Source organism: Podarcis tiliguerta (genome assembly GCF_965153285.1).
Source record: "Podarcis tiliguerta genome assembly, chromosome: 4".
Classification (NCBI taxonomy): domain Eukaryota; kingdom Metazoa; phylum Chordata; class Lepidosauria; order Squamata; family Lacertidae; genus Podarcis; species Podarcis tiliguerta.
The window spans coordinates 86196425-86268513 of record NC_139537.1 but is presented as its reverse complement, the minus strand read 5'-3'; the positions used below and the strand labels follow the sequence as shown (position 1 = coordinate 86268513).

General features: G+C 43.4%; 1 protein-coding gene and 1 long non-coding RNA gene across 5 annotated transcripts; one reads left to right on the top strand and one right to left on the bottom strand.

Annotated features, from left to right (window-relative positions):
- Positions 1-14591: 14591 nt before the first annotated feature.
- Positions 14592-18052, top strand: LOC310676325 (uncharacterized protein). 4 transcript variants are annotated; one of them, XM_083438161.1, is made up of 10 exons: positions 14592-14828; positions 15469-15545; positions 15947-15978; positions 16111-16227; positions 16356-16435; positions 16581-16674; positions 16781-16866; positions 16955-17059; positions 17191-17242; positions 17459-18052. In XM_083438161.1, exons 1-7 carry the CDS (start codon positions 14788-14790, stop codon positions 16826-16828), a joined length of 489 nt encoding a protein of 162 aa, XP_083294287.1. In that variant the 5' UTR covers positions 14592-14787; the 3' UTR covers positions 16829-16866; positions 16955-17059; positions 17191-17242; positions 17459-18052. The 4 variants fall into 4 exon arrangements, with proteins under 4 accessions (XP_083294287.1, XP_083294284.1, XP_083294286.1 ...); XM_083438158.1 differs by having other exon boundaries at positions 14592-15545; XM_083438160.1 differs by lacking the exons at positions 17191-17242; positions 17459-18052 and adding an exon at positions 17251-17434 and having other exon boundaries at positions 14592-15545; positions 16955-17021.
- Positions 18053-33739: 15687 nt separating this feature from the next.
- On the bottom strand, positions 33740-64185 carry LOC310676357. Its single transcript, XR_014510487.1, has 4 exons — positions 64063-64185; positions 60085-60164; positions 50374-50426; positions 33740-34494 (listed from the first exon to the last, which is right to left on the bottom strand). It is a non-coding gene; the product is annotated as an uncharacterized lncRNA (long non-coding RNA).
- Positions 64186-72089: the final 7904 nt, after the last annotated feature.

Below are 72089 nucleotides of genomic sequence, written 5' to 3'. Positions count from 1 at the left end.
GTTCGGCCGAGTAAAGAACTGTCTTTTATAACCACTGAAATTGGGTGGGCGGGAGAAATAACAATTCCCACAGCCTTCCATTCAAGAGTGTGTTAATTTTCTGACTGGTGCCTGTATTTTTTAAAGCACCTTTTAGCAAATGGAACATGATGACACCTTAACCTGCTTTCTGAATTAAGGGCCTTGACATTTAATGCGCATTGTGTGCACTGTAGCTGTACTATCAAAAAGAGAGACGGGAATAGTCAAACTTTTGAAATTATACCGTGCACAAGGAATGTGTCAATATTGTGCCTAGGCTTTTTGGCTAAATGCTTTGCGTGAGCTGCAAGAGACCTACCATCACTCTGCATAATCTCATTTATTTGTAGGTGAGAGGAGATGGGGAAAGGTTATTCATAAGGGCTTCAGCTGGCGGATATTAATATATCAGGCACAAGTTTTATGATGCAGGAGAAATAACATGGGAGGATTCACTTATTCTACCAATCACTCTCCTGTCCTATTACAGATGCAAGCAGCAATGGCTGTCATTACTGAATATCTAGGGCAGATTTAGTGACTCAAAGGTGGAACTTCTGAAGGTAAAAATAAAAACACGGTAAGTTAAAATGAAAACAAAATGAGAACCTTTCTTCAAGAACAGGAAGGCATGCATTTTGTAAAGCATGCATTTTATTTTACTGGGGGGAATTAGATAAGGCTGAAGCTGTAATAAGAACCCCATCAAGAACTTGTCTTGCTAGACCACCCATTCCAGCTGCTTCTTCCAAACAGCAGCCAATAGATTTGTCTGGGAGCTCACAAAGGAAAGTTATTCGCTAACCATTTACCCTTTCACAAAAATGGATCCTCAGATGAGTGCTACAAGAACTCAAGTGTCTACAAATTCAAACTAGGAAGTAGCGATGTAGGAGAATTTCAACAAAAACAGAAACCAGGGAGGAAATTGCTGATGTTTGCTTAATTGGTCCTACATCTGGGGCGGAAATCAGTTCTGTGAATAGGATTTGCATTCACTTCTGCTGGTGCTTTTGAGACGCAAAAAATATGTAATGGATTATTCACCACCACCAAACCCTGGATCTGCATTCTGCACCCCCCCTTGCACTGAAATGAATGGGGTGGAGTAATATGGTGCTATAGATTTGGGGTGTACCCTCCCCCCTAAACCCTAGAAATAAATGGTAGGATTTTGATTATTTGGGATGTGAAGGGAGAAATACAATCTGCAGAGGAATTTCTGGGCTAGCCTATGCAAAATGACCTGGCCAAGCTAGGGCCATTAAGAAACAATACAGGGACATCGAGAGCCATTGGCAATGCAAGGGGACTGTCCTCCCTCTTTGCCCTGAGGTATGAACAGAGATTTGGAAGGTTGTCAGTCTAACTGGGTGTGAGACAACAGGAAAAGAAAACTTTTAGCAGGGTTTTCTGGGAAGAAGAAGGGAGAGAGAAAAGACTGGCATCCATCTTGGGCAGGCTGGCTGAAGAATAACTGGGAGAAATGCCCTGGACTTCCGGGCTTCACTATTGTGGGGTACAATCTCCTCTTGAAATGACCATGCTGTAAAATATGGATTCCCTCCATGCAGACTGCACAGATGAATAACCATATTTTTTAAAGCTACAACAGTCTCTGCTGTGCCTTAGTTCTCCAAAGGAACACAGACCCTAGGGGAATGCCTGGAACCCCCTGGGATCTTGCTATCGCTTGGCAGAGAGTGGGGCTGGCACCCAACTTTTGCAACAATAATGACAATGCAATTTCCCTAGCTTCCCACAGTGAGCAGAGAGATGAGTAGTGTAGTTTTGGGTGAAAGATGAACTGCAGTCGAACAGAAGTAGCGCTGCATACCGTGGTACCTCAGGTTACAAACACTTTGGGTTACAAACGCTTCAGGTTACAGACTCTGCTAACCCGGACGTAGTACCTTGGGTTAAGAACTTTACCTCAGGATGAGAACAGAAATTGTGTGCTGGTGGCGCGGCAGTAGCGGGAGGCCCCATTAGCTAAGGTGGTACCTCAGATTAAGAACAGTTTCAGGTTAAGAACGGACCTCCGGAACAAATTAAGTTCTTAACCAGAGGTACCACTGTATCTCAAATACAAGGCAGAACAGAAAACAGTCTTCTTACATCCTATGTGGAAAATGGACAACTTGGCATACAAATGTATTTATGATTTAATATTGTTTTTATTGTTTTTATGACTCAGGAAGCAATGAGATATAAAATAAACAATGCTGAGTGCATTTCTGGCGACAACCATTTTCCAAGATGGTTGAAAACCACCCAAACAGAAGGATTTTAAAAGCCCTTAGTATGCAGACGCGGAAGAGGTACTTTTATTGAATACATATAAGAGTTAATAGCTTTTCTTTTCAGGACACTGAATCACTTACCTGTCAGTTTCGTATAATACAGATGCCATTAGCACTCTCAGCTCCTCCCCAAATGTTCAACTTTATTATTCCAGAAACATTAAATCTAGATTGTCAATGTATATTTATTTAAACTCCCTGATGCCTCCATGAGATGGATCATACTTTGCTTATTTCCCATTACAATTTTATTTTTATGTCTTAAAATATAAATGTTTTCTTAGGGATGTTGGCATCCCACTCCTGATCCTCCCCACTAAGGAGATAGCTGTGTCGGCCACCTGCTATATTGGGCAAGGGCAGAGGGAAAGGATTGGCAAAGAGTTTCAGAGGTACTGTGTGGGGGCCACATTTTGATGTGAGACTGCTTGCAGGATAGCGATTGTCCCTTGATCAAAATGGGGCCACACTGACTGTGAAGACTACATTATTATTTTTTGAAGCTTCCCAGTCAAATAATTTCTCAGTTCGTAGAACATGAGACTCTTAATCCCACGTTCATTGCTTCCAGCCCCATTTGCGTAAAAGATTCCTGTGTTGCAGGGGTTGGGCTAAATGACTTCCATAGACCCTTCCAAGTCTACTGTAATGGTTCTAGGGATTGCTTGTGCGTAAGTTGCCTTTACTCATGGCTAGGTTGCATGGTTGAACCCTTTCTGACAGGACAGCCTCTATTCCGTGGCTGCCTCAGTTGCTGGCAGAATCCGTCAGTGGGCGTTTCTTAAACCGCTTCCAACATAAAAGCTGTTTGACGCCCAGTCTCCTCCCCCATTGCCTGCGTGAAAGCTTTCTGTGCAAGGTGGGTGTGGGCAAAGGAGCACTTGTGCCCTCTCCGCTGGTCTCCTGCGAAGAGTCCTGGAGCCACCTCTCCGATTCCTCTATCTCCTCCCCTTCTCCACTGGTGTTACGCTGATTCCCTTCCCCAGCGGATGGGCTATCCCTCCTCCTACTAGGACCCTCTCCACCATCGTCCGGGAGCCCCCTCACCGCCTCCCGCTCCGATAGCAGTTCCCTGACATCTACAATTCTATAATTATATTATATCATCTGCTGCACATCCTCATTGGTTATACAGGGATCAGTCCATTTTGCTAAACCCATTACTCATTTTTCTAGTCATAAATATAGTTCTCCACATTTTTAAGCAATATGCTTTTAAAAAACAACAATAAAAACATGAGCATTTTAGTGTGAATTTTAGTGCATTTCCCTATGCATTTCTTCCTAATTACACATTTTAGCAAATATCCCCTCCCTTAATATGAAGCATTTTTTCGTATGCTATATTCACAAATACAAACTTTTTAATTTACACTTTAATATGTGCATTTTGGTGCACATTTCTGGGCTGGAGAATTGCCCTGCTAAGGTCAACTAATTTCAAATCTTGAAGGATGGTTGTGTTTCAGCTCACATGCTGTTTTGGAAAGTACAAATTTGGTAAATTTACCTTTAAAAGCAAACTTAATTAATCACCCTGCATCTCTAGTCCTCACTTTCTGTTCCAGTCATCTCCTTCCCCAGGACATTCCATTCTACTTGGCTGTCACCACCCTATTTTCAGGGTCCCTTCCCCTCAGTGATATCAACATTTTGTTGCTAGTGACCATGTTCATTGGGCTGTTGGGGAGGAATGTCCCCTTAGGGTATCTGTACACACACACACACACACACACACACTTTTTTTTTTCCTTTTTGGCAGACTTTAGTGTTCTTCTGAACCTACTGAAATCCCCCTGTCGTTCCTTTGACTCTATCAGCCCCCCTTATTTGACTCTTATCAGCCCTCGACATCTCAGTTCACAATTAGAGGGAGCTAGAGAAGAGAGGGAGCCTCAAAAATTGAACCGAGAGAAAAACCAACTGCAGAAGGTGCTCAACAGACAGGTGTACCCCTACACTGCAGCTTTACTGACCCTAAACTGCCAGCGTGGTGTAGTGGTTAAGAGCGGTGGACTCATAATCTGGTGAACCGGGTTCACTTCCCCACTCCTCCACATGCAGCTTCTGGGTGACCTTGGGCAAGTCACACTAATCTTTCAGCTTCACTCACCTCACAGAGTGTTTGTTGTGGGGGAGGAAGGGAAAGGAGATTGTTAGCCACTTTGAGACTCCTTAAGGGGAGTGAAAGGCGGGATGTTCTCCTCCTCCTCCTCCTCCTCTTCTCCTCCTCCTCCTCCTCCTCTTCTTCTCCTCCTCCTCCTCCTCTGTAAAGTATTCCTTTCCTGTATGACTAGAATATGGCCTTCCTGTGTTCCACGTGGGGTGCGTACAGGCATTACAATATTACATATGAGGGGTTACATGCAGATATTATACATCACTAGATAGAGAGGGTACAGGAACATAGTGATCTATGATTGATAGGCTGGTACTCAGAGATTATATAGAGTGCACTTAACATTCCTCTAGTCTGCGGTGATAAACAGGGGATGTATATAGTTAGATATGAAGGTCATGACATCACTTAGAGACTCGGAGCTATCCGTACCAGGGTTGCTTGGAAGGCAATGTGCAAGAACACCACCTACGCAGGACTCTAAGAGTTCAACAGGACTCTTCTTCTTCTTCTTCTTCTTCTTCTTCTTCTTCTTCTTCTTCTTCTTCTTCTTCTCCTCTGTTTCCCGATACCATTCATCCCCGCCAATCTAATCCATGCCACCACTAATGCAAACTCCACAAACACCCCAATGTTATCAAGGTGTATCTTTGTTCTAAATAATACTAAAGAACTCGTCCTTCTGAATTTTTTTTCTTTTTATGTGCACCAGCTGATTTTCCAGGATGCTTTCACTCAAGTATTGTTGTTCTCAAGATGAACACATAAATCCCATAAGAATGTACTTCATGAAATTTATCCAATCCCCAAGCCATCTGAAGGCAAACCTGTATAGGGAAGTGTTTTTATGTTTATATATATATGTTTGAAGCTGCCCAGAGTGGCTGGGGTAACCCAGTAAGATGTGTGGGGCATAAATAGTAAAATTTTAATTATGGAACGGGACGTCCCTATTTTCATTGGAGAAATGTTGGGGGATATCTATAAGCTTTGTACAAGTTATCAGGCACTCTGAAAATAGACTGTACATGCTTAGGGGTTCTGCAGACCATAGGGGAGGGACCATGTTTCAGTGGCAGACCACATATTTCACATGTAGAAGGTCCTAGGTTCAATTGTTGACATTTCCAGTTAAACTGATCTGGTAACAGATTAGGTGTTTGGTCAGTGGATAACTGCTGCCAGACTGAGCTAGAAGCCTAAGACAGTAAAGGAGACGGACTATCATTCTCTAAACCTCCTGTGACAACCAGCTTAAGAGTTTAGGAAAGCAGCTGTTGTGCATCCCCATATGGAGCTTGTACTACATCTCCTTTCTATCTGTTTCTGGAAGCATGTTCCATATTTCACCTGCACCCAGAGTATTGTTCATGACAGATACAACAGATTTCCCCTCCCAGCAACAAATGCCTCTATAGAAATGATTTAGCAGGCTAGACAGGAAATGCCACAGAGCGGTTTGCCCAGGGAAAATTTCACATCTGGCGCAGGGGGCAGCCCAAAAAAATGATTTCCAAACCCAGCAAAATGTAGCAAACCTCAAAAAGAATTCTATTAAATGATCCCCAAAATTCAAGTCTGCAATAGGGTTGCCAAACCTTCAAAATTCCCCAGCCATAGCTGGTCTTCAGCCCTTGTAAACAGCATCTGGGCAACAACTCTCAACTTTGGGCAAAAAAGCTAAACAACTTTGCCAAAAAGAAAAAGGTCTGAAGTTTCACGTTGCAAAATATGGCAACCCTACAATAATGAAATGCAGAGAAATCATGTCCCTTTGTTCTCAACACATTGATGGTACAGTACTTTTATGTTGTGTTTCTTGAAATTAAAACTTACCTAAGCTGGTGTCATCGATTTGCGATTCCTCCTCCTCCTCACCACACACATACATGGGCTGCTGTGGGTGAAATCAAACGGCAAGATATGGTTTAAATGATTCATAGTACAGTGTATGTACTGTAATATAAATGAAATAATTAGAAGTCAAATTGCCTATTGCCTGGAAAATTAGACTTATTACCACCTTTCAGAGCAGAGCTGTATTAGCATAATTATTCCTCTGAACCACTAATTTACTCCATTTGATGTCTACACTTTACATAGCAAAGAATTCCAGTATCTTAAACTTTGTTTAATCCTCTATTGCCCTTCTTTCTCTATATTAATTAATATTTGTTTCCTACCTTGCTGCTGCTCTTTTCTTATGTGCTCATTGGTATCAGCCTATTATTAATATTATTAGAAATAGTGCCAGCAATGCTTGTAGCATTTTGCAGAAAAACAGGTTTCCCAAAGAAACCATCTAGTAGTTGGCTCTGCTCCCCATCACAGCTCCTGATCCTGCTACATACTTGGTGTGGTGATTTTGATGCTGTATTCCAATCATGGGTCTCCTTAGCAGTTGTCCAACCTGGCTTTGGGGCAGGCAGCAACTATTAGGTGGTGAGCCAATGAAACAGACAGGGGTAAGAGGCATAGCTGTCAACTTTTCCCTTTTCTTGCGAGGAATCTTATTTGGAATAAGGGAATTTCCCTTTAAAAAAGCCTTCCTGGAAAGATACCCTGCACTTCCTTTTGCAGGGCTAGGAGCCATGTGGGACACAGTCACTGCAGTAATAATAATAATAATAATAATAATAATAATAATAATAATAATAATAATAAAAATAATTGTATGTCACACATCTGACTGGGTTGCCCCAGCCACTGTGGACGGCTCCTGACAGAATATTAAAAACACAATAAAACATCAAACATTAAAAACTTCCCTAAACAGGGCTGCCTTCAGATGTCTTCTAAAAGTCAGATAGTTGTTTATTTCCTTGGCATCTGATAGGAGGGCGTTCCACAGGGTGGATGCCACTACTGAGAAGGCCCTCTGCCTGGTTCACTGAAACCTCACTTCTCACAGTGATGGAACAGCCAGAAGACCCTCGGAGCTGGACCTCAGTATCTGGGCAGAATGATGGGGGTGGAGACACTCCTTCGGGTATACAGGGCCAAAGCCATTCATGAAAGAATAAAGGACTGAAAAGAACTATCTATGTTTTGGGCTCACTGAAAAGTGATAGGTTGCTGCTGTGCTTCTTTGCAGACCTAGGAATTGATTGTAAAGGAGTATAATAATAATAATAATTTATTATTTATACCCCGCCCATCTGGCTGGGCTTCCCCAGCCACTCTGGGCGGCTTCCAAAAGAATATTAAAATACATCAAAATGTATGTATGTATGTATGTATGTATGTATCTCCCTAGGGAAGCCTAGCTCATCTCATGAGACCTACTGGACTAGATGAAGAATAAAGTCATTTCTGACCCAGTACTGTTAGAAAGTTACAGCTTTTCCTCTACAAACCATCTCTTGCAGTTCTCAAGAGGAATTGGAGGTCAAACTAGGGCACATTTGAGGATGGTGTGAAATCAGATAATTAGTGATAAGGTAAGCAACCTTCTCCAACTATCGTATTTTTGCAGCTTTTAAATAGGCACTGGCTATAACATGCTGCTATAATATTAATACAACCTGCCCACCAACTTAATAGGGTGAAATTACTTCAACATATTTTGCCAAATACGAAAATAAACTTCGTTTACTAGCAAACTTCAATCTGAATGCTTATGAGTTAGGAGTCAATAATGCAATATGAGCATATTGCATCTTGCATACAGGTTAGTTTATTATTATCGTTATTATTATATGGTTCGGTTCAAGGTGAGAAGGCACAGAAGTGAAAAGGGGGACTTCATATACTGTAGCTATCCAAATTGCAGCTGAATAACAGTGGTTCTGATGCAGATCTCATTCCTATTCAGGCATTCCCCTAAAAAAATGTGATGAGGAATGGGGCTGTACCTGCTAGACCCATGCCAGTGTCCCTGCCTCGTTGGGCTGCAGCCCAAAATGTCTGCATGTTGGGTGGAAGATCTGAATGGGGACTTCTCGTGTGTTCAGCTGAGCATACTTGGAATCCACCCCACAACCAGGAGCTCCCATTACACAGGATCCCTGATCATTGAGAGGCTTCTGAGCATGTTCAGGTGAATGTGTGAAGAACGACCCTCCATTAGGGATGGAGCCAGCAAAGTTGGGACATGTGGAACACTGGGAGCAGAAGTGGTGCTTACAGATCTATATATCCTGACTAATTTGTCCTACCATATGTTCTTCATAGGGTAATCACCCTGAATCTAAACACATTAAATACATCTTTTGACCACTCATAAAAATCCTGGTACCTGAGTGGGACATGAGGCAGAGTCCTCTGACAAGGGAGAGCCAGATGCTTGGGGTCAGTTGGGTTTAGATCCTAACGCAAATCACCTAAGGTATGCGAATACCTATCCTTCTTTATGGGTCTAAAAGTTCCACTGGCTGCCAGCGTGATACAGGATTAGATTCAATGTGCTTCTGTCGGTTTATAATGGCTTGTGACTTAAACACTTGTAGGAGCCCCTTCTCGTCTAGTAACATGTCTTCAAGTTAAGATCTACAGAAATGACAGTATTAGACGTGGCTTAAATCTTGTGCTGCATGAAGATGCCAGAGAAAGCAAAGGGAATAAATCCATGAAATCACCAATGAGAATGCGTGTGTGTACCTTCCTCTTCAGATGGACACCGGAGGCTGGTCTGTGCACTTAAAGTTGAAGTCATGAACCCTCCCCCTGGCGTCCAGCCCATCTTCACCGCATGGTGCAGTAGCCCCAAAGGCACAGTGATGGTGCCAGGTTCTATATTCCCAAATATAGTTTGGAAGCCCAGAGGACTTGAGCGTGGTGACCCAATACCCGTTGCAGAATTCCTCTGACTCACAAATGGAGTAATCACTCTACCTGAAAAATCCAAAGCATTCAATGAATCTCTCTTGCACTTGCAACTGTGCTTTCTAGACTTGCATGTTCTCTTCTTCTGGCGGCGCACTCTGCACAAGTCAGGGCTGGAGGTGTTATGATATCGATGCAATGCAGCTGCAAACTGCTAGCTTTAAAACATCACATGATGGAATGTTGGGACTGTTCCGTGGGAAACAGAGGGACAGTCAATTCACAGGGCAATGCACCGAAATTAGCTCAGAGTGTAATATGAGCTCTTCCTCTTGCTCTTGTACAGGTAGTACAGGAGGTGTTTGTCACTCGACTGCTGGAGCTTGAAGAGAGCAGTCATGTTTTCTGTAATGCTGCAAAGACAGGAATAAAAGCATGTAAATACGTTTCTGTCTATCTCCTTTTCCCTGCCGGGAGAGCAGGAGGGAGGGGTGTGTTCTTCCCATGCTGAGAAGAATCGCCTATCGAGACCTAGCCTGGATCTTGCTGGGGAATGCAGCCAGGGAGGTCAACAGGAGACCAAGCCGGGTGCCTGGGAGTGTTGCCAGTTACTCCCGATATAGGCTTGATTTCCAACAGGAGGAACTGTTGGAAGAACTTATAACCGGTGACCTATTCTTACAAGAGCAGTGCCGTGGGTACTTATCTAAGCAGGCCTCAGCCCATGCCAGATGCTGCTGCAAGTGGTGATTTAAATGCTTTAAGTTGTGACCTTCCTCCCCGCTTGACTGAGAGGTGCCACCCTCCAGGCTGCGGCAGTCAGGGGAGACATCAGGTGACAAACTATACCACTGCCAATGGCTGTTGGCTAATAATTGGACGGTTTTTCTTGCTAAGCCCCACACCTGAAGTGGAGGAGCCATCTAGCCTTCTTGGCTAGTCGGCCACCTTTGTTAGGCCCAGCCCCTGCCAAGGGTCTTTGCCCTTGGCACGCAGGATAAGGGCGACCTTCCTGCTGGTAGACAGAACCCTTGATCTTATTTGCTGCCTGCACAGTGCCCCTCACTGTGCACCTACACATATGAGGGGGAGAGATATCACTGTGCCCAGTTGCCATAGCAGGAGACATGATGGCGTAACCAGCATGTGGAAACAAGGAATTACCAGCTACTTGACAATGTAACACTGTGGAAGCAAGCTGAAATCTACCTAACAGTTGGATAACTAAATGAAGGTCTAACAGACAGAACCAGCAACCTTACTGCACACATGCCGCTAAAGGAAATCCTGAAAAGCAAGCAAAATAATACGTTAAGATTCCTGCATTCTCATACGCTTGAAGCAAGAACTGCACCAACCAAGCCATGTGTTGGTGGCCAAAATTGTAAGCCACCAGGAGGCAGCCCATGCAATGCAATGGGCCAGGAATGAAAGGAGTGGTTAATTATATCCTATTAATTAAGAGACAGCAACCAGCAACCTATGTACGTGCAATAAATTAGCAGCAAGAACTGCACCCCCAAAGCACCCCCAGCAGGCCAAGGGTGGGAGGGGAGGGACTGTCCTGGCGCTGGGAGGAGACCCCAGGCCTCCCTCTGAATCCCCCAAACCACTCCCGCAAGTGGTGCCAGTCGTGGAAGGCCTAAGCAGGCCATCAAGTGGCCCAGAAGCAAGCCATATGGTCCCAATTCCCACCTGATCCTGGGGGAAGGGGGGGAGAGAATGGCTATAGCTGTGGGAGGCCTAAGAAGGCCTGAAGCCAGGGGGGGGGGCAGGAAGGCTACCCTGCAGCCCAGTAAAAGGCCACTCCGTGTCCGCAGCCCTGATCCTCCCACCATATAAGGGGGGCCAGTGCCAGTTGCGTGAGGCCTGGAAAGCCGACATGCGGCCTAGCAAAGGCCGTGCCATTCGCGCAGCCCCGTTGCCCCCCCCCCAGATGACAGGGGGTGGCGCTGACCAAAGGAGGCTACCCCACAGCACAGAAGAAGGCCGTGCCGCCCGCCGCTAGCCACGGGAGGCCTCTGTAGCCATCCCATGGTCCCAAGTAAAGCTAACTTCCCTTTCCAGGAGAGAAATCCAGTGACGAACCTGGTAAGAAAACAAAGTGAGCCTGGGCCGAAGAGCATCAGACCTTTTCTGGCCCTCACCCCACCCCCCAGCTGGAAGCCCGTTGGGGGTGGGGCAACGGCCACCCTGTAGCAAGGTGTGTAGCACCTGGCCAGGTAAGCCCACGTGGTGTCGCAAACCCTGCCCACCTCTTGGAGGGCGTGAGCGGAAATTGCTGTCACCTGGCGTTCTTTTTTTGCTGATTGCTATATGCTCTTCTTGTGGGTACATTTCCTGCCCTGTATACATTTACATTGTGCTGTTGCCAATTTTTGTTTTATATTAGCTTTGTTTTTGTTGTGCCAAATCCATAGCTGTCAACTTTCATATTTGAAAATAAGGGGGCAGCAGCCTCACTTGTCCCGGGGACAGTCTATGGGATATCTAACAATCCGGGATAGCAGTGGGAAGCGGCAGGAAACGGTGCTGGAATAAGGGAATTTCCTGCAAAAAAATGGGAAGGTTGACAGCTATGGCCACACCTTGGGCTTTTTGTGAGGGAGGGTGAGTTGGAAATGCTTTTAAGTGATACATAGTTCTGGCCTGTAACATAGTTTAACAACCCCTCTTTTTCTGCAGCCAAAGGCAGGCAACGTCCAGCGGGTTTAATAAATTCCTACTAATTTCTCTGGGATTTGCGCTGTGAAACTCGATCAGTCGCCAACAGATCTACAGAAGGAAAATTTAAACCAGCTCCAAATCCAGAGACTAGAGGGCAATATAAGAAATAACACAATTCCCAGCTGGGGCAGAAAAGCAAAGTTTTCACAAGGAATTTATTCTGTTCAGTTAAATATTTGATTCAAACTCCTGTGTTTGGTCAAATCCCCCTATTCATAACCCAGGACTTATAATGAACTGTTGACAGTGAAAAACGCAGCACTAGAACACTCTAGGTACAGCTAGCGCCGTTTTATTCATGGAGTAGGTAGGTTGATTAAAAAGGGAAGCACGTGGTTGAATTTAAGTCAGTCGTTTTAAGACTAAATGAGAACTACATTTCAAATTTGTGATGAAAATTGAATTGTGGATTTAGAGGCCTTATCTCAGCTGAATATCATAATGAGAAAAATAAACTGGAGTGAGAGGAAGGTTTATGTAATAAGAATGTCCTGGAGGGGATATCATTAACAATTTTTAAAGAGCCCTGGAGAGTAGTGGGAAGACCAGCACCATTTGTTTGTCTCATGTCCTAGGATGAGGACATGGGGGAGAGCATATCAGGGAACACAGCTGGGACTGCCTGGTGTCCTATGCCTTTTTACTTGCATATTATATGGAATTGCCCTTTGAAGTGTAAAAGGTAAAGGTAAGGCGACTATGGGGTTGTGGCCAGTGGGGTAGCAGAGTCAGGTGATACCTGGTGCAGAATATTTCTTGTCCCCCCCCCCCCACATTGAAATTATTAAAAGAAGGAAAAATAAGATACTTGCAATTACAAGTGTTATTTTCTACCTCCTCTTCTTTTCTTTTCTTTCCTCCTCCTCCTCCGGCTACAACTGCAGCAGCGCCACCCCAGTGTCTCTCTCATTCGCTTTGAGGCAGCTGCCCAGACAGGAGTGCTGCGGCACGGCGTCCTTTACTTTGGGGGGGGGGGGAACACATATTTTTCCATTTTGTCAGCCCCCTCAGTGATGGCACCCAGGGCAAACTGCCCCCATGGTAACCCCCTTCCTACGCCTCTGCCTTCAGGTGTCTTCTAAAAGTCAGATAGTTGTTTATTTCCTTGGCATCTGATAGGAGGGCATTCCACAGGGCGGGCGCCACCACCGAGAAGGCCATCTGCCTGGTTCCCTGTAACCTCACTTCTCGCAGTGAGGGAACCACCAGAAGGCCCTTGGAGCTGGACCTCAGTGGGTGGGAATGGGGCTGAATGTTGGAGACACTCCTTCAGGTATACTGGGCCGTTCATGGAGCAGTGCTGGATTAAACCCTGTGGAGGCCCCTTGGCAGTCAAAATCTGGGCAGGGGGCAGGCCTCATGCACACACTGGAATAACATTGAACTAAGAAAGCTTGATTGTCGTTTTCTTTCAAGATCAAATCAATATTATTTTGATCCATTGTTGTGGGACTCCTAAAAAGTGTGGGGCCCATAGGCCAGTGCCTACTCTGCCTATTTGGTAATCCAGCCTGGTCCCTTTGGCTGCAGGAGAGAGAAGAAACAGAAGTTGAGGGACGCCTCCTGATGTGCCACAGCTGTTCCCCACAATGAAATGGAAGGCTCAACATTTGTCAGGCACTTTCGGATGCTCAGCAGCCCTGTGTGGTTACAACAACCCTGTAAAGTAGGCCCGTGCTATGCGCTCCCCAAATTGCAGCCGAATCCCTCGCAGATTGGCATCCAGCCTCTGCTTAAAAGCCTCCAAGGAAGGAGAGTCCACCACCGTCCCAGAGAGTCTTACCATCAGAAAGTTCTTCCTAATGTTTAGTCCGAATCTCCTTTCCTGCCCTCCCCTCTGGAGCAGCAGAAAACAAGCTTGCTCCCTCTTTCAGCCCTCAGATATTGGAAGATGGCTCCCCTCTCTCCTCTTCTCCAGGCTAAACATACCCAGCTGCCTCAACTGTTCCTCATCAGGCTTGGTTTCCAGACCCTTCATCATCCTGGTCGCCCTCCTCTGCTCACCTTCCAGCTGCTCAATATCCTTCTTCAACTAGCCTGCGCTGACTGGCAGCAGCTATCCAGGGTTTCAAATGGGGGGGACGGACATTCCCAGGACAAAAGGCCTGCATGCAAAGCAGATGGTCCAATGCTACGCTATGGAGACACCTAGGCTGCCTTGAAGGATGTGGGGGTGGTCTCCCTTTGGAAATGGGGCTGCAGCAAGAAGGATGTGAAATGCCGATGTGAATCTGTGGATAGAAGATGCAGCCCAGCTGCAGTCGGAACAGAAGGCGCCTCCAAGTTTTGACAGAGAAGCATCACCTCTCAGGAGGGACCAGGTCCAGGTGGAGGGGTTGCCATGGTGACAAGGACCTGCCCTCTTTGTGACATCTCTTGCTCTTCCCTTAAAAGCCTCTGACTTCCAGACGGCCATTGTGGGTTAGTGAGGAAAGGTCAGGAGAGAGGAAGTGGTAGTGGTGGTTGTAGAAGAGGAGAGGTTTGCTTGCTATTTTTCTTTTTATTTTATTTATTACTTTTATTTGATTGATTTGATTTGATTTATTTTTTTATTTTTTATTTGATTTGATTTTTTTGATTTTTTTGTTTTTTGTTTTTTGCATATTTGTGTGCGTTTCTGCATATTTGTGCGCATTTTGTGCGTTTGTGATATTTGTGCACATTTGTGCATATTTGTGCACATTTGTGCACATTTTTGAATATATTTATTTTGTTTATAGAAGAATAGTTAGGGGTAAGTGTAGGGTTAGGGTGGGGGTTAGGCTTGGGGTTAAGGCTGGGTTTGGGGGTGGGGGTGGGATCAGAGTTTGGGATCAGGCTTGGGTGGGAATTTTAGCTAGGTAGTTAGCTTAGATGGGGGGGGGGGGATTTTTCATCAAGAAGATGTGCAAACTGTAAGTACCATTCCTTTGCTATCTCTTGGTCTCCTGGGGGCGGGGTGTGAGTCCTGGGTCCCCTCCACAGCTTTAGCTCTCTGGTCCACCAGGGAGCTTCATGGCTGAGTGGAGATTTGAACCCAGCTCTCCCAGGTCCTCCCAGTCCAGCCCTCCAACCACTACACCTCTGCCTGGCTCCATTTTGCATCTCTCCAGCTGCCCTACAACATTGGCCTTCTTCCCCTTCCTGGGGGTCTCTCTGGCTCCAAGGAAGACTCCACCCCCTTCCTCATGTTCTGCTTCTCTTCTGGGACACCTTGATGCTTGGAGGACCCTCTTAGGGGTCTCCTCCCTCACCAAGGAAGTGCAGGGCTGTGCTAAGAAGACGAGGCAGAGCAGCCCTTTAACAGCTGGCAATGCTTGTCTTTCCTTTGGGCTGGAGCTCTTGAACCCATAGCACTTGGGGCCTCCTTTCTCTCTCTGCCAGCCATTTGTGCTCTGGGCTGCCTCTTTCCAGCTCTGGCGATGCCCTTTCAGGTCGCAGAACTGCAGAGAGATGGCAGGAATTGGGCCAGATGCCCCTCCTCTCCCCCCCCCCCCACACACACGAATTGGGGCTGCCAGCTTCTGAGTCGCTCCCTCTGTCCGTCTCTTCTAGGTTCAGGCGCTTAAGGTGCCTGATGAGCTGCAACAAGGTGGCCCCCCTAGAAGTCCTGGAGCAGCCCGCGGTGTCGGGTGAGCAAGTGGCCCTCCTTTTGGGGATGGAGGAGGGCAGGAATGGGCTGGGGGGAATCTAGTAAAAAGATGCACAGAGCCAGATGGCTGGATCCAACCCGCCTTATCTGCAACAGCGTCTGGAAACCCAACCGCCCCCCCCAGCAACCACCCCATTTTGTGGGGTCTGTTGGAGGAAGCAGGGGGCTGGGCTGTGGGGCAAGGCAGGGGGACAGTTGTCAGTGGGAGGGGCATCTTCCCTGGGGAGCCATGTTCTGGGTGCAGGAGGTCAGGATTGGCCCCCAAGGCCTGGAGTGTTCTTCTCCTGTAGTAGGACTTGGAATCCAGGAGAAAACTCTTGGAAAAGCCTTGCAAGGGGCTCAGGGAGGAACTCACCTGTCCCCATGTCCTTCATTTTGCAGATGTGCTGGGAATCCACATCCCTTCCGTTGCGGTGAGTATTGGATAAAACGAGAGCAGGGAGGGAATCCCTCAGCCTGCCCCCCTCTTGCACTCCACTCTGCACTCTCAGATGTGGAGGAGCCCTCCCCCACAAGGAACTAACAGCCTGACTTTTGCCTTTCAGCTGCTAGACAAAGATCAGCTCTATCTCCTGGGGATCGTCCAGGACTGCCAGGCAGCTTGGCTCAGGGGGATCCGAACCCTGAAGTACTCCAAGGAGGAGATGGCCAAATCTATTCTGGTGAGTGATGGGTGGTGTGAGGGACACCCATGGGGAGGGAGGGGCAGAGAGGGGCTGGCGTTTGGGGTTGGAGCCATCCTCCGGAGACTCCCGGAAGGAGCTGACTTTCCTCCTCTGCTCTCTTCCAGGACATCCTCGGCCACTTGGACTACTTCAGGGATCGCCCCCTGAGCCTGGCCCTGGCCTTCGAGGCCCTCCTGCAGTTGAGGTGAGTGGGGTCTTTGGGGTGGGCGGGGCTGCAGGGGGGCAGAACTCCAGGGGGAGCTTTGGGTGGGCAAGTCAGGCAGGAGGGAGAAGGGGACAAGGGAGACTTGGAGGAGGCAGTGTCTAACCCCTTCCTTTTCTCTCTCCAGTTTTATGAGACCCCACTTCAGTCCATCTATGGTGAGTGCAATCCTCCATAGAACAACAGAGGCAGTTCTGGGGAGCGCAGAGGAGGACAAAGAGGTATGTCCTCTGCTTTAAGTTCTCTTTGCACAGCTCTTTCTTCTTCCCACACTCTTACAAAATTTAACCCAGTAGCACTCAACCTCTCTTCTCTCTTTTCCCACAGGAACTGAAGAGGCCATTCCAGAGCCTGCTGGGGGGGGTCTCCTCCTAGAAGCCCCCAATACTAGCACCTTTCTCCAGTTGCTTACTGTAAGTATCCCGATAGCACCAGGAGTGGTTTTTGGGTTGCCCCCCTGTCCCTTACCCAACTAACTGTCCCATTTCTTTCATCCCGCAGTACCTCCGATATTACGCCCTTTTGGGGAGTGAAGATCAAAGGAAATTAGCGGCCAGCAGTATATCCCTGCTGCTGGCCCTTTCTCAAAGATTCCCAAACCTAAGAGTAAGTATTTTGCCTTCCTGTATTCAGTTCTTTGGTTGCTTCCATCCTTCCTGGGTGGGGCTGCTTCTCTTACACCCATCCAGGGTGGGGTACATAGAGTCAACTGACTCATATTTGTCTTTCCTCTGCAGAACACAGTAATTCGGCTGGAGCTGACTTGTTTCAGGAATAATCTGAAAGAAGGTAAGCCCCACACCTTGGGGACAGTGAACTCCCTGTCCATTGTTTGCCCAAGACACACCTCCCAGGTCTTTTTGCTGGGAGTCCTGCAGGACCTGCTCCCTGCCTGGCAGGCCTTTCCCACCTGGCCTGGGAGGGCAGCAACCAGACTGACTCCAGCTACAAGAAGCCCGAGAGGACTGAACAGATTTTCTCTCTTTTTCATTCTTTTCCATCCAGATGACATCATCATTGAGGAACTGTGATTTTCCTCCTTGAAGGAATTGCTGCTGTATTTGGACATCTCAACTGGGCAAAGACTGGCAGAAGAAGAGGCACTGAGAATCAGGAGGGGGACAGATGATTTAAGCAGCCATGAAATATGGACTGAGATGGGGCAGAACTAGAAGGAAGGAAGGAAGGAAGGAAGGAAGGAAGGAAGGAAGGAAAGAAAGAAAGAAAGAAAGAAAGAAAGAAAGAAAGAAAGAAAGAAAGAAAGAAAGATGGCATCCAGGACAGATAGTCATCTAATCCCTACTTTAAAACCTGCAAGGAAGGAGAGTCCATCACCTTCCAGGGGAGTCCATTCCTCTGTTGAACAATGTTCAGTTGGAATCTCCTTTGTTGTATCCTGAAGCCATTGGTTTGAGTCCTACCGTCCAGAGCAGGAGAAAAAAAGCTGGCTGCATCTTCCATGTGACAGCCCTTGAGTTATTTGAAAATGTCTCTCTCTGGTGTCACTGGATCAAGCTGATCGATTTTCTTGCATTCCTCAAACTAAATTGTTTTTAATGGATTTTGAATCAACGTGCAATAAATTGTTACTGTTTTGAATTTCATTGTGTTATTGTCTTCCATTGATCTGGGCACTTTTCTGTTGTTAAGGGGGCTGGAACTGTAGCTCTTTGAATGGTAAACTGCAGTTCCAAGAATCCTTAGGGAGAAGCAATGTGTTTTAGATGTATGCTGCCTAAGTTTCGCTTGCATCTTTTAAGTGAGGGACCAGTGACAGGATTTGCTTCCAACTTCATCTCCATCAGGCCCTCCATGTAATTTGGGTCCAGAGGAAGAGGACAATCAAATAGTGGTGAAACAAATAGAGTCATTCAGGGAGGGATCACTTTGAAGAAAATTTGCCCAACGACCTAGAAATTATGGGTTTTAATTTGTATTGGGAGTGATCATCTTTCAAAGACTTATTAAAGTAGACTTGGCCTTTACATTGCACCTTTCCCTGTGTTATTACTACAATAGAAAGTGTTCTTTAAACAAAAAACAAAAAACTTTTTGCCCAAGTGAATCATATGGCAAGCACTCAGTAGCTCTTCCATTCTCAAAATCCCTACAAGAGTTAAGTAATTTCCTTTATTCAGTTCTGTAATTGTATCTTGTCAATTACAGGGTGTGGGTTGAATTGATTTTTTGAATGATAACTTCAGGGGAATAAGGGTTATCTTTTGCTGTCTGCTCTAAACAAGGCTTTGCAGTACAATACTACATGGAAAAAATAATGAAATGAGTTGTCTGAACATTTGGGCAGAAGTCATATCCATAGAGACATTCTGACTAACCACTTGGCTCATGTGTTGCCATTTATTCAGTTCATTATGCCTATAAACACACACACACACACACACACACACTAATTCTTTTCTGTAAATCCAATTTTAATGCCTTAGACTTTGAAATTGTAGAGTTTGAAAACTATTGAGGAAGCTTATGCATATGCTGCTTAAAAAAATATCTTAGCCTGTGGCTATATCTGAACTTTGCAAGAGTTCTCAGAAGTCATCTGAAGGCCACATATTCTGTTTCTGATGTAATTCAGATAACTGAATATGGCATAAAGGCATCTGATCCACATAATTATGAGATGTACGGTCTTGATGACATTGAATTTCATGAGTACAGAACTGTACACAACGAGGGTCATACAAATAGGAACTAGCAGCATTAGAGAGGTCGTTCATTTATGCCGTGCCTTCCAGATATGCCGAACATAATTAAAATTGTTAAAAAGATTGGGAACAATGGTTAAACCCCTTGCTGATATACTTCAAATCATCCAGTGATCTATCAGTAGATCCCAAACAACCTTTTGCTCGCCCCTGTGCTAAACCAAAAACGATCCAAACCTAATCCCTCTCCATCAGTCCTGCTCTGGTTTAATTTTGATCCATATCCCAGGGCTTAACCCACAACTCCACTTGTCCTCCTGCTTTCTCCTGGGGAAAGCTGCTCTTTAGCACTCAATCAGAGAAAACAGCAATTGCGTTTTCTGCAGATAGAGTTAAAGAGCAGTTTTTTCCTAGGAAAGGAACAGGGCAAGGGGGAAACTGCTTGGACCCATGCCTACAAAGTGTGAATTATGTAGGAAACTGTGTGGATCCGTACTTTCAAGGCACAAGACGAGCAGAAGTGGGCGAACCCCTTGTCTAACATCATGATTGTACACTGCAGCAACTTTTAGCTTGAATGACAACTGAACATAGATAGCCCACTTTATTTACAGCAGGGCTGTGGCCAAGGGAGGGGGCTGTGGCTGTGAAAGGAGTATAAAACAGGGAGAGGGCCAGACAGGGGGGCTTTGAGGACCTAAGGACTTACCCCAATCTGGAAAGTGGCTTTCAATACCTAGTGGTGACACAGTCCAATGACCAGTGTCCCAGGTGAGCTCTCATGCTGTCATTTTACACCCATTGTCAATTAACTTTTAATATTGCAAAAATCCAGAGAGAGAGGAGAGAGAGAGAGAGAGAGAGAGAGAGAGAGAGAGAGAGAGAGAATGAATATACAATATACAGGCTTTTTAAAGAGCTACATCTGTGAAAGGGAAAGTCCATAACTTCTGTTTATCTCTGCAATTATGACTCAAGTTCCTTTAAGTTCCAGAAATCAATATAGACGACATGATGAATGAGTCTAAATTGGCCTCTCTTCTTCTGACCTTGAAGTTATTAATTCTGCATCATAAATGTTTGGATATCTCTAGTAACCTTTGGAACGCCAGATTATTTCTAGAGAGAGAGCTGGCAGAATGGTAGGAAGCAGGCATTTACTCATGATTTATGACCTCAGTCAGGAACAAACCTTTCCATTACCATAATGCAGTTGGTCTACGTGTCACGGAGAAATGGCTCTAAATAATAATAATAATAATAATAATAATAATAATAATAATAAAAGGAGGGGGGATGATGCACTTCCCGTTATGGTAGCTCCAAACGCTCCCATCCATTCCCTTGTAGGCGGCCATTCACAAAAGCTAACCTTGCTTTAAGGCACTCATATCCTTATATCAGGGGGTGCGGGTGGCGCTGTGGGTTAAACCACAGAGCCTAGGACTTGCCAATCAGAAGGTCAGCGGTTCGAATCCCCGCGACGGGGTGAGCTCCCGTTGTTTGGTCCCAGCTTCTGCCAACCTAGCAGTTCGAAAGCACGTCAAAGTGCAAGTAGATAAATAGGTACCACTATGGTGGGAAGGTAAACGGCGTTTCCGTGCGCTGCTCTGGTTCGCCAGAAGTGGCTTAGTCATGCTGGCCACATGATCCAGAAGCTGTCTGCGGACAAACGCCGGCTCCCTTGGCCAATAAAGCGAGATGAGCGCCACAACCCCAGAGTCGGTCACGACTGGACCTAATGGTCAGGGGTCCCTTTACCTTTACCTTTATCCTTATATCTGTTGTCCAGCACTGCTAAAGCTTTTGTTCTGCTCCCTCTCCAGAAATGCATGTGGACAGATTCTGCTCTCTCTTTACATGTCGGGGGGGGGGATATTAGTGCTATAAAATATATATGGTACTATGTGTTAGGAAGCATTGCAGAGTTCCAAATTCACTTCAGACTCCCCAAAGGCTTGATAAATGTAATCACCTCACAAGAGAAGTCACCACCCACACATCCCACCATCTAAAAGAAGAATTGCTATTTACCAAAGGTACTTCCAGATCAAAAAGAACTGCTCATCGAGTCTAAATAGAGAATTGCCAGGTTGATTCAAAAGACGGCATAATTGGGAAAGGTCTTTTGAACGCATGACCAGAAAGTGCTTAAGTGTAGGGGTGTATGAAGGCTTAGATTTCCTTCATGATCAGTATTCAATGCTGTTTCCATTCCACTGCAGTTCAGTTTCTGCCAAATACTGCATTATTTACCTCTCTGGCTGTTACTGAATGAAAGTTATATGAGTTATATCAGACAGGATTGATGGAAGTCAAAAATTTGAATAAGATGTAAAAGTATGTTTCATTACTGTTGAAAATGATATGTTTAAAAAAACTAATTATATATATATATATATATATATATATATATATATATATATGTTATATGAATATGACTTATTTATGTAACTTTCATTCATTTCAATGTAAAGGAAATGTCAAACTATACAGACAAGTAGTTACCGTATTTTTCGCTCTATAAGATGCACCAGACCACAAGACGCACCTTGTTTTTGGAGGAGGAAAACAAGAAAAAAAATATTCTGAGTCTCAGGAGCCAGAACAGCAAGAGGGGTCGCTGTGCAGTGAAAGCAGCAATCCCTCTTGCTGTTCTGGCTTCTGGGATAGCTGCGCAGCCTGCATTTGCTCCATAAGATGCACACACTTTCCCCCTTACTTCTTAGGAGGGAAAAAGTGAGTCTTATAGAGCAAAAGATATGGTAATTATGTTATTGTTTGCTGACATAAAAACAGCCACAGTAATGTGAATGAATCACATTTGCTTGTCTGATTTATCATGCTGACCAGAGATGGACATGCAAACTGCAGCAATTTAGGAACATGGGATGCTATTTATACTGAGTTAGACCATTCATCCGCTTAGCTCAGTCTTGTCTACAATGACTGGCAGTGACACTCCAAGATTATACACAGGCTTCTCTTTCAGCCATACCTGAAGATTCCAGGGATGAAACCTGAGGCCTTCTGCGACAGCCCAACTTGAGTGGAACAGAGGCAGTAATGTTTTACCCATATGATTGCAAAATAACCTTAAATCCACTTATTTTCTTGTATGGGGCCCCAAGCAAGACCAGCATTTGGCTAATTTGATATTTTCTATTATGTGGCTTACAGCCATTGCCTGATACCCTTCCAATATTTTCACCTCTGTGTTCTGTGGAATACAATCCAGCACTTTTTAAAGTATGTTCCTGGTCATATTGATTATGGAGCAGGCGATGTGTTACCATCCACCTTGTGAACTTCCCCTCTGAAACTATTTTGAGGAGAAAGAGATCCAATTTCATACTAGTTATGTGGATGCTTCAGAAGGAATACACAGTAATTTTGGCTTCCATGCCACACCATTCTCTATATAAAAGTTTTCTTAGTATCTTCATAGTATACACACATATGGAAAAAGGGAGGGAAGGGCAGAGAGAGAGAGAGAAATATTAATAAGAATAAAAAATATGTAATAGAAATATGAACTATCAACTTTTTGATTAAAAGTTAATCGCAAAATCAGTAAAGATGGGCATGGGCACAGGAAGAGGTGCAGGTTCAGAGAGGCATTTTAGAATTTATCAGGATATGAGTACCAGCACCTAACTTTTTACAGCAACTAAAACCAGTTTCTCATCCCTCTTCCCTTCATTTTCAATCCCATGGGAGCTGCTTTTCAGGGGATGAATCCCACCTGCATAATTCCTTAAAAAAAAAAAATATTAAGTTTTCCATTTAGCAATCCAATCATATCACATTAATTATTCCAAATTATACCAATACATATCTTAAAGTCCAAATCTTTTGCCAAATTATATATTTTTGTTAGGGGTCCCCATGCTTCGAGTTCAGTAAGGGTCCAATCATCTCATATTTCTGCTGCTTTTAGTGTTCACCAGTCCCATCTTTCAATCTTCTTGTTGTTATCCTTTTTCTCCTTAATAGCCTCTGAGTTGTTTCCACAGTTGAGTTAAAGTAAGCAATATTATGCTTCTGTGTGAACTTTGTAAGGCTCTCCCTTTTTTAAAAAAGCTGGTAAGTCTTTTGTTTGCCATAAATTCTCACACACTGATCCCCCAGCTGCATCATTCCCAGGAATTCCCAGTCATGTGATCCCACATGGATGCAGCCAGGGGCATTGCTGGGTACTCAAAAGACTCAAAGCACAGGCCAATGCCCCCCCCATGTATATGCTACTGTCTTTCCCAAAAGTAAGACCTACTTACAGTCTTGCCTCTCGCTGTAGTATAAGGCATCCCACGAAAATAATAATAATAATAATAATAATAATAATAATAATAATAATAATAATAATAAATTTTATTTATACCCCACCCTCCCCAGCCAAGACCAGGCTCAGAGCAGCTTACAAGCAATAATAAAAACAAGTTGAATGATTACAACATAAAAACAAATTAAAATACAACATTAAAATATTGAAAATAAGACCTTCCCGATAATAAGGCCTCCCCTGAACATAAGGCCTCCCCGGAATATAAGGCCCCCAAAGCTACCATAAGGCGTCTGACTCCTCTGGACTGTAGCAGAGGGTGCCGCCGCACAGCTCACTGATTGGCCGCAGTGCAGCCAGAGCTGTTCAGGCAGTGCAAGGTCTCTTTAAATCAGAGAGCCCATGCCACCGCAAGGACAAGCTGCCGCCTGCTGCTTGCTCTGCCCTGACGGAGTCTAGCTGACTCACAATTAGACAATAAATGTGTACCGCATTCTTCTTCATGAAAAAATAAGACATCCCCTGAAATTAAGACCTAGCGCAGCTTTGGGAGCAAAAATTAATATAAGACACTGTCTTATTTTCGGGGGGAAAGGGGTAATTTATATGTATAGATACAAATTTAGCCCTTTGAGCAAATTAAGATGGTAGGTGTCTGGGGCTTCACCAGCATGGCATTTTTCAGGCACATCTGCCTTTCAGGCAAAGTGACGGTGGTGGAAGGGGGAGGCCGGGAACTAACAGGAAAAGAAAAATTGTGGATGCCTGAGCCCCCAGGGCCCCCTGGAGTTGGCACCCTTGGTGGACAGATGGATAGCCCTCAAGGCAAAATGGCTAGCTCTGGGGGAAGCAGTCTTATATAGGTTTTCCCAGTGCTTCTCTTCTAGAAAAAAACGTGCTGGTACTGCATACCCTGGAGTACCCCCAGAGAAAAAAGCACTGGGCTCTCTCCTCCCCTTTGCAAAGGCTCATGGGACAGATTTTTCCCATGAGCCAACCACACAAACAAGACGCTGGGCAAAACCTTGCCCAGTATTTTGTTGCAATCTATGGGCAACAGTGCCACCGGGCACTTTTGGGGCACAGAACAAGTCTTGTATTGTGTAAAATTGCATATAAAATGTGTGTGCAATAAGAAATGACCAATAAGTGGTGTTTTTTTTGTGGCGACTCAAGCTAAATTTAAGATTGGGAAAATGTGGAAGTGGGAGAAAGTGAAATTGGCAGACTATTATCCCTAACTGGCACCTGGTCCCTTTTCTTTCGGTGGTGTTGTCATTTATGACCCTTCCACCACAGACATGCAAAGGTCTGATTACTCACACACACAGAGAAGAGCATGCATACTGAGCCTCTATCCAAGCACACCATAAAGGGCGCATTATGTGCTGTTCCTGCTGAAGAGAGTACATACAATTGCTCCATCCCAAGAGAAACACACTCTAGCATAAGTGTTGTCACTATACATGTTATAATAAATTTGGTCCAATATTTTGCATCCAGATTGTAAAACTGGGTGAGTCCCTTTTTAAAAGAGATGTAACAGTCCAGATTTGCTCAGGACCTCTTTGGCAATAAATATTTTAATGGACTCTCTCCTGCAATGAGTTTGAGCTGTCATTTTGCAGCAAAATTTCATTCCAAGACTTTTCCCAAGAGAGGATGAGCTGCAGAACATACGATTTTCAGAACAGACTTCTGCTTCCATTAGTTTGAAATAATGTGCTGGGCGGGATCAAGCAAAGGTAGCAACATTAGGGACATTCCTATTTCCCATCCTGTACACATAGCGCTGCTGTCACTGCTTTTCCATGATCTTATTACACAGGGGAAAGGAGAAAAATAAATGGGCTTCTTCATTCATTTGTGGATCCTCACTATTGGGATTGCAGCACAGAGAAGTGAATTTTAGGAAAGGGCCAGATGGCTTTTCTGCCCTGTTTCTGAAGCCACAAATCCTGATAGCTCTTTGCAATGCCAGTCAGATGTGCACAACAGGATCAATATAACCTCTGAGCTTTGATCTGGAAGAACAATGTCATCTCAAAAAAAAAAGGTGGGGTAAGAGGCACTGTTTCCATTTCTATGTGGAAATCTAATGGTTCAACGGTATGGACGGCAAAAAGCCAAATACGTCCGTGTGGCAAATTCTTATTAAGTGTAACCTTTAAATCTGCTGAGACGGTAGGTTGCAGCAATAGATTTAATATCTGGGGTGTATGTGTGTCTTTAAAATAAATAAATGTTGTGATAAGCTTAAATTTCTCCTGCAACAAACTGATGCAATCCAGGAGGGAGACAATGATGCATCTGAGAATTCTTTGCCTGATGAATTAGAGGCTTCCTCAAGCAGAACAGATCATAATAATCAAAATTATAAATCACCAAAGTGCATTCCTACCCTGACAGGGGAATGTACTGCACAAGAGATCCTCTTAATTCAGCATAATGAGGTCCGCAGCACACTCTGTGCCTTGTGTAGCCACACACTCTGAGCCACTTGTTTTTTATGACACTTTTCTCTATGCTAATCACCTAATTCGACATGCCACTGAATGAATTTACTGCCAATAAAAGCTGCTGAGCACCTTGGTAATGGTGGCAGGGAGCTCATTCTACAGCCTCCCAGATTTGACGTCGTCTGCTGATCTGTGCTAACCTCACACAATGTCACCTCAGACAGCGCCAAGTTGGCATTGCCCATAATAAGAAGGGATAAGGGTATTATTCTGTGCATCATTTTGCTATTAAAGGAATCCAGATATTTTGTCTTCACTCAAGGCTTAGGGTTAAAATTATATGCTATATCCTGGGGGAGGGACATCTCTTTCACAAGACCCACACTTTAAAAAAGGGATTGAAAACACGATAAACTGTCATGCTATAGTCTACACACAATACAGGAAAGACAGGGATAGCACTGTAGTTCGATGCAGTTAAAAGGGGGCGGGAAACAGACTCCTATCTCTTTAGTGCTACAGTGATATCGCTGCTTTCATGGCTTCAAGAAGCTGTCACCTTTCAACAACAGAACCTGGGAAATGAAAGAAAAGTTGCACTAGAAGATCACTAACAGGGCTGTCTCAATTGTCTTGTAACCCAACTTCTGAAAGCAGTGCTTAGCTGTGTGGTGGTTCCAAGGTCACCATAAATCCTGAACTTGAAACAGATCAATATATTCTGCTCAGAGTGTAGAGATTTATATGAAAGCATTTTTAAAGGAAAGCAAAATTTGACACCAGTGATTTGAAACTCAGGCCAACAAGCACCAATTCATGTTTTTAAAACATTTAGACTACTATAAAGTTCATACAGGTGTCCATTATAATGTCAGTTATGCCTTCAAAGATAAGATTTATACTAGGTGTGCTTCCTCGGGGAAAAGTTATACATTCAGACAAATCAGGTTTTAACCAGTTTTCAGGGGATTGTCTCAAATGGAAATAGCTTCAGTATAGGACTGATACAGTACAAAGCATGGGTTGAATCTTAACCCATATTGCTGGTCTTTCCATGTTCTACCATACCGGTAAGCCGTGGTCCAGCAGGAAACTACACTGGCATGCCATGGGGGGTAAATTCAGTTATTTTTGCATTTAGAGCCAGTGTGGTGTAGTGGTTAAGGGCAGTGGACTCGTATTCTGGTGAACCAGGTTCGTGTCTCCGCCCCTCCACATGCAGCTGCTGGGCCAGTCATAGAATCACAGAATCATAGAATCATAGAGTTGGAAGAGACCACAAGGGCCATCGAGTCCAACTCCCTGCCAAGCAGGAAACACCATCAGAGCACTCCTGACATATGGTTGTCAAGCCTCTGCTTAAAGACCTCCAAAGAAGGAGACTCCACCACACTCCCTGGCAGCAAATTCCACTGTCGAACAGCTCTTACTGTCAGGAAGTTCTTCCTAATGTTTAGGTGAAATCTTCTTTCTTGTAGTTTGGATCCATTGCTCCGTTTGGATCCATTGCTCCGTGTCCGCTTCTCTGGAGCAGCAGAAAACAACCTTTCTCCCTCCTCTATGTGACATCCTTTTATATATTTGAACATGGCTATCATATCACCCCTTAACCTCCTCTTCTCCAGGCTAAACATGCCCAGCTCCCTTAGCCGTTCCTCATAAGGCATCGTTTCCAGGCCTTTGACCATTTTGGTTGCCCTCCTCTGGACACGTTCCAGTTTGTCAGTGTCCTTCTTGAACTGTGGTGCCCAGAACTAGACACAGTACTCCAGGTGAGGTCTGGCCAGAGCAGAATACAGTGGCACTATTACTTCCCTTGATCTAGTTAGTCCTTGGGCCAGTCACACTTCTCTGAAGTCTCTCAGCCCCACTCACCTCACAGAGTGTTTGTTGTGGGGGGAAGAAGGGAAAGGAGAATGTCAGCCGCTTTGAGACTCCTCCGGGATGTAATAAAGCGGGATATCAATCCAAACTCTTCTTCTTCTTCTTCCTACCAGATTTTCACTTTCTTAAAATGAAATCTAGGCAACCTTTGAAATTTGCACTTCTCTCAATTTTGCAATACAATACTCCAATTAAGTGCTGTGTACAAAAGTGCCTCAAGTATGGTAAAATGTGCGTAAAAATGCATATAAGTAACACACACACACACACAGCTACTCTAATCTAGTATTAAAAACATGAGAAATTTAAAGCAGCTGCTCTCTCTTCTGACAGACGAGTGCTTTGGTACTCCAACGACCTATGAGCAACTAGAGAACCTCAATAGTTTATATTGTGTGTAAGTGCAAAGGAAGAGGCAGACAGCAGTGACTTTGAGGAAGGGCTATGGCTCAGAGCCAGAGCACATGGGATTGCCAGACTGGGAAAGACTCCCACCAGAAACCCTGGAGAAATGCTACCTACCAGTCAATGTAGCTGACTGGGCTTCAGGAACTGATGCTCTGCTTCCATATAGGAGAGTTTCCTGTGCTCCTATTATCATGTTGTATTCTTGAGTGCACAAGCAGCTGGCAGAGCTGCCATTCCAGTCAGAACCTTCCCTGGAGCCACCTACCTCAGCTTCAATATTGTTGGCATTCACTGCACAAGCTACAGTCCAACGTTTGTCTCTTCACCATGTGCTCGAGAGAGCAGTGTTATTTGCTTGTGACATTTCCTGGTATTGTCTACAGATAGAAGGCAGCTTCAGGACTTAAAAAAATATTCCACATTAGCTTTAGAATAAACTCTCCAGAGAGACATCAGACACCATTCTGCAAACCAAACCTACCTGGGCCACCTTCTTTCTTTCTTTCTTTCTTTCTTTCTTTCTTTCTTTCTTTCTTTCTTTCTCTCTCTCTCTCTCTCTCTCTCTCTCTCTGTCTTTCTCTCTCTCCTTCCCTCCTTCCCTCTTTCTCAAGTTTATTCTTCATCCATATGAGATATAGTGGCCGCTAAGAAATAGTTAGGATTGATTCCCAAAGTCTAATTTAAGCTAGCATCATATGTGACACCACACCTTTCTTAAAATGGTTTTCATAGAATCATAGAGTTGGAATAGACCACAAGGGCCATCGAGTCCAACCCCCTGCCAAGCAGGAAACACCATCAGAGCACTCCTGACATATGGTTGTCAAGCCTCTGCTTAAAGACCTCCAAAGAAGAAGACTCCACCACACTCCTTGGCAGCAAATTCCACTGTCGAACAGCTCTTGCTGTCAGGAAGTTCTCCCTAATGTTTAGGTGGAATCTTCTTTCTTGTAGTTTGGACCCATTGCTCTGTGTCAGCTTCTCTGGAGCAGCAGAAAACAACCTTTCTCCCTCCTCTATATGACATCCTTTTATATATTTGAACATGGCTATCATATCACCCCTTAACCTCCTCTTCTCCAGGCTAAACATGCCCAGCTCCCTTAGCCGTTCCTCATAAGGCATCGTTTCCAGGCCTTTGACCATTTTGGTTGCGCTCCTCTGGACACGTTCCAGTTTGTCAGTGTCCTTCTTGAACTGTGGTGCCCAGAACTGGACACAGTACTTTGCAGAGTAAGTGGGTAAGTGGGACAGTACTTTGCAGAGTCCCACTTACATAACTACAGGACAACTGTCAGGCCTTCACCACATACTCCCTCCGCTGCCTCCACCTTGATTTTCACACTATACTTATGTTGATGCAACCTAGAATAGCATTAGTCCCCCCCCCCCCGCTGCATTACACTGTTGACTTGTGATCTATTAGGACCCCTAGATTCTTTTCACTTGTACTACTGGTAATCCAGGTGTCCCCCATCTTAAACTGGTGCAGCTGTTTTTTCCTGCCTGTGTAGAACCTTACATTTGTCCCTATTGAAATTCATTTTGTTATTTTCGGCCTAGTTCTCCAATCTGTTAAGGTCATTTTGCATCATAATTCTGGCTTCTGTGGCATTAGGTATCTCTCCCAGTTTAGTGTCATCTGAGAAGCTGATGAGTATTCCCTCAATTCTTCATCTAAGTCAGTTATAAAGACACAACATACCCAGGACAGAACCCTGCAATACCCTGGTTGTCAATTATTTTCAGGATGATGAGAAGCCATTAGAGATCACTCTTTGGGTTTGGTCAGTCAACCACCTAACAATTAACTTGTCAAGTCCACATTTTACCAGCTTCTCCACAAAAGTATCACGGGGTACTTTGTCAAAAGAATAGCTGAAATCAAGATACATTACATCCACAGCATTCCCCTGATCCATCAAGCTTGGAACTATATCAGAAAAGAAAAGAAAAAAAAGAGCTTCTGAGCCATGGTATCTTCTAAAGTTTTTTTTCTGGCTCAGGTCTCCTATGAAATCTGGAATGGCAATGCACAAAGTGCTCAACTCTAACTGAGGAATTCAGGAGCTAATAAGTGAAACCAATATTAGTTGTGCATTCTTCACTTGATGTAAAACCTCATTTATGTCCGGTAGAAGAAAAAAAATCTTTTCATTATCACCCAGCAAACTACAATACAGTGGTACCTCGGGTTACATACGCTTCAGGTTACATATGCTTCAGGTTACAGACTCCGCTAACCCAGAAATAGTGCTTCAGGTTAAGAACTTTGCTTCAGGATGAGAACAGAAATTGTGCTCGGTGGTGTGGCAGCAGAAGGAGGCCCCATTAGCTAAAGTGGTGCTTCAGGTTAAGAACAGTTTCAAGTTAAGTACAGACCTCCGGAACGAATTAATTACATAACCCGAGGTACCACTGTACAAACCTGTCATATTTTAAAACAATGTTACACATTTTGTTAATGTAGACTTTGGAGAAATCCAACAGGCTGTTATTAGTTTGGACCAAAGGAAAAAGAGAGAGAAAAGGTGGACTGGATGAAGAAATATTGATTTTAGTTTTGTCATAGTATTTCAGTTAGTTTATACATTACGTTTTGGGTTCCTTCTCTGTTTTCAAAGGTGGAAACAGGGGAGAAGGAAAATGTGTTAATATCATTGCATTTCTAAATGGATTTTCCACCATTTAACTATAGCCATGACAATAAACTTCTCTGACACAACATGAATTAACCAGTGCTCAGTGCTCTTCAAGATTTCGTTCAAATGGTGGGGAAAGTATTTTATATGAAGATTTAAATTCTGAAGCCATTTTCACAAGACTGGCTCCCAAATCAATTCCCCCCCCCCCATGTCCACAAATTGAACAATCTTTTGCAGTTTGAACCTATTTAGGAACAACCTCACATAACATTTTCTGCAGAACTTGAAATACGCTTTTCCACCACCACCAGTACTTTTATTTGAGCTCAATAAGCTTCCGAATTATTTGAAATATGGCAACACAAAGAGGAAAAGGAAGCTGAAGCTGAGCGTGGGCATGTAGCTCTTATTGATGTTTTGGCACCCCAATTTATTCTGGTCTCAGAGGGCAGTGTTCAAATGAAGTATGCCGTTTGAATGGGGCTTTTCCATTTATATCAATAGCTTCATACTGCTGGCAAAAAGGTTACTTTGGCTCCACCCTGTAATTCATCCATAGCGCCCTGCTAGATAGGTTGGCAAGTGAGATAAGCATATCCATTTAGACAATAGATCAAAGGTAATTCGGCTCTACTTATATGCTAGAACAGGTCAGACTACTAGTGGTTACTGCAGCTTGGTCATCCAGCATCTCCCCAGCATCCTGTTACAATTTTTGCCAGTAGAAAACTTTTGCTCAAAGAAAGACATTGATGCTGCTCCAGCATTCCGGTTTCTCCCAAAACCTGCTTGCTAATGAAGTAGCCAAGTGCTTTTCAGATTGACAAGATGATGATGATGATGATGATGATGATGATAATTTATTACTTATACTCCGTCCATCTGGCTGGGCCTCCCCAGCCACTCTGGGCGGCTCCCAACAGAACATTAAAAACATGATAAAATATCAAACATTAAAAACCTTCCTATACAGGGTTGCCTTCAGGTGTCTTCTGAAAGTCAGATAGTTGTTTATTTCCTTAACATCTGGTGGGAGGGTGTTCCGCGGGGTGTGCGACACTACTGAGAAGGCCCTCTGCCTAGTTCCCTGTAACCTCACTTCTCGCAGTGAGGGAACCACCAAAAGGCCCTCGGCGCTAGACCTCAGTGTCCGGCCTGAACGATGGGGGTGGAGACGCTCCTTCAGGTATACTGGGCCGAGGCCTTTTAGGGCTTAAAGGTCAGACCAATACTTTGAACTGTGCTCGGAAACGTACTGGGAGCCAATGTAGGTCTTTCAGGTCTGGTGTTATATGGTCTCAGCGGCCACTCCCAGTCACCAGTCTAGCTGCCGCATTCTGGATTAACTGTAGTTTCCGAGTCATTAGATAGAACTGACGAGAGACAGAAGATTATGGGGTTTTGTAGAATGAGTAGTTATATTGGTATACAGATGTACTAAATCCATCTAGTTCATCAGTAGTGTGTGGTTAACTATTTTGTAGGGAAGGGTTAGGAACGGTTAGGGTCAGAGGTGCCAGTTTGCGAGGGCAATTGGGGGGGGGGACTGACACCACAAAGCCCTGATACCACATGCATAAGCATCACACCTCCTCCCTACATTGGTCAGAAGCTTCCTGGGCTTTAGGAAGGAGGCACCAGGCATTCATACTGTAATAATCTACCGTATTTTTCGCCCTATAGGACACACTTTTCCCCCTCCAAAAATGAAGGGGAAATGTGTGTGCGTCCTATGGGGCAAATGCAGGCTTCGCGCACCTCTCTGCAAGTAGCGGGAGCCCAGCGCTGGGCTCCCGCTGCTTGCGGAGAGTTGCCTGCATGCTGAAGCCTGCGCTTGCTGAGCTCAGCACCTCCAGGCTTCGCGGACCTCTCAGCAAGCAGCGGGAGCCAGCGCTGGGCTCCCACGGCTTGCAGAGAGCTGCCTGTTTGGGGGCTGGGGTCGGGGGAAGCTCGGGCTTCCCCCGCCCCAACCCCACGCCTGGGGGGGGGGAATAATTTTTTCCCCTTTATTTCCCCCCCAAAAAACTAGGTGCGCCTTATGGGAAGGTGCGTCCTATAGGGCGAAAAATATGGTAATTTACCAGAAACATTTAGGGGACTAGCCTAGTCCCCCTAGCGGAGAGATGAGGCAAGATGGCGACGGAGATAGCAGTATAGTCAGGTTCGCCTGCTTTTAATTAAGATTTAAAGTAGTTTTTTACCCTTCTCGGACCTTCTCGGACCCTAAATTTTACAGCTTTAATGATTTATTGGCTGCCTTATCACCTCACCACTGCTCCTGTTTTTCTTAGCTAACGTTTTATTGTTTTACTGTTTTATTGACGACGCTGATAAACTGTTGGTTCTCTAAATGCCTCGCTGAAGAGAGGGACAAAAGGCTTTACCGACGGAGAACGCCGAGAAACAAGGAGCGGCTGAAACTGAAGGAATCTGGTTTCCACTGACTGCATGCAACTGTAGTTAATCATTTGTCATTCGTAGTCTTCAGCCCACTCTAGAAAGCTACTTCTGCCCCAATGCCTGTGTGACATTTCAGCCAGCCTGACTGACAACTTTCCTTCACAGATATTGGAGCAGCAGAACACCTTTATTTCCCGAGTCAATCAAATGTTCATGTTCAACAGTATTCTGTGGCTGCGCCGCCATTCATCTGACTCAGGTGCACACAATACAATAACAGGCAGGAGGGAGAGGTGTGTGATCCCCCTAACCATTCCCTTGCTGCCATAGGACACTAATGCACTTGGCAAAAAGCAGGATGTTCCTTGTCAGAGACAAGTAGCAATTATTAGAACTCTCATTGGCAGCCATTCTAGTTCGTGATTTATAGATTATGCACACAGCTTCCTCCTCATCTATTGTGCACCTGTGTATCATTTGGCCTCCTGAAGGAGAAACCCAGCTTCCAAATTGGAGGATAATGACCATTGAAACCTATGCTCCATAACCCTGTTTGGCATTTTCACAGCAATCCAAAATAGGATTATTATTTTTTAAAAAGATCTTATTACATGTTCCAATAGTATTCTTCTCTTTGTTACTATACATCAGTGGCTATTAAATATACGTTGATGTTGACTAAAAGTATCATAGCTCCATTCTCTAATGTTCAAATTGTTTCTTTCTTAGTGACAATGTCAGGAACCTGCCCCCCCCCCCCCCCGGGGCACAGCGGAAGAGTTAGTCTCAGAAATTGAGCCACACGAGCAAAGGGCCTACTCTGCGTCTGAGACCTGTTTTTCAGAGTTTACAGAGGACAGCCCAGCCCCTCTCCTTCCCAGGGAGAGTTAGCAGTTAGCTCCCAAGGAGAGGAAGAGTTGGAAGTCAGCCCGAGCATTGCCAAGCAACCAGCAGACAAACCAGAGGCTGAGGCTGTGTCTTCGGGGAGTCGGGAGGATACAGGCCAGTCGTTCAGCCCCCAAATTAGGAGACAGGAGAAGCTCAGAGAACAACGGAAGGGGAGGAGAAGGCGGGATTTTGGCATTCTTCCTGTCGGGGGAGGGATGATGAGTCATACTGAGCAACTACTGTTAACGAGAGCAGGCGGCAGGGCCAGGCTCTGGATGTGCTTCTTCTTGTAATTAAACTCACATGAAACTGACGGAGAGTCGTTGCTGCTTATTAGGCTGCTTGCTTGCCAGAGATCGTTATAGATAGGTGAGGTCCTTGCAGACTGTAGGCAGGCAAATGTTGTCCCCATCTTCAGAAATGGAAAAAAGAAGAAAACCCAGGTAAGTACCGACTGGTGAGACACCAGCCCCAGACTGCCACTAGAAGCTCTATGACCTGTCTGCTCCACACTTGGCTTCTGGACAGAGACTTCCACCTAGAGCCCTCTAATGGGGTACCCCAAGTACATACCTGCTCACCAGTCAGTGCGATGCACCCCTTCACCCAAGACCTACATGAATAAAATGCCACCCAATGCCTTACCTGCCCAAAGTTGTGACATTTTGCTATGAGGAAGGCAAAACCTCCAAACGGGCCTAATATATTTCCAGGTAAATTCCTTCCCTGGTCTGAATATGGCAACCACTGGGAAGCAATAGCAAAGTCAAAGCAAAGTACACAGGAAGCAAAATAAGGTTACATTAATCCAAACAGCATGAAGAGAGGAAGGGAAGGAGTGTTTGCTCTTCAGCCAACTGCACTGCAAGTGCTGGGTGCAGTCGGCTTTTGTCCCCATTTGGAGGACCAGAGTGAGAACTTTTGTGCCCAGGTCTGCCCATCAGGCTTTGCCCCCCTTGGCAGCCCATGACTGGGCAATTGAAACTTTAAGCCTTGGCAGTCTACACTAGGGATTTTACAATGGTCAGCTGGTGGACATGACTCCTTGTTACCAGGGAAATGGAGGGCAGCCTATGAAGGGCCTCAGACACTGCCTACCTGAAGCAGGGCAAGCAGCCCTACTCCTAAGGGTTTGAAATTTTGGAGATGAAGATTTCTGGTGCATGGAATAAACCCAGCTCACCAATTTGCATTGTTCTTTTCAGCGTTTGTGTGGGAAGTCTGCATATGCTCATTTCTTCATTGTTCTCCTTCTTTTCTTCATTCACACATTTTATAAAGAATACGCTCTAGTAGTGCTGTACTGTTCCTGTCCTTTTACTCATTTATCAAACTGGGGCGCAATTAGCACAAACAAGCTCTCCCTGTTCCTCAGGACAAAGTGTCTGTGATCTCTCAAAGGCACTGCACTTTGACAGACATAGACCTGAGTGGTTTATTGGGAGAAAGCCATGCAGCCTTTTGAACGGGAACCAATCCCCACATTTGATACAGGGAAATCACAAAAGAGATGAAAACTCTTGGCAGGATTAGGGCATAGCTCTGAAACATGGAAAGTGCATATTTGATACAGTGGAACAGGGATCTCCTTGCATCAGAAATGCTACTCACTTTAAAAAAAATCTTGTTTATTTATTATTATTTTGTCAAACTAAAAAAATAAAATTATATAGGAACAGAGTAGCAAAAAGAGAGAGCGAGAGCAGAGCAGAGCTGAGATGATAGATAGATAGATAGATGATAGATAGATAGATGATAGATAGATAGATAGATGATAGATAGATAGATGATAGATAGATGGATGATAGATAGATAGATTAGATAGATAGATAGATAGATAGATATAGATATAGATAGATAGATAGATGATAGATAGACAGATAGATAGATAGATGATAGATAGATAGATGATAGATAGATATAGAATGCAAAAGGATGTGCCATCCAATCTTATCCATGTTTATTTGGAAATCAATAGCCTAGTTCCTCCCAAGGTGAGGGGAAGTGGACAAAGCTTATTCTGGCAAGGTAGCTTACTCTATGGTATTAACACCTGCATGCATTAATTAGACTTAAGCATGTTGGTTATAATAGGCTGGTTATTACACAAGAGGCACACTTTGGCTTCTGCCACCAACCAGGTGACCTAGAGCTGCATCCGAGGAAGAACATCATAGAAAACTGAAGATCAACCTAATCTCATCCATTAGCCAGTGAAAGATAAAACCAGTGATTATTGCTCCCCCTGCCAGTTATTATTATTTCTTTGCCTCATGTTTATTAGCGTGTAAGCCTATAGTCAGGGTCTGTCTTATCATTCAAATATATATATTATAATTTATATATACATAAAATATTTTAGATACTTTATAAAATAATAAAAATATAAGGGTCGTATTCAGCTAATTTTGCTCAGAGTAGACGCATAGAAATTAATAGCCTGATTAATTTAGGCCCATAAATTTAACATCTATTCAGAGTAGACCTTTTGAATGCATCCCTAAATCTCTTACAAAGGTCCTTCCTTGTTAAATTCTTCAACAAATATTTCCAGGGCATTTTGACAGCTAGAAGAAACATTTCCAGGGCTTGCTTGTCCATGTGAGTTCACTGGTCATTTGGTTTTCTATTTTTCAGTGCCTGGTTATTTGTTTTGTTTTTGCAATACTGCACCCATTATTTAGATAAGCTAGAATCATACAAACAGCTCTGTACCTACTGCCAAATTATAATACTCATCTGCATTTTTCATCAGAACTCCAAATTTTTGTAGTATAACGATGCAGCTCAACCAATCGGTCTCCTCTTTCTCCTGTCCAATTTGCATGTTTGCAAAAAGAACATTCTATTCCACACAAGTGGTTGCCAGTCAAATAAGTAGGTTGCAGTTGCTCCTAGCAACTAGATTGACTAACGTAAATGCCATTCTGGGGCCTTTCTTCTCCTACTTTCAACCTAATTTTGCTTGTTAGCAATCTCAGCAGCAAACCTAAAAGGTCAAGGCCAGTGACATGGGCAATTCTCCATTGATTACAGGAGGTAATACACAAGCAGTTGAAAACAGCTTCAGCCAGAATAAGATTAACGGAAAATTCCTATGCAGACAATGGCATGTACCTTCCATGCTGATTGCAGGCAAGACATTCAAAAGAAACTCAGAGAAAACATTGAAATTAATTGGATTTCAGTAAGCAGTGCCTTAATGAGAAGGCACTTAGCCCAAGACAACATGGCCAGTCAGGGATGGTCAGAGCTGGAATCCAATAACTTCTGGAAGCATCATACCAGCTAACCCCCCTCCCCCCCCAAAAAAAAATGTGGGGTAAGGAAATTTTCTGGTCCTTGGCTCCAAAACAAACAAACAAAAAACTTGCTGAACCCAGAGAGGGATAGGGAGGGGCTACATGCAGCAGTTCATGTTTGCAGATGCTCCAAGTGTCCTTATTTTCCAGGGGTGATCCTGGATTCATAGAAGCCAACCCAGTTTCTGATTTGATCCCAAAATATCCCGCTTTTCCTTGGGATGTCCCTATTTTTATCGGAGAAATGTAGGAGGGTATGGAGTTATGCGACCCCCGAGCCAAGGAGATAAGGACCTATACAACCTTTAGAAGATATCTCAAGGCAGCCCTGTATAGTTTTGTTATTTTTTTATATATGTTGGAAGTCACACAGTCAGATGAGAGGGGTATAAATGATAAAATTATTACTATTACTATGATACTATTATTACTATTATTAATATTATTATTATTGTTGTGGAGTAGGACACCCTGCATTGCAAACATGCACTGAATTATGGAGAAAGCTAGAGAGTTCCAGAAAGACATCTACTTCTGCTTCATTGACTATGCAAAAGCCTCTGACTGTGTCGACCACAGCAAACTATGGCAAGTTCTTAAAGAAATGGGAGTGCCTGATCACCTCATCTGTCTCCTGAGAAATCTCTATGTGGGACAAGAAGCTACAGTTAGAACTGGATATGGAACAACTGATTGGTTCAAAATTGGGAAAGGAGTACGACAAGGCTCTGTATTGTCTCCCTGCTTATTTAACTTATATGCAGAATTCATCATGCGAAAGGCTGGGCTGGATGAATCCGAAGCTGGAATTAAGATCGCTGGAAGAAATATCAACAACCTCAGATATGCAGATGACACAACCTTGATGGCAGAAAGTGAGGAGGAATTAAAGAACCTTTTAATGAGGGTGAAAGAGGAGAGCGCAAAACATGGTCTGAAGCTCAACATCAAAAAAACGAAGATCATGGCCACTGGTCCCATCACCTCCTGGCAAATAGAAGGGGAAGAAATGGAGGCAGTGAGAGATTTTACTTTCTTGGGCTCCATGATCACTGCAGATGGTGACAGCAGTCACGAAATTAAAAGACGCCTGCTCCTTGGGAGAAAAGCAATGGCAAACCTAAACAGCGTCTTAAAAAGCAGAGACATCACCTTGCCAACAAAGGTCCGTATAGGCATGGTTTTCCCAGTAGTGATGTATGGAAGTGAGAGCTGGACCATAAAGCTGATCGCCGAAGAATTGATGCTTTTGAATTATGGTGCTGGAGGAGACTCTTGAGAGTCCCATGGACAGCAAGAAGATCAAACGTATCCATTCTTCAGGAAATCAGCCCTGAGTGCTCACTGGAAGGACAGATCGTGAAGTTGAGGCTCCAATACTTTGGCTACCTCATGAGAAGAGAAGACTCCCTGGAAAAGACCCTGATGTTGGGAAAGATTGAGAGCACAAGGAGAAGGGGACGACAGAGGACGAGATGGTTGGATGGTGTTCTCGAGGCTACAAACATGAGTCTGACCAAACTGCGGGAGGCAGTGGAAGACAGGAGTGCCTGGTGTGCTCTGGTCCATGGGGTCATGAAGAGTCGGACACGACTAAATGACTAAACAACAACAACAACAACAACAACAACATCCCTATTTTCATTGGAGAAATGTTGGAGAGTATGTGTTTGCAGAAGATCTCAGGGTTTGCCCCTGTGAAGTCTAGTTAAAAAGCAATGGTGATTGTGGTTTTCCAGATGCTGTTGGACTCTAGTTCTCATCATCATTGATCCTTGGTCATGCTGGATGGAGTTGAATCCTATTGAAGGGCCACAAGTTCTCCATCCCTTAGTTAAAAAAATAATGTAAAGAAACCAGGCAGCATGCACAGATGAGGGAAAACATTGATTGCTTGCATTCAAGGGCAGACCTACTTAATTAGCACTTCCTATAACAATATACAGACTGAAACACAGCTATCTCTTGAAATTCACATTTCTCTTAATTTTGAAATGCAGTTCTTCAGCCAAGTAATGCATATAGTTGGGTACAGAAATGCATATATCAGGTTAAAGTGAAATAGCATACATTGCAAAAATGAGCATATTTCATTTTTAAAAAATTGGATGCAGGGGGAATTGCATATTGGGGGGGTGTAAGTTGAAATTTAAAAGCTGATCAATTTTCATGAGGACTTACTTAAAAAAACTGAGGTGGAAAGAACTGAACTTAAGAATAGCGAAAAAAATGAGAAACTAAGGGAAACAAAAATTAACAAATATGGACATTCCTAAGAGCAGGTTCGAATCCCCGTGGCGGGGTGCGCTCCCGTTGTTCGGTCCCAGCGCCTGCCAACCTAGCAGTTCGAAAGCACTCTCGGGTGCAAGTAGATAAATAGGGACCGCTTACTAGCGGGAAGGTAAACGGCGTTTCCGTGTGCGGCTCTGGCTCGCCAGAGCAGCGATGTCACGCTGGCCACGTGACCCGGAAGTGTCTTCGGACAGCGCTGGCCCCCGGCCTCTTTGAGTGAGATGGGCGCACAACCCTAGAGTCTGTCAAGACTGGCCCGTACGGTCAGGGGTACCTTTACCTTTTTTTAAGAGCAGGTGGTATGAGAAACCCAGTGTGAATACCTTGGAGAGCAGCTAGGAGTCTGAGCAGATAATATTGATATTGGTGAGCCTGGTTTAAGGTAGTTCCCTGTGTCTCTAGTACATTCTACTCCCCACTATGACAAAACACATACACATTGACACAAGTAGCAAACCAAAACAGCTGCCAGGTCGATTAGGGGAGCATTGCGGGGAAAACCTCATGATGGCCCATCATTCTGCTGAGAGTCGGAGCAATTTAAAAGTTAATTAGGCTACTTAATTAAGTGCTCACATCACAGAGGAGATAAAGCAAATTAGCTGAACACTAGTAACAAAGGGAGATAGGTGCCTGAAGCTGAGTGAATGGCTACTTAGACAGACAGGTTAATAACGGAGAGGAGAGGAGTCAAACAGGTCTTTCTTCCTTCCGTTTTTAAAGTGAGCCTTAATTCTGTTGGACATGAATTAAAAAGCCCCTTTTTTAAAAAAAGGTCATACAAAAAGGTTATCAAAATGAAGCAGGAAGAAGCAAATAGTGTCCCATTGAAGCAATTCATAGGGTTTGCAGGTAACCATCTTCTAACAAACAGCTACACACTTTCCCTTTTGTTCTCCATGTAGCAAATGCTTTGATACATTTCTGAGATCATGCACTGATAATTTCTTAAATATTCTGAAGGAAGAGGACAAAATATCATCCTGCAATAGACAAATTTTATTATACAGTCACAGCTCCGGTAAAAACAACCTACAAGACAAAAAATCACACAATTTCTAACATGCATGGAGATAAAATATATGGTACTTATATGTGATGAACAGAAATGATTAAATTGAGGGGGGAAACCCCTTTACAGCTCTTTGCAGCAGAAAAGAGAGCTCTGGCAACTGTTTCTGTTATGAATTTGCTTGTTTCAACCAATAAGTAGGCCAAATACCATCAGTCAATGGACACTTAAACTCAAGAGATGGCAATCAGGTGTTGTTGGTTTTTTTTTTTAAAAAAAAATCCTTTAATTACCATCACTTCCTCAAAAGAATACTGGAAACTGTATTTTGATGAGGGTTCTGAACACTCCCTCTTATGGTTCCCCGGCTTCCCTCCAAAGAAAACACTTCCCTGGGGGAAGGGAATTACAATGAAATAAGTTTAAGTTGCAGATATAAGATGCAGATATAAGCTTTCCATAATGTAAGTGTTGCAAGTCTGCAGTGAAGTAATCCCACAAAGCATTCTGGTTTGCATGGGGTGGAGATCAGTAGAAAACAGCAGCACCAATCCAGTCTATCGGAATGTGTCAAGATGTATTTTCTTCTGCTGTCCAAAAATTATCCCCTAGTTTTAAGTAACGCTTACCACCCCTCTCACTGTGGGCAATAGCACTTGTAATCTTGTAAACATCTCACAACCAAGTCATTAACAGGCCCACAGGCCCAGCATGTGATACAGACTTGGCAATCCATATTCAATAAGAAGCACTCTAATTAAAACAGAAAAGCTGTCTTTTGGAATCACACAGCCGTTTTAAGATATCAAAATGTCTAAAGGCCCATGATGGCAGAGGAGAAGGGGAGGGGGGGAAAGAGAGTTTTCCTTAAGAGAAAATTTAGCACTAAGAGCATGCATAATATTGCGAAGTCTAGTCTCAACAGTTGCGAAAGTAAGTGAATCTGCTTGCCACCAAGAGCTGGTTATATCTCAATGAAATGTAGCTGTTGGCCAAAGGTTGAATTGGCTCATTGCCTTCTGTCAAGAAGAACATAAAATAAATCCTAAAAACAGTTCTGATGAAGTTATAGAAGTGCATGGGTTTGAAAACACTGTGGCTTAATGCCATTTAAATAGCACTGCCCATATCCATATTTGCAGCTGTACTGTCCTTATGGCTACTCCGAGATGAACTCAACACATTTCTCTTGCTTTGTCCTAGTGGGTTGATTCACCTTTTCAAGTTCATGATTGTATGGCTGCACTCTCTGAGCAGCATGTGGATGATGCTGGTTATGACCGGTGTAAAGAAGAATTCGCTGGATCCCTAGATCCAAACATGGGACAGAATACTCTCTGGTATGAGAGAGTCCCAGCAGAGGTTTTAAAACACAAAGCATGCAGCAAAGTAAAGTGTGGGAATAGAAGCTCTTAGACCTTTTTAATTCTCCCATGTTAAGTTGCTTACAGTGCTTCCGCTTTCAATTCCCTTAGCATAGATTAGACTACACAGTTTCGTAAGGTAAAATGGTTTTTACTTACAAACTTCCCAAAGGTCAGGTTCATGTGTTTTTGCATACAGCAGCAAGAAAACACAGAAAGAAATCTTGGGTTACAAAATATGGGGGAAGGTTTCTGAACACGTGGTCTAAGCTTGGAGTGATCAAGCTCACACGTCCTATCTGGTCGGGTTTCACATGGTGGAAGAGGACAAACATCAGACAAAGAATTTTCCTAACTGTTTGTCACTGGAGGTGAGGGGCTGTGACCTAGCTAAGTCCTGGGAAACTGTTTACTCTACTTACTCAATGGTCTTAACCCCTTCACACATTAACTAAAGTTAATAATGCTATAGTACAGGCATCCCCAACCTTCGGCCCTCCAGATGTTTTGGACTACAATTCCCATCATCCCTGACCACTGGTCCTGATAGCCAGGGATCATGGAAGTTGTAGGCCACAGGTTGGGGAAGCCTGCTCTAGTATGAGGCTGCAATTTATCCCACAAATGAGTCACCAGAGAGAGCTTCCATACCTTCATGGATATTTCACACATTTTTAGGCACATTACAATTTATGTATTTGATGTAAAAAGTGAATGCGAAAAACTGCTGGGGTGTGTGCACGAGTTCAGATTTTTTTACAGAGAGAAACATATGTACACACAGCAGAAGGCCGTATCTTTGGATATCTGCACCATACACTTAAATCACTATTATACCACTTTAATATCACTTTAACAGTCATGACTTCCCCCAGAGAATCCTGGGAGATGTCGTTTGGTAAGGGTGCTGACAGTTGTATTCACCTCACTGAGCTACAATTTCATGTGGTATAACAATCATTTTACCTTCCTTATAGACTCTGAAATTGTAGCTCTAGGGTGTGAGTCTAGGAGTAGCTCAGCACAATTAACAAACAAAAGTTCCCAGGATTCTTTGAAGGAATCCATGTCTGGTATGATACGACGTTAAATCTGTAGTGTGGATGTGTGTCTCTAGGTCTGCTTGCCTAACCCCCAGCTCAGAGCAGGATCTTCAGTGCAACTTTCTGACAGATGGCCCTTCAATGCATCTATCAAAAGATAGTCTACCATCTAGCAAGCCTATCTGCAACAGTTCTTACCGTTGGAAAGTTTTTTCTAATGTTTAGCCTAAATCTGCATCCCCGCTGAAGTCATGTGACCATAGCACAGCAGCCCCTGCTGAGCCAAAAGAAATAAAGAACATGAAAGTTAATCCATAATTGCAAGTACAATTAGCAGCAAAATTAGCATCTTGGTGCATGTTACTGGGCCGGCAAACAGTTGCAGCCGGTAGACCACTGGACCTGATTGAGTGATTTAGCCCTAAGTATGTTTAACTAAAGGATGCCACTTTTTAAGGGGGTCTGATAGTGATTGGCATCCTGCACAATCTGTTTTAGTACAATAAACACACAATTGTTGACCACTGTGGTGTATGCAGTCCATATAACCTTCATTTCATTCCTACAAATTATAAGGGGTGTTGTGTCTATTAGAAATGCAATAAGATATTCCATTTTCTCTCTGCACTCATGGGTTCAAGTTATTGATCTCCAGCTAATATTAATTACACATTTATAACTTGGGGTTTGCTACAATTTTGTAGAAACGTTTCATAAGTAACGGCTGTGCCAAGACTTTATGACATTGTTTAATAGCCGAGATGCAAACATAATCAGCCGTTTTGTGTTGTTTCTTGCTTAAATACTGCAGCAAGCATTATAAACCGCCTGCTGAATGCATGTTGTTAGCAATGTCTGTGGAAAATGTTTCTATTCTGTCAGGCATATGCAGGCAATTAAAAATACAACCTTCCACAGTGTGCTTTTCTTCTAGAAGAAAAAAGGTGACGGTACTGCGTGCTCTTGTGTACCCCTGGAAAAAAGCACTGCTTCCACAATTATTATTTGATGTCTGTTTTTAACTTTTATCTGTTTTCTATCATACCATTTTATGTTTTATTGCTATAAACGGCTCTGATATATTTTTTATCACATAGCGACACATAGGGCTACCTCTGGTTTTGACCTATAAAGCCTTAAACTGCTCAGGACCACAATACATCAAGGACTGCCTCTTTCCATATGAAGCTACCCAGACCCTGAGATCATCTTCTGAGGCCCTCCTTCCTGTGCCTCCTCCTCAAGAGGTCTGGAGGGTGACAATACCTGAACGAGCCTTCTCTGCAGTGGCTCCCCATCTGTGGAATACTCTCCCCTTGAAAGTTGGCTTGGCGCCTTCATAATACACCTTTAGGCACCAGGCAAAAACATTCCTTTTTAACCAGGCCTTTGGTTGATCTGATTGATATCCTATGCCCTTTTAAAATGTGGTTTTTTTAGGAGGGGGGCTATTGGGTTGTTGTTTTTATTTTTATTATGTATTTTGTGGTTTTATATCTTGATTTTATTTTGTAAACCGCCCTGAGACCCCTAGGTATAGGGTGGTATATAAATAAAATAAAAGTAAATAAAAGTAAAAAGTAGTAGGGAGATGCACTAACCTGACCATTTTCACTCTGCTTCCATGATGTCATGAACATGGAGCCTCTTGGCCCTCCTTCTCCAACTCCTAAAAACACATATTAGATGTGTTGCACTTCAGACATTAAATGTATTGCTATGGGGCTTGTGGCAGCCCAAGAGCTTTGGCTCTTTCCAACCTCACAATACCCTTGCTCAATGTCAGCGATGGCTGGTGCCCTTTGGGTTGGCATGGAGACCAACAGTAGTAGGAGGCAGTCACTGACAAGCAGACACTCAGGAGTTTTGTCTCCCTGCTGCTCCCTGCTGGGTTCTACAAGGGCAACACTGAGGACAGACAGTGGTTGGTGGCAGTGCCTCATTTGCCCAAATGGCCCAGCCTGCACTGTGCACTGGCCAGACTAGACGGAATCCAAAGGGTTGTGTGGCCTTCTTCATGCATGCCAGAGCTTTTTCAGGGGGCTTTTTCTACTTTAGCCTCCTAAAACCCATCATTGGCAGTTGACTTGTATCTAATTCACCATGAGATGGTGAATCAGGAAGACTTAATCAGCAGACTCCCCAAACCATCTCCCAATGCAGGGAGGTGGTTTCAGCACATACATATGTCTCTCTGAACGCAGCTTTAGAGCTGGAAGAGAATGTTTGATCATCTCCTTTAACCCCCTGCCAAAAGGCAGCATTATCTATTCTTGAAGCATACATGCCCATCAAAAGTTATTTCCCCACCATAAACCTCCAGACAATGAGATGGCACAACATCTCAAGATTTTCCATTCTCCCATTGCTGAATTTGTACTGTAAAATGCCAGAAAGCAATGTTAAGGTGTGTGTTTCCTCCCTATAAAATAATCTGAGGTATGTTGTTTTCCTCCCAGTGAGGTCTTGGAGATAAGAAATGCAGTAGCTCTGCCAGTTTCCCATTTTAATGATCCCTCATGTGTGCCACAGCTCAGTCCCCAAGCTGCAGTTCAATAATTTTTGTCATCTAAAACGAACCCAAGTTTCCAGTACAAGGACACAGCCCCGACAACCCAATCTGACTTTCAAAATGACAAAATTGGGTAATTTTCCACATGGCGAAATTTTGCAAATATGCTAGATGAGATCGCCGCCCATAAGTTAAATGGGTATCCCTGTACGGATCACTGCTATTCAAGATGGAGAGCAAGAAAAGCATTGGATGCATAGACTTTCACGTCAAAGGAGCGATAATATAGCTCTAGACTTTGCAACAGGAAACATTCTTTCAGAAGGCACTTTGCCACAATTCCAACCTCAAGTTGCAGTGAGAATTCTGACCCAGAGGCAGTGGAGCCAGGCAGATCGGGAGGCCTAGTGGCACAAGCCACAGAGGGGCTATTTCTTCATCTTGGTCTCTGCAACAAGCATGAGCTGACTCAGGCAGAGGTCTCTATGATCCCCAGAGTAAGCACACACACCCTTATCTGGATTCCATTAAGTGACTGGCCCCATCCAAACTAGAAACATTATGCTTCTGACTGAATGCTTACCCATGCAGGCTGCAGGCTGTAGGGCTATCCCATTAAGGCTGTTCAGGAAGATGGTAGAGCCTGGAAGGAACAGCTTTGCTCCAGACCATGTAAGAACAAAGTGTCAAACAGGAGCTGTCCACATGCTGTAACTCCAGCCTGACTTGTCTGTGTCCAGGTCCAGATCAGGGTTGGAAGTTGGATGATAAACTTATGATTAAGTAATCACTCATAGTGAATAAGGACAGACTCTATCCAAACAGGGCTACCTTCCTTCCTCTATAGCCACACCTTGCATGATGCCCTCCCTTATACCAATTCTTCCCTTCTTTCCCCTTATGCTGCCATGACACAGATTCACAAAGATTATATCTGAGAAAATAAAAGCTATATTGTAGCAGCTGCCCAGCTAACTCTTCTCTTTCTCTGTTATGTCATTGAAAAGACTTCTGCCATGTATCAGCTAACAGAGAAAATGTGCTCAACCGACAAAGTTCTATTTTGCCTCATGTTGCTATTAAAGAAAAAAACAACTTACCAGAATCACAGGCTGGCCTAGTCCGGATACAATCCCATCATGTAAAATAACAGAAGCAAACCATGCTTTAAAGTTACAGATCACGAAGAAGAAGAACCAGGCAAGGTATCTGCCGTGCTCCTACCACTAGAGAGCAGATGGGCTTTACCTATTGCATGCACTTTACAAATCAATGCCTTTTACACAGTGCTGTGGCTGATGGGAATTTGATGCCATTTTAAAAGTGAGTTATTGAAGAAAAGAGCAGATACTTACCTTCAGCTGTTATATATCTAGTATTTAATCTTTAGTGAACCTCAAGGACCAAAACAACTATAGAATCAATTCATCAGTTCAATTGCAACGGTGGAATCAATCATATCTAAATGGATTCCCAAGTTCAATGTCTACTCAAGTAATTGTTCACAACTCTATTTGGAGTGCTTCATAATCATTAGCTCACCTGTCCATTCTCCATATGTTTTTTTGGTGAAAAAACAGCACTTAAAGCTTTGACATAATTAATTCCAAATTGATTGATTTCTCCTTTTCTCCTGGCTGGCTTAATCAATCTCTTCTTCTGCCCCCAACCAAATGATATTTATGGCAACTTACTGAAAGATACAGTATATTATCTCAGTATCGCAGGGGAATATGTCAACTCTTCAGCACCATATGACTCTTTCAGCCTCACTAATATTAACGTATTAGGTAGTCAATATCCATTGAAGGATTGCAGTGAACTTGAATTCTGTTGACTGCCATGGAAGTCAGAAGGAGAGCAGGTAACAAACTATTGTATGCTACACTGCCTCTAGCAAACCTTGCAGTAATTGCATTATATACTCTTAAAACTTTCATTCCTCTGTCAGCAGTAGTATAAGGTAAAAAGGTAAAGGACCCCTGGATGGTTAAGTCCAGTCAAAGGCGAATATGTCCTACACAACTTGTAATCTAACGACTTCTAGAGGGCAACGATTCCTATCCCCCTTGACCACCAGCTAGGGTTGATGGTAACTGGAATCCAACAATATTTGGAGGGCCAGAGATTCCTCACACCCATTTTGAACCAAAATATCAGATTTATATAGTCATTTATTTGAGTTCTGTCACACTAGGATCACATTCCAGCACTGCACCACTTAAAGGTGCCCAGACTGTAGACGTGCAAATGAAGGGGTGTGACTATGCAGATAAGGGGTCACCAGTGGGAGGAGTCTGGCAACAAATGCTCATCCATTTTGCCACCCCATTTTCTGATTTTGAGGGAGGTGACATCTCCTCACTGGACAGTATTTAACTAAATAATTGTGCTCACACAATTATTTCTGCTTGCACAAGAGGACTTCCCTGTTCACTCCACAACATGTAACCTGCATCATCCCCCAATTTGCTCCAGAAGGCTGGGTGGGGGAACTACAAAACAGATTGGGGGGGGGGGAGAGAAAGTTTAATAGCACAAAAAGAAATGATTGCACTGACAGAATGTTAACCTCAGCATGACAATGAATCTAACCGATTGCCACCATGGGAGCTCCTCTCTTGGCAACCACTAGACCATCAGAGCCATCCGAGTGACACTATATGCTAAGATGGACTTCTGGTGAAAATATAGTGGAAAATAGTATGGGCCACCATTTTTCTTCCTAGAAACCACCTTAAAAGCAATCCTGCTTCATCACAGAGCATCACTTTGGGGGCCTTTGAGAGCAAAATGGTAGCCACCAGCTTTTGACCACAAGAAGAGGATTTTCTCTGAAGCCAGTGAGTTATTGAATACCTGCAAATTTTGCCGTGCAGCCCCTGAAAATTGCTAGGGATTTCAGTTTTCTTGTCCCCCACACCATACCACCTTCCTGCAGCCCTGAATACATTCAGGTTTTTTTCCCAGCTGAAGTGCTGAAGTGTCAAGTGCTTTAAACACATGGAGTGTAGGAAAGTATTTCGAGAGATAGAAATCAGCACCAGGCAACATGGTCAGTGATGAAGGGAGCTGTAGTCCTGAAATAAAAGAATCTAGAAATAGCAACGATAATAGAATCATAGAATTGTAGAGTTGGAAGGGACCCCCTCCCCCCTGCAATGCAGGAATATGCAGCTGTCCCTTGTGGGGATTTAACCTGCAACTCTGGCATTCTCAGCACCACACTCTAACCAGCTGAGCTATCCAAGCCCATGTTGTCATGGACTGGTTGAACACAGAGGAACTGGCTGGGGAACTACCAAGGAAAGAAGGCTCAGAGCCTGGAGAGTGGTGATGGGTCAATGATGAGTACTCACAGGGAGAAGAGGGGAAAGACTAGGAAGAGGAGGTGTCAGAAGCTGTAGGGGTAACAGGGCTCAGTGAGTGGGGGGAAGAAGAAGAGTTTGGATTTGATACCCCGCTTTATCACTACCCAAAGGAGTCTCAAAGCGGCTAACAATCTCCTTTCCCTTCCTCCCCCACAACAAACACTCTGTGAGGTGAGCGAGGCTGAGAGACTTCAGAGAAGTGTGACTAGCCCAAGGTCACCCAGCAGCTGCATGTGGAAGAACAGGGAATCGAACCCGGTTCAACAGATTACGAGTCCACTGTTCTTAACCACTACACCACACTGGCTCCCACAGGGGGAGTTTGTGGAAGAGAGAAGTGAAGAATCAGAAGCTGAAGCTGAAGCTGAAGCAGCTTAATGGGAAGAGGGAGGTCAAGAGGCAGAGATGAGTCAGGCTAGTGAAGAGTCATGAGTATCTTGCCCTCCTGCTGTGACAACCTCCCCTCCCTCATTGACTTCTAGGACCAGGAGAGGTATGAAATGAGAAGAGCAAAGACAGGCTTCATGAAGGCGCAGTCTCTGATTGCTTGCAATAAGCCCTGAAGAGGAGTCATAGATGGCTGTGGAGAGTTGGGGACTTTTAGTCCGAGCAACTGATTTCATGAAGTCGGACCTACAGGGCAGGAGCTGCTGTGCTCATCAGGACTCAAACTCAGCCAAGTGTGGGAAGATCATACTTCGCTAATAAAGAGTTAACTCCAGATTTGAACTGTGTGATTTACTAACCGGCTTGCTCTGTGACAAATGACCTGAATTACTGCAATTATCGCAGTAAACCTCAACACAGATATATAAATATTATGATCTCCATAGTGCCAAAGGGTTTATCTATATTAAGATAGGGTTTACCTATATTGAGTTCATGGCAGAAGTAAAATTTGAACAAGGGAAAGAGAAGCCATTTAGCAAACAAAGAGACAAGGCTATTTTAAACACCGGGGCCCAGCATGGCAGAAGGTGTAAAGGTGTGATTGTGATTGACAGGAGCAAGGTAGATTTGATAGCAACTGAGCTTGCACAGAGCATAGAGAAGAGGAGGGAGTACGTGGGAAGGCATTCAAGAGAGGTGATATAATCTGTACTAGTGATTGCACTTTAAATAAATAAAGCATCGATCCTACTACACACATTTACTCAGAAGTCAATCCCGGTGAGATCAGCTAAATTTATTCCCAGGTAAATCTTTGCTGGATTGCAGCCTTAGTTAACCAGGAGAGAATAAAAATGAAATTTTCAATGATTAGGAGTGTGAAAAACAATTACAAAGCATGTCCATCTCTAGAGCTGTTGAAACAATGGAGACTGTGAAAAGGAAGACCGGTAACAAGCAAAATTTGGGGAAGCGAAGTTGGGAGAGAGAAAAAGAGGTGCTTACGTGAAAGAGGAGAGACTGATGGAGGAAGTGGCCAGGAATTTAAACAGAGAGAGCTACAGAAACAAAATAAGAAACAGATGGAGAGATCAGTATATTTATAAATGATGAGGATGATTTTAAATGAGTTTAGCAAAGGCAGGTCAGGTATTCAAACACCTTTACATACACTATCTAAATATTCCTTGCAAAAGCCAGTAAACCCAGATTGCAGATTTTGATTGCGCTCAACTTTTTGATGTGAAAAATTCTGGGACCTGGAGCAGGCAGTGGGAGCTCGGAGCACAAAGGAGGCAGGGCCACAAAAGGAGCTAGGTGTGACGTTAACATATGAGAATCCTGGAGGTGAAATAGTTAAACAGGTTACCCAATCAGAACCCAGGGGGTGGAGTCAGAGGGACTATAAAACCAGCTCTGGGAGGAGCGAAGGGGGGAGTTCATTGGGAGTTGGGTGGTTGGTTGGAGTGGGAGTGAATTGGGATAGAGTCTGTGGGTAGGTTGAGTTAGTGTAATGAAATAAGCTGAGTCAGGAACAGTTAGAAGCTAGGAAGACAAGTAAATATCTGAGAGGTGGTTTAGTGAGTGAGAGCAGGTAGCAGAAGTTATAGGTCTGGATAGGCACCCCATGATTGTAATGGACCGATACCGTTTATGAAACCACACGCTTGTTAAACCGCAATAAATAAACAGAAGTTTATGATCCAATTTAACTGTGACTGGATTCAGTATTGTACCAGGTAGGGCCTGGGTGGTGGCAGCGAGAAATAAAGTGGTGGCACAGGGATGGTGAAACGTTCGGGGACCCTGTGTGATCACTATACCAGGTACAAAACCGGTCCTCACAACTGACATTGCTATGTTGCTCTGTCCTCACCCGCTGTGCTCCTCCCTTTGACTCAGAAGAGCCTGCGTAGGGCAGCTCTGGAAAAACTACTCCCTGAGCGCTGTGTGATCTCCTGTGCAGAAACATGCAAAACATGGCGGTGTGGGACCGACTTAACAACCTGGCACACATGCTTGGAAGCACACTTGAAGCACGTATGCAAACATAGCAGGATGCTGCTCATATTTACTCAGACATTCTGGCAATCAAGTCACTGCTGTCTTTTAGCTGCAAAAATCTGGCATCACGCCTAGAGGTTAAAAAGAGAGTTTGCTGGTTTCTTTTCATATCGGTTGGTAATTCTGTGTATTCTCTTCTGTATGCCCTCATTGTGTTCTGGACTTTGTTTTATGGCACATCTTCCTCTCTTTTTTGTTCGGCCCGTCTCTTCATTAATAAAACAAAGTAATCTCAGGAGAACATTAACGTGGATCCATGAACTACCCTGCTGTATGGATGGCTGTGTTTCAACCCCTCTTGTTTCCTCTCTCTCTCTCTTCAGACCATTAATTCTCCAGCCCATATTCTCATTTCCTCCCTTGCTTTCCCTCTTGCTTGCATTATGAGTTTCTTCAAGCAGTGCCAAGTCAGGTCAAAACAATTCCAGCATAGCTGTGACCCAACTGCTTCCCTCGTCCATTCTTGGGAAGGCAAGTAGAATCAATATTGTATTTAATATGTACTGTTCACACACTGCCTCTTGATTTATGTATACAGGGACGTAGAAGCAGCTAGCAATATTGGCCTTGCAGTATAACACCGTACAATGTGCAACAAATAACATGATATAGAGAAAACTGATTTATACAGCCAAACATCCCAAGTAGCTTCCTGGTAGCTCTTATTTATGAACCTTGGACCCCCATATAAATTATCAAATCCTTCCAGTCGTAATGGAACACAACCAAATTATTATACACTCCAACTGCCCCTGTTTTGGGGAGTTATCCCTAGTAAACTGCTGTTTCTGTTTTGTATTTAGGGAGGAATTTGCAGGTACCTTTAAAGAGTTTTGTTAAAAGGAGTGCATGCACTAGGGGAAAGATTGGGAACCTATGGCCCTCCAGATGTTGATAGACTACAGTTCCCATCATCCCTGTTTGGGGTTGATGAGAAATCCAACAACATCTCGAGGGTCACAGGTTCCCCGCAGAGGCAGTTCTAGGAGAGTGCAACTGTTTCAGTGGCACTGGAAGACAAGAGGCAGGGTGGTGCTGAATTTTGACACCACAAAGCATTGAGGCCCTAAGGGCCACCACTGTTTCCTACATCTACACTATAGCTTTGGAGACTTCAGGATGCTCCCTATGGTTTCGAGAAACTCATCTCTGAACAGGGTGGGGCAGGATGCATTTGAACTTGTGTGAATGAACACACACAAACAATGCTTCTCTTCTTCCATGCACACCACCCCCATGTAAGTACTTATCCTGGCAGGAAATATTGTGAAATGTGTTTGAAATGAGATTCACTCTGAGATTTACGTCCTAGTTGGGGCCAGTCCTACTATTAAACAACAGATGCAGGAGGCTAATCAGGGATATGGGCAGAGCTGTGTGTGTGTACAAACTTGTATGCCTCAGGCAGCAGAATGTCTTGGGTTGGTCCTCATCTAGCCAACGTGTTGACACCCAGCTCTGTTTCTCAGTTCCAAGTAAATTAAAAGAAGCAGACCAGTTCTTAGAGGAAGTGATGGGTTGGATGTGGGCCAATCAACTGAAGCTAAATCCTGAGGTGTTATGGGGCCTAGGTGCTCCTGGCTGGGAGGCGGAGAGATGGCCTGCCCTGGGCAGGATTGCATTCCCCTAGAAGGAGCAGGTCCACTGCTTGGAGGTGCTGCTGGATTCAACACTGTCAGGTGACCTTGGTAGCTAGGAGTGCCATCTTCAGTTTTTGATAGTTTGCCAGCTATGCCCTCTTTTCGGCAGACATGATTGGGCCACTGTACTCCATGCTCTGGTAGCTTCCAGATTGCATTATTACAATGTGCTTTACATGGAGCTGCCCTTGAAGATGACTTGGGCATTTCAATTCATCCCAAAGGCTAATTGACTATAGGCTGGAGTTGCATTTACATTTCATATAACCCATTTTAAAACAGCTGCAATGGCTGCCAGCTTGTTTCTGCTTACATGAGTGTTGAAGGCCCTAAATAAATCAGCCCTCAAATACTTGAAAGAGCACCACCTTCCCTACAGTTGCTAAGATTGGCAAAAGTGGCCCTCTTGGTTGTTCCACCACTCTCAGGAGGCTGCGGCCTTGGAGAGAGCATTCTCTGGGGCAGCCCCTAAGTTGTGGAACTCCCTTCCCACAGATGTATGTCTGGAACCTTCATTATACAGCTTTTGATGAATGCTGAAGACACACCTCTTTATCCTGGCTTTGGACACTTGAGATGTTTTTCGTTGGGACCCACCTTCTGTGATTTTAAGTTCCTTTAAACTGCTTTTAATATTGTGCTTTAATTGTTGTAACCTGCCCTGAGACCATGGGTTGAAGAGCAGGTAATAAATTTTACCAGTATACATATATCTATATATCAGTTTACATATATATATATATATAGATCCTTCAGGATCCCAAAGCTCTTTCCTAGTCAAATGTTGCCAATACAGTACTGAAGATGAGTGTGGAGAGGAAGGTGATTGTGTCACAGGTAAGTCATTGGCCTGCTACCCCTTAACTCATTCTTAAAGTGCCCCTCCAAACTTTGGGTGATTTAAAGATAGACTTTATATTTTCATTTGGATGAATGTTGCAAATACAAACCTTGAAATATCTTCAATCTAAGAATATGCTCAACCCTGTCTTGTCATTGTTAAAACCGTGTATATGGAAGACAATCTTACTCGGCTACGAGTGATCGCCAAAGAAGAAGCTGCAGCTGTGAAATAAAGTTGTCCCTTTCTGCATGAAGATCAACTTGCAGATCTGATTTAGATTCAGAAACACTGGAAACATAATGATCTCAGCTGTAATTCACTTCCACCTCATCTGTCAGGCCAGGCACTCATTTAGCTCATCATTCCTGAATCTGTGCTCTCTCTCTCTCTCTCTCTCTCTCTCTCTCTCTCTCTCTCTCTCTCCTCCCACCTTGTATTAGGAAAAAGAAAGATTTTCTTTTGTCCTTCTTAACTGGTAGCTCCAATACTTTTGGACTCTATTGTCTCAAATTTTGCAATGAACCCTTTGCAAATGATGGCTGCAAATGATGTGCATGGAATTCTGGCCCCCAGTTCAGAAACTATTTATCACAATGCTTATACACCAGAGCTTATAGTGTGACATGTTTTCATTTTATTATAAGCAAAATTGTTGCTTTTGGGGGGGGGGGTGCAGTCAGATGGGAGAAATTCAGATCTTGTACTAGATAAGGTAGTTGCACTCTGCTGCCACCCCTGAAGTCATAGCCTTAAGCCAGAGATTGACATGAAAAAAACTGGCAGTATACAGATTAAATTTGCTCCATGTGAGAACCTGATATGTATGTATCCCTGCTTAAAACAGCTAGACTTTCTATTGCCACCAAGAGTTTGCTATTGCTCTCATGTCTCTTGAAAACAGCAGTTGTGTTTTATAACCAGGAGACAGGAAGCTGTCTTAGACCAAGTCAGGTGATTGGTCCATTTAACTCAGCATTATCTGCAATCTCTGCCCAACCGGACATGCCAAGGGTTGAGTACAACAAGTACAATGAGTGGTAGAATGGTTAATCTAGGCTAATCTATAAGTTTAGTGGCTAGCTGAGCAAGGAATCTAAATCAACAAGTTTTAGATTGTCACTGCAGTCACCTTCGATGATGCATAATTGATACCATTAAAGTTAATTGATGGCCATAATCATCAATCCCATGTCCCTCTGATGCTTGGCTTCTGTGAATACTGGAGCCCTCATTCATGTCAATGGAATTTATCCATACACAATACTGAATTAGCAGGCACCCACAGCAGAATCTCCACTAGAATTCCCCAGTCTCTTCAGAAATCACAAGATTGGAGTGAATGGGATTAAGGCTACAATTCTATATCAACCTACTTGGAGAAGTGAGCTGCACTGAAATCAGTCAGATGTCATTTCTAAACCTGAATAGAACTGGACTGTAATTCAATGTACATGTAATTTACTCAGACAGCCATCCAGCACACCACAATGGCACTGGCTTTCAAGTAAGCATGGCTTGTATTTGGCTGTTATTAGTGAAGAAAATAATATTTTCAAGCGAAGAAAAACAGATCAGCATCATTATGCTGAAACAATTATTTTCTATTGTTATTCTTTTATCAGTGTGTGTGTGTGTGTATATATATATATATATATGCTTTCGTAGATTTTCACGGGTACAGGAATGCAGGTTTTGGTGTCCTCGGGTGTCTTCCCGTGTAAAAGTTGGGGTGTCTAGGCGACGTTTCGACGAGGTCTCACTCGTCATCTTCAGGCTGGTGCTTTCGGCTTCTTGTTACTGGAACAGAGCAGGATCTCAGTGTTTGAGTTCCTATAAATACTGTTGAGGAGGTGTGGTGTATAGCCTCCAATGTTCTGGGCAGAGAGGAGGTTCCCAGGCTAGTGTGCCTTTTCTTCTTTTGTTCCTTAATTACTTGAGGGATATCTTGAGTGATTTCTTGAGTGATTTCCTGAATCCCACTTAGGTGGGTCATTAGGTGTGGATTAGTTGCTAAAGCCTTCGTGTCTTGAACTCTTGAACTTTGTGAAGAGTTTTTCTGAGAAGATGGCTGTACTGCACTTGGTTGTGCTCTGGCTTGGCTTCGTGTATAGGGGCGAGCTGTGGTTTTGTGGCCTGTGCCAGCCAGATCTGTGTAGGGATTGCAGGGGGGTGCAGCATCCGGAGGTGCCACCCTGGTTTGGCTACTGGATGGTGTCTGTAATTTAGCAACTAATCCACACCTAATGACCCACCTAAGTGGGATTCAGGAAATCACTCAAGAAATCACTCAAGATATCCCTCAAGTAATTAAGGAACAAAAGAAGAAAAGGCACACTAGCCTGGGAACCTCCTCTCTGCCCAGAACATTGGAGGCTATACACCACACCTCCTCAACAGTATTTATAGGAACTCAAACACTGAGATCCTGCTCTGTTCCAGTAACAAGAAGCCGAAAGCACCAGCCTGAAGATGACGAGTGAGACCTCGTCGAAACGTCGCCTAGACACCCCAACTTTTACACGGGAAGACACCCGAGGACACCAAAACCTGCATATATATATATATATATATATATATATATATATTCTGCTTGGTTTTTTGTTTTTACAAAGACATACTATATAGAAACGTAAAACATGGACTTAAATTTTTCACACAGATCATAAATGCACTGTCAATGCAGAATTACAGCCGTAATCATTTAAAAAAAAAACAACAAAAAAAAACCCAGTCTTTATTAGGACTGGCCAGAAAATATTTCACATTAACCAGGATCAAAGCCTGGACAAGAATGAACCTTTTTGATGTTATGATTATAGGTTCCTTTTGATGAACAAAAGAGCAGTTAGGAAGTACAATATAACAGCATGATAGTTCAGATGTTGTTTTGGCCCACTTATCTATTTTTTATATATATATAATTTTATTTCACAAAGGTGAAAAAATGCACAAATTGCAAAAGAGAAAACTGCAAATGGCCTTATGTTGTCATGTAATTTATCATTCCAAAATACTGTGAATAAATGCCAAGAGAATAAAAGAGCATTTTATTAGTGCTTGAAAAACAAATTAGGAAGGCGTTTTAGAATAGGAATCCCATAATGTTTTGACTGATTCCATCAAGGTTTAATATAAGATCATTACAGAATCCCAAAGAGATCATTTGCTGAAGAACGTTTGAAGATCTTAGAAGACAGGTATCCTTCAGCGGTTACAATTATATCAATTTGTGCTGAAGTGTTGCAGGAACCTGAAACATGTTGAATTCTATTTAACAGAATCTTTGGAACTTTCGCTGCATACTTTCACCGAAGAATACTTCTATTCATATTTTGGGCAGCTGTTTAAAATTCCGAACAAATGCTTTATTGCTGCCTTGGGGATTTGGCCCTGTCTTGTGAGTAGACACTTCACATATTAGGAGCTTGCAAATGTGGATTTGAATCTGCATAAGAATAAGGAGGGAATAACTATAATCGGGGAAAATGGTTTTCATCTTAATGTAATTTATTTAAAATGTATTCTGACTAGCTGGGTCCCTTGTGCTTCTGATTCCCAACACTGACCCATCTAGGTCAACATGACTGATTTATTCCAAATAAATGCTTTTTCCAAATGGATATGCTATGCCATGGAATTATATATATTTGTGTGAGAGAATATAAATATAAAACATGAGTTGTTTTCAATCCACATTTACTCAGAGTAGTCATGACCAACTTGGGCCCATTGATTTCAATGGGTATACTCTGTGTAAAAGCGAACTGACTACAACCCTGTGTCTTATATTAGGATACAAAGGATTAAAATTAAGCTTGGATGACTTACCTATTTCTGGTCCTTGCAACTTTCACATATTATTACCCACAACTCCATCTGGTTCCATTTTTCTAATAATCCTTTGAAAAACCTTAAAATATTTTTCGAGATTTGTTTTTAAAAAATGTGCATCTTTTCTCAAAATGCATATTTAAAGGTGTATTTTGATACTTTAAGATGGAGGTAAAAGCATAAGAAAAACCCTGTTGGAGGAGGCCAAAGGTCCATCTAAGTCAACACTCTGCTCGCACAGTGTTTGGTCCACCAATGCGCGTGGGAAGCCTGAAAACCTGAAAGCCTGAACTTTCTTCACCTAAGATTCCCAGTGAGTTTACCTGTCAGGAGCTGGACTATTGGAGGAATGATGGGAGCCGCCCCCCTTTTTCTGAACCTTTCCAAGGGCAGGAGGACAGTATTGATTTAGAACAGTGGTTTGCAGAGGGGCATAGTCCAGAGGGGAAAAGCTGGGAAATACTGGGTGAGGAACAGCTAGAAGAGGAAACACCAGGAGAGAGACAACTGGCAGATTCAGTGTCCTTGGACAGCATTCCTGCCCCCCCCCCCACCTACGACTAGAGGGGCTTGGAAAGTGATAGAACAGAAAGCACAATGGCAACAAGCTCAGATTACCCAACGTAGCAGTGACGTAGATTATGTTAGGAGCTTGTCCTACACTCAGGTAGGACCTTGACAGAGGCAAATGCCCAACTGGTATGTTCTCTCCTTCCTGGTCAATTGTCCGGGAGCTTCAAAAGCTTTCTTCAGCCCAAACATGACAGTGACCAATGCCAACAGGCACACTTAGGGATCTGCAGAGTCTTTGCAGCTTGCGTAACAGACCTCAGCAACTCAGCATTTTGGCTAATCTACTTTCTTTACATATAAACACACGGAGCACTGCAACATGGCTCCCTCTCTCTCTAGCATCAGGCAGCAAAGATAAAAAAACAAAGGACAATAGTCCCACTTCACGGAACACAGTAACACAAACATCCTGTCTCTGTGACTTCCCACTCTGTGGAGTCAAAACATACACCATCATGTGAAAGACAACAATCCCATGACTGCAGTCATGGAGCAGGAATTCTAACAGATTAATGGGGACGGAGCGGGTGAACATTTCCAGAGAGATATGCATTCCTTTGTCTCTTGTTGTGATTATTAAAGAAACTAACTGGTAAGAATGCTCCATTTGTTTGATCTGATTATCACCAGGAGAGGGATCTGATTCCCCTGAAGCCTGACACTACTGCCTCAAACAGTGGATGTAGAACATGTTAGGATATTTCCGTTCCACCTTAAAAGGGAGCAGGCTTTGTGAGTCACAGAGTCTGCGTATTTCCTGTTTCACAGGATGTCTCTGTTGTGCCTTTGCTTTCCTCTCTCTCTCTGCCAAAACACTGAAGCAGGCAGTCATGTTTTTCTTTGTTCTGATCAACGCAGAATTAAACTTGTAAATAATGCTCTCCTGAGTGCATCTTTCGCTGTGCATTATCTGCTGATAGAGCGTGCACGGCTCTGGAATGTGACAAGCTATTTCTGGAGCTCGTGTCGCTAATTGCTGATACTGCGTGTCTACGGGAAATCAATGGACGTCCGGACACGATGTGGAGTCATGATGGACTTTGTCTCCCTGGCAGTATCCCAATTGAAAACTTTATCTTCCCTGAATTCATACCCTGCAACATTCCTCAGATGAAAATAGGGACATGTCTCACTCCCCCGCCCCAACTGACCCTCCTCAACATCCCCCTCCCATTTTTTGTGTCCCTCCCACCAGAACATATAACATCAGGAGACGGGCAAGTGCCGCCACCGCTTCACCAATGCGACACACATACTCTCCACCATCCTGAGAAAACCTCTTAATCCCTCATTTATTTTATTCTTTGGTACATTTAAAAAAAGAAAAGAAATACACAGCAATAAATAAATTTTCGAAAGGAGCAAGATTAGAGCAGATGCACAAATCTTTTTATTTTTTAAAGGACGTCCCTATTTTCATCAGTGAAATGCTGGAGCATATTGCTCACCTGGTGCCTTCCTTACATATCTTTAGGTCCCACTTTCCCCAGGCCCTTTAAATTGGGGAGCGGTACTTTTTGTTCGTTATTATGGTATGTATTTTTGTGTGTTTATATCGTAAAGTACCCTGCAATCTTCAGTTGAAGGGTAGCGTATAAATTTAATAAATAAAATGTGTTTTTGAGAATAAGCACCATTGATTTCTATGGCATTTAGTTCTTAGTAGACATGAACAGGATTGCACTGTAATAATCCATTTAAGCTGCTCTGTGTGTGTCTCTTTCTCCTCCCCCCCCCCACGACTTTGGGTTTGCAGTCATTTACCTGAGACTAGAATCAGTTCCAGTGACTCTTGTGATGAGCTTCAGCGACATCCGAGTTGAGACTTCTTTTCTCTGGAAATTCTAGGCACACATAGAAAAAAAATACCTGTGTCGTCTCTAGCCAGTATACAATTAGAAAGAAAGGAGACATATATATCGCATTGCCTTCCCTGAAAGTTTACTGGAAAATAAATACAATAAAAGGGAGGCATCTGAGTCATATACAGGAAGCAGACACAGTCTGCCTACATTTGCTTTCAAACTGAATTTAGAATCAGTATACATTTATTCATAGCTAAATCCATTTCATTCCCAATGAAAGGCTGGAGAATGAATTGGGGTGCATGCATGCATTCTTCTAAATCAGGCTTCTTCAACCTCGGCCCTCCATATGTTTTTGGCCTACAACTCCCATGATCCCTAGCTAGCAGGACCAGTGGTCAGGGATGATGGGAATTGTAGTCTCAAAATATCTGGAGGGCCAAGGTTGAGGAAGCCTGTTCTAAATGAGAGCCGGCGTGGTGTAGTGGTTAACAGCGGTAGTCTTGTAATCTGGGGAACCGGGTTTGCATCTCCGCTCCTCCACATGCAGCTGCTGGGTGACCTTGGGCCAGTCACACTTCTCTGAAGTCTCTAAGCCTCACTCACCTCACAGAGTGTTTGTTGTGGGGGAGGAAGGGAAAGGAGAATGTTAGCCGCTTTGAGACTCCTTCGGGTAGTGATAAAGAAAGAAAGAAAGAAAGAAAGAAAGAAAGAAAGACAGACTTATTTTGTAACAGAATCAATGAATGAAATCATTTTTTCTCTTCTGGCTTCTAGTTTATAGTGAAGCTGCTTTCAGACCCTCCAAGTGCCCCTATTTTCCAGGGACATCCCTGATTTAAAGAAGCTGTCCCAGTTTCAGATTTGATTCTGGAATGCCCCGCTTTTCCTTAGGATGTCCCTATTTTCATTGGAGAAATGTTGGAGGGTATGGAGTTATCCGACCCCCCCCCCCAAGCCGTCTGAAGGCAATTCTGTATAGGGAAGTTTTTTAATGTTTTATTATGTTTTTATATAAGTTGGCAGCTGCCCAGAGTGGCTGGAGCAACCCAGTAAGATTTGTAAGGTATAAATAGTAAAAATATCATTATAGAATGGGATGTCCCAATTTTCATCGAAGAAAAATTGGAGTTTTTCCTCTAAGGGGAAAAATGCTATATTCTAAACACATCAAGAATTGGTTTGGAGAAAAATATTCCCCCTACTCATTGGTTTCTATAAATCTTTGCTGTGTGATGTCATCATGTGACTACAATGAAGAAGAAGAAGAGTTTGGATTTGATATCCCGCCATTCACTCCCCTTCAGGAGTCTCAAAGCTGCTAACAATCTCCTTTCCCTTCCTTCCCCACAACAAACACTCTGTGAGGTGAGTGGGGCTGAGAGACTTCAAAGAAGTGTGACTGGCCCAAGGTCACCCAGCAGCTGCATGTGGAGGAGCGGGGAATCGAACCCAGTTCCCCAGATTACGAGACTACAATGCCACCACCCTTGATTGTAAGACATGGTAGCTGGAGAACTTAGCATGGAGGGAGAACATTGACCCAATCCTTGGCTGGGGAGCCATGGGATGCAACTGTTTATATGACCAGGAGAGTGGAGGGATGCATCCCTCATACACATTAATTCAATCTGAACGGTCCACACCTATATCATTTGACTATTGTTTTGCAGATCTTCTGTTTGTTATGTTTAATAAATATGACCTTTCCGCCTTTTATCTCTCTCCTGAATCTTCTTCTAGGTTATGTTGGCAACAGGCATAATTCCCCAAGGTACATTTACCCAGTCACTACTCTGAAGTAATATTTGAGCTTTCCATTTCTGAGTAATTCATATACCCAAGGCATGTTTTGTACTTAAGTGTGCTGCTATCCTCAAGGCTGCATCTCCGTGGTAGAACTCAACTTTGTGTCACAGAATGTCTTAATACATAGGAGGATTTTCTTTACTTGATTGTCTTTACCTTTAAAGATATTGGTACAGTCAAGATGGGTTCATATGTGACGTGCTCTTTACAGTAATATCACTTATTTTGTCTCCTAGGCCTACACAGATGATTGGTCACAAGCAATAGTTTGAGTTTTCCTATATTCTTCCGAAAAAATGATATTTATCTGTTCCTTCAGGTATTGTTTATCTATACTGTAAATGCAATTTCAGTCATTTAAAAAAAATCCCTAGACAATTTCCATCTTTCATGCCTGAAAATTGTAAACAAACTGCCCTTTATAAAAGAGTTGTTGCGCACCAAGAAACAATCTGCAAATGAACCTGCAAAAGGCCGAAAAAGCCCTAGTGGATCTCACCAAGATTACATGTAGCAGAGCATCTTCTTTGCCAAAGTAGCAAGACAGGGGCCTTCTGAAATCCCACCAAAAGGGCATGGCTGTCACTGTCTTTTCCACCATTTTGAATCCATAAAAATTGACCCGAGGAGGCATACTATCCCTAGACATGAACGACCCATTACATTTTCATGACAAACAGCTAGTAAAAGGTATTATTCTCCACAATTTTATCCAGTCTCAGCCAGATGGGCGGAGTATAAATAAATTATTATTATTATTATTATTATTATTAGGATTTATTCATTGGCCTTTTCTTCTCCTCAAGACATTCCACAAGACAGCAGATATGGATTATTCCTTAGGGTTTACTCCTGATGCCTTGCTCACAAATGAGTAAGGTAAAAGGTAAGGTAAAGGACCCCTGGACGGTTAAGTCCAGTCAAAGGTGACTTTGGGGTTGCAGCACTTATCTCACTTTCAGGCAAGGGAGCCAGAATTTGTCCACAGCCAGCTTTCCGGGTCATGTGGCCAGCATGACTAAACAGCTTCTGGCACAACAGAACACTGTGAAGGAAACCAGAGCACAAAGAAACACCGTTTACCTTCCCTCCACAGCAGTACCTATTTATCTACTTGCACTGGCGTGCTTTCGAACTGCTAGGTTGGCAGGAGCTGGGACAGAGCAACAGGACACGGGTGGCGCTTGCCAATCGGAAGGTCAGTGGTTTGAATCCTTGTGACAGAGTGAGCTCAAATTCAACTATGGGGTGTGATCCTCATCTCTGCTTTCAGGCCAAGGGAGCTGGCATTTGTTTGCAGACAGCTAGATTTCATCATGGTATCACAAATTACTATAGCCATAAGGGCTACCCTCCCAGGTTAACAAGCCCCATCTACTTCTCATTTCCCTCAACAGCATGTGCAGAAACCACCTCCAAGACCATTGGTCTTATGAACTCAATCCACCAAAGTCTGCCTTTGCAGGGGATAGACAAGTCCCTAACCCACTGAGGGTTTAAGGCCCATTGGCTACCCTCACCTGGTTTAGCTGGCCAGTCAAATCCGTTTCCTGGGGTATGACAGCTTCTAGGGGCCCACAGATGAAAGCTGAGTGCAGGATGGGGACCAAAGGTAGACAAACTATCCCAGAAGGAGCATGATCTGTCCCCAAACCGGTTGCACTGCCCCTCTTCTAACATCACTAACATCCCTTGGAAGAATAAATATCCCACAATATAAATAGGATTCTACTTGCCTGGGAATTTTGCTTTGGTCTCTGAAGAGGAAAAGATTTTTATTTAAAAAGAAAAATCTGTAAAGGAGCAAGGATTATTCAAAGTGAAAAACATACTCTAAAATTAACCTGATCCTTGAATAAAACACTATCGTGGTTGTAAATATGCATTTGCAGCAAGTCTTCATAATCTCCAATTAAGAGACTGAAGGGCTGTCAAGAGCATTAACATATCAATAGACATCTAAATACACATTCATTTTTCATGTAAAAATTTAAATTTCCTGCATGACAACCAGGCTTCTTCAGTTTCTCTCTTAAGTCAGTCTCCGAGCTGTTTTAAGGTAGGAATTTACACTACACAAATCCTTCATTCCTGAACTTATTGTTGAATAATTAGAAATGGGTATTACCTTCTGTATATGTGTTACACTTGAGTCAAGGATGATATGAACAAATTAATTTCTCTTTTCTTACAGAACTACTCCTGTGGTTTAACAGAAGCCTTTAAAAAGAATTTTGCCACCCAAAACCCCTCCTTAACTGCCTCAGAAGTTTTTTCTTTCTCAGAGTTCTACTTGGTTTTTATTTAAAGGGGCAGAAATGTATTGACCGGACAAAGATTTGATTATGGAAAATTCAGATAACCTTTGACATGTGCGACTCTTAAATTTCTCACAGGAGATTATCTAGTTAGGTTACCTGGAAGCGGCCTAATTACAACCAGTTTATTGATCATTCCTCCTGACTTGCCTTGATTATTCAGTGTTGGATCAAGCAAAGGTTGTATCACACTTTCCAGTGTTTCCCCATCACTGTCCTTTTCACAGACAGTCCAATTTGCAGGTGGGGGGTAGCCAGTTTTGTTGCACAAGAGTTCCAAATCAGCTTTAGTTGTGTGACCTGAATGTGCCCTCATTGAATCCCACCTGAAAATAGTAAAAGTTAAAGGTAAAGGATCCCTGGATGGTTAAATCCAGTCAAAGGTGACTATGTGGTTGTGATGCTTATCTCACTTTCAGGCAGGGGGAGCTGGCATTTGTCCACAGACAGCTTTCCGGGTCTTGTGGCCAGCATGACTAAACCGCTTCTGATGCAACAGAACACCGTGACGGAAGTCAGAGAGCATGGAAATGCTGTTTATCTTCCTGCCACAGCGGTACCTATTTATCTACTTGCACTGGTATGCTTTCAAACTGCTAGGTTGGCAGAAGCTGGGACAGAGCAACAGGAGCTCACTCCATTGCGGGGATTCGAACCGCCAACCTTCTGATCAACAAGCCCAAGAGGCTCAGTGGTTTAGACCAAAGCGCCACACAGCAGCTCTGGAAACCAAAAGCTAAACTAGGCAGAATGGCAGCCACATTCACATAAGTCTATATTCACATCAAAAGTATGTGGTAGGCAGAGAGCCTTTTGATGCTGAGAAGCAAAAAGTTAATTTAGTGCACAATTGCAAACCACACACTGAAACAGACACAGATGGACACATTATATTTCTCAGGGTTGTTTATTACTAAGACTGGCTCATTAGCAATAATGTGTCTGGCTAGGAGAAAAAATATTTGGGCAATGGGGCTGAAAAGCAGTGCAGAATGGAAGGTTCTGCACTCCCTACATGTTCACCCAACTTGTTCCTTAGATTGAACAGGGCTGACTCCAGGTATCAGAAAAAATGCTCCCTTTCTACATCAGTGGTCCTAATGGGTCTGGTGTTGGTGTTGAGAGGTAGCACCAGTGATCCAACCATTTGCTGGTGGCTGAGTCTGGGAACCACAGCTTAAAATTTCCATAATGTCCCCAGCTTAGCATCTCTTCCGGGCACTGAGGAATATTAAAGTGGGGAAAGCTGCTATGCTAGCTTCCTGGCAGGTAGGTTGCTGTTATTTCCTGGGTAGCAGGGTCAGAAAGTGGGGAGATTGGCAAGATGCAAATGCACCAACAGGACAAGATTTATTATTCCACAACCTACCCACCACTTTGCCCCTCATGGTAATTGGTAACTCTCCTGCCAGAAAGTTAGCAGAGCAGCTCTTCCCAACCCAGCTCCTAGATCCAGCCTCTCTTTTTTAAAGGAAGACCCAGGGCAAGACTTAACATTGCACATACTTTTGTAAATCAAGAAAATCTTTAATAAAAATGCATTTAAAAGACAGGGGGGGGGACCAATAGTGGCTGACAAGGGACTGGAGCCTGGTAGCTACCCATGAGGCCCAGGGACTGATACTGGACCTGCTTCCAACCCCACTTTCTACACAATTCTGGCAAATTTACACAGTGTTCTGTTAGGATTGTCCTACTCGCATGTAGGACCCGACTGGCATGTTCTCTCCCTCCTGGTCGGTCATTCAGGAGCTTCAAAAGCTTTCTCCAGCCCGAACATCACAGCGACTGATACCAAAAGGCATTAGCATGCTTAGGGATCCTGCAGAGTATTTGCAGTATGTGTAACAGACTCAATAGCACAGCATTTTGGCTAATCTACTTTATCTACATATAATACACTCAGAGCGTTCTGACTTAGCTCCTTCCTCTTTCTCATCAGACAGCAAAGAAAAAAACAACAAAGGACAATAGTCCCACTTCAAGGAACACAGTAATACAAACAGCCTGTCTCCATCACTTCCTACGCTGTGGAATGAAAACATACACCATCATGTGATAGAAAACAATCCCATGACTGCAAACACGGAGCAAGAATCCTAACATGTTCTGCCTCTTCCACATAAAATTTGGAGCTGCAAATATTGGAAACATAGGCATTTTAACATGAGATCAACTCTTGAAAACAAATAATTATTTGAATTTAACTTCTTCCATCAAGTAAATGGAGCTTAGACCTGAGATTTACACATCTATGGCTGAAACATCTCCTTTCCATTTTCATTTTCTCTTGAACATGATTTGCAAGAACCCTCTTAGCTCATCCCATGTTCCATGCCTGGTGGTGTTGCAGGCTTTTAAAGGTGCTCCAAAAGCCATTTGACTGGAGAAGACTATCAGATGAAAGACATGATCACGTTTCACAATCACATGCTGTATACCTTCTCTTCTTCTAAAAATTATTCTCTGTGCGTTCGTATGATAGGTGAGATGTTCCTCATTGTACTTATGATAATAAGTTCTAAAAAGAATCTGCTTGGTAGCTCCAGTGCATGAAAGATCACAACTCAACAATGCATCCCATGAAAATTGACGAGCAATTAAATGTTTTTGACAAAGAGAAAAATAAGAATAATATGTGAATGTCACATTGGGAGATAATAAATTCAATGACATTTTGCATTCCACTTTAATTGTAGCCAGAAATATTTGAATACAGGAATGAATCATCGATTAAGGCACCAAATAAAATGACAGAAGTTTGGGACATATACAAAATGAAGAAGCATGGTTAAAAACACAACAGCTTGTGCTAAAGCAAGAATGGGAGTGACTTGGGAGAGTGTGCCGGCAGCAGAGAGTCACCAAGGCCACACGGAGAGCTGAGGAAGGACACATTTGGGCTGTAGAAATGAGATGGAAAGCTTCTTTCTAATCTCTAAGGACCAAAATGTCAATGTTCAAAGAAGCACATGTGTGGCTATCATTAGTCTAATTCCATGTGTATAAGAGGTCACTTGCTATGAAGGCATGAAATTTGCAGTTTGTTGTGCACCATTCTGGAACAAATTCAAGCACCAAGCTGCATGGTATTCAGCAAGGCCAAACCATCTCTTGGAGAATTTTATCAGCAACATAACATCATAGCCAGGCAATCACGGAGATTACCTGCAGCTGAAATCTGATATGATCAATCCATCAATGACAAAGGCATGATTAAAACTCTAAAAATGAATGATACCAGTAGGTTTCACAATAAAATTCACAAGCCACGGTTGACAATTTCCTCACTTATATTTGTACGGGTAGCATTAATCAGTAGATGGAACCATAGGCTAAATCCCGGTAGTGTGCGGAATGTACAGTCCTTCTGTGAACTAGAGGATTCAATCGGCATACACTCAGTTTCGAGTCAGCAATATGTGTGATTTACACAGGCAGTACTGCCAGGAGAAATCCAATAAACGTTTCTGTGAGGGAGGGGAGATATTAGCGGAGCCTAAATTTAGCTGATGCAGACTAATGGAAAGTAGGCAGCAGAAAGAGGTGTTTGTGGTTAGTGCCACTTCAAGTTGCTATTTAGGGGCACTGCATGCATTATGTTCATTTGGTTTTCATAGGGCAGGCGCAGCTAACGTGGGCCTACAAATGTTGCTGAAGTCCAGCTTCCATCCACCCAGGGGTGATGGGACTTGTTGTCCAATAATATCTGGAAGGACTGAGGCTTCCAATCATTGTTTTACGGGAGCATTTATAAAGGGGTGACACCAAGCAGAACCATCTACTTTCGGGTCACCGTTTCAGAGAGTGCAAGGGGCAAACTCCTTGGTTTGGGTAAAATGAGTTAAGATGATGGTGATTCGTTAAATTTATAAACCACATGTGCTCAAGATCACAAATAAGCCTTTGGAAACACACATTATGGTTTTTATGGTTGTATCTCGCAATATTTCACCTCTGTTCGGCTTCAGGGAATCGGCTTCCTTCCCCATGGCCATAAATAAGCAGATCAAATGAAAGGGATTCTTACCAGTTAATTTCTTTAATAATCACAGTGAGAGAACAAAGAACATGTCTCCTAGAATGGCGGTGCTCCCAATTAAGGGTCACCCCCCCGTCCCTTTTAATCTACGTCACTCCTACATCTTGTAATCTGAATTTGTAGCCTCTGTGCTTTCTGTTCTGACATTTTCTGAGCTCTCCAGGACTATGGAGAAGGGGTGTGTATGAATGCTGTCCAGAGACTGTGGATCTGTAAACCCTCTCTCTTCCAGTGTTTCTTCTGCTAGCTGTTCCCCATCCAGTATTTCCCAGCTTCTGCCTTCTGAACTATGTCCCTCTGCAAACCACTGTTCCAAATCTATACTGTCCTCCTGCTCCTGGGAAGATGCAGGAGCAGGAGCAGGGGGAGGGGGAGACTCTCACCATTCCTCCTCAGTGCAGCCCTCCTCAGCACAGTCCCTGACAACTGCATACTGGTCACCACTGCATAATAGTCATAGCCCCCTTTTTGGGACCCTAAAATTGACCCCAGAGCATTCCCTGCATAACAGTATCAAGGTGAGGTGAGCTGGGGGTTGGCACATGGGCTCCTGATTGCTCTTGAGGTGGTGAGGGTGGGAGTCCAGGCCCTCATTGGCTTGGGCCCAACTGAGAAGTCCTGCTCACACCTGCCCGCCTGAGCAGAACTAGCTGGAGGAGGAGAGGCAAGGCAAGGCTGCCATTGCTGCTGCTGCCAATTGGGCTTGTGCTCCAGGACCCAGCCAAAAAGGGCAAGCAGCAGGCAAGCAACCACCTCTACCACCCGTCCATGACCCCTTCCTCCCCCTTCACTCCATAATTCACTGCATAATAGTTCTACCCCCGCCCCTTTTCTGGAAAGGAAAAATCTGTCACACGTGTGGAGGAAAACCTTAAATATGTAGCAGAGTTCCCAAAAATAGACCAGCGGCAATAGTACTTCATCCAGCAGAACTTTACTTGTGCTGAAGGCAAATGAGCATAATGGTCACAAATCCAAGTACATTCAGGATTGGCAAATTCCACAAGAAATCCAGTTGCAGCACTTACAAAAACTTACAAACTTATAACAAAACTAAAACTTAACACTAAGCATACCATGTACAGAACACCACACCCGAAGGAAGAGAGATAGAAAACGAAAGTAAAACCAAGGCTTCTCCTGGCCTATATTTATAGTCAGCATGACCTTAATTGGAAGAGATAAGAGAACTAGTTCAGACCAGCTTCCCATAAGGTATAACCCAAACAATCATGACCCTTCTGCCTGCTTCTCTCACACAGAGAAGCTTCTAGTAGCTTCTAGAATCCTCTTGCATTAGTCAGAATAGGAAAGACCTCCACACATCAGATCAAAACTTTCTGCACTAAGAAATGCAAACTGACAAAATCGGCAACAAAAAATGTAACCATTACGTGGTAAAGTATGGTTGAAAGTTGATACATAAGTCTGAAAAAGTAAACTGCAGTATGTCTCACATGTTCTTCTGCACTTTATACTACCAAAAGGCTATGGCTGTCCCTAAAACCCACTGTGACAAAATATGACCAGTGATAAGAATAGAACATGACAAGTGATTTGAACTGGTACAATAGTGTAACTCATTCTGTGTTTGATGTAGAGTGTAAACACATTTCTGACATAACACCTCTTGGAGGATGAAACTGGAGGTCAAATCAAACTTAAGGAAATGTGAGACATCTTTAAGCGTCTTAAGTGTACCCAAGGGAAACAGACACGAATTAGGAACTTTTGTAACTTTGATTCCATGCAGCAGGCAATCTGCACATAGAAACAAACAGCATTTTCAAATTAGTCCCAAGTGCAGCATTTTTTAACAGATATCACAGTGTAAAAAAATAATAATGTTGATGCCAAATTGAATCATTGGTGGGCAAAAGGAAATCATAACGGAGTCGTTGTAGTTTCACTTTTAAAACTGAGTTGTAAACTAAGAAGCATCTGCTTCAAATCAAACAATTCCCATTCTCAAATATTAAAACAATTTCAATTTTAATAAATATATATATATATTTAAAAATCAAACAATTTCCATGTGAAGGATCAAATATAATAGACATGATGTGGGAAGACCTGACACCTTTTTCTTTTTGAAGAAAGGCATCTGGGCAATTTGGATAAAGGCCACATTGTGTTTCTGTTTGTGTATTGTTTTGGAAAGTGGGAAATGATTAAGTTTACACAGCAACTTAATCATGCAAACTGAAAATGAAAACTGAAATGAATTTCCTCCTGATCCCTGGCTGTGAACTAGGAAGTTTTTATAAGCGATTGTAAAAATGAAGGTAGTGAAAATAGCATACAAAAATCCATTATATTTGGCGATATTGCTTGCAAAAAAGAAATAAATGTGTATACATTAGACTAAAATACATAGGAAAATGTGTCTATTAGGAGAAATTTGCCCTAAAATGCAGATGGTGGGTTTTTTGGTTTTTTTTAAATGCAGTTTGCAGCAAAATGTGGAGAACTGAATTGAAGACTGGGAAAATGAGGAATCAAGAGAACCAAAACTGGCAGATCCTCCCATCATCAGCTGCAAGCTTCACAAATGATTCAGCAGGGCTTTGAAATATTGGTGGCGAGAAAGGAGCATTTCCTAGATACAGATCCAGGTTTTGTGCAAGTACTTTTGGGTGATAGAACCCCAGCAGAGAATTAAAACCACAAAATATGCAGCAAAGTGAAGCATGAAAATATAGGCTGTTAAACCTTTAAAATATGAAAGCATCCAAAATGCTGAGCAGTAGGTCTCTTCTGTTGCGCTGCTATTTGCCTAAGAGTTATTCAGTCTGTAACAGTTTTTGTCTTAGGTACAAATCTATTGAATACGCATTAGTAACTCAGTAACACCTGCCTGTCTTGTTTATTTTATTTAACAAGTCCAAACACGCTGAGTAAATGTTATTTTGTTATTTAAACTTTAAAAGTGAGTGTCTCGCATAATTTTTATAGGTAAAAAGGTAAAGGACCTCTGGACAGTTAAGTCCAGTCAAAGGCGACTATGGGGTGCAGCACTCATCTCACTTTTCAGGTTGAGAACCAGCATTTGTACGCAGACAACTTTCTGTGTCATGTGGCCAGTATGACAAAACCACTTCTGGGGTGATGGAACACTGTGACGAGTGCCAGAGTGCACAGAAATGCCGTTTACGGGGTGACGGAACACTGTGACGAGTGCCAGAGCGCACGGAAACACCGTTTACCTTCCTGCTGCAGTGGTACCTATTTATCTACTCACATTGGTATACTCTTGAACTTCTAGGTTGGCCAAACCTGGGACAGAGCAATGGGAGCTCACCACTGTGGTGCAGATTCGAACCGCTGACCTTCCAATCAGTAAGCCCAAGAGGTTCAGTGGTTTAGACCACAGTGCCACCAGCACCCTCAATTTTTATAGGAGGGAAAGGCAGCTAATTAAAGGGTTAAACAACCTGGTCTCTTCCTTTCGCATAGCTCTGTAAATGTGAACTAGAATCTAATTCCCACATTTTGGCCCCTCCCCAAGTGAGAACTATGGACCACCACAGCTCTTAGAACCACATAGAGAGCATCCATAACTCAACATGTCTCTGAAAATGAAGAGGAGATGAACCACACTAGGTGCATACCTATGTGTAAACAAGGTATAGGACTGCCATTTATCTGAACAATTTTTAAAAGTGTTTTTCAAACCATTCCACTAAATGAGGGCATGTTATATGCAAATGTAGCTTTTGAGAAATGGATTTTAATTGCAAGGATTTCTAATGAAGTGCACAGATGAAAGGGAATTCTAATGTTATTTCATTAGAA

What these genes read in the sequence shown, in the direction of transcription:
- LOC310676325 (XM_083438158.1), top strand. Translation starts at nt 15,386, where the DNA reads ATGCCCCTCCTCTCCCCCCCCCCCCACACACACGAATTGGGGCTGCCA. An exon ending in TCCACATCCCTTCCGTTGCG is followed by an intron (nt 15,979 to 16,110) that starts GTGAGTATTGGA and finishes TTTGCCTTTCAG; the next exon opens with CTGCTAGACAAAGATCAGCT. An exon ending in GCGCAGAGGAGGACAAAGAG is followed by an intron (nt 16,675 to 16,780) that starts GTATGTCCTCTG and finishes CTTTTCCCACAG; the next exon opens with GAACTGAAGAGGCCATTCCA.